General features: G+C 44.8%; 1 protein-coding gene and 1 long non-coding RNA gene across 2 annotated transcripts; one reads left to right on the top strand and one right to left on the bottom strand.

The window, feature by feature from the left end:
• Positions 1–36735: 36735 nt before the first annotated feature.
• Positions 36736–40109, top strand: LOC119436294 (zinc finger transcription factor family protein 17-like). Its single transcript, XM_037703105.2, has 3 exons — positions 36736–37255; positions 37971–38297; positions 39988–40109. Exons 1-3 carry the CDS (start codon positions 36874–36876, stop codon positions 40107–40109), a joined length of 831 nt encoding a protein of 276 aa, XP_037559033.1. The 5' UTR covers positions 36736–36873.
• Positions 40110–42140: 2031 nt separating this feature from the next.
• LOC125941531 (uncharacterized) lies at positions 42141–42756 on the bottom strand. The gene is made up of 3 exons (XR_007464421.1): positions 42636–42756; positions 42395–42515; positions 42141–42273 (listed from the first exon to the last, which is right to left on the bottom strand). It is a non-coding gene; the product is annotated as an uncharacterized LOC125941531 (long non-coding RNA).
• Positions 42757–72089: the final 29333 nt, after the last annotated feature.

Raw genomic sequence — 72089 nt, 5'->3', positions numbered from 1 at the left:
TCTTTAAAAATAACAGTTATCTTTATCGTGCCGCATCTTCTGGAATTTTGCGTCAGGCGCCCTGGGGGCTGCTTTATGTGTGTCGGTCTGTGTGTCTTCGTTTTGGGGCCTTTTACCTGCGTGGAGATTTTGTCAGAAGGACGTCGCATATTCTAAGAAATGATGTAGCACTTCCAAATCAATATGCATCGTGCAACGCACAAAGTGCGGGCTAAAGAAATTAAGCATATAGTGTAGTAACGATGGTACACTGAAAGCTGATATGAGTGGTACATTTGTGATTCCCTAGTATAAGAGGGCTTTCTGGCAACGTTGCAAACTCCATTCAAGATTTCCCGCGAACGCAAATCAAATAAGTGTCAAAACCACTCTTTGTACCCAAGAGGCGTGTGTACTTAATGACACCACGTAGAGATGTTCTTACCAGCAATACGCATGACACATATGTGTTACGGAAGCAACACCTGCAATTACCATGCTTTCATCAGAGCATGCATACTGTATTGTTTTCAATTTACCTCAGCAGACGGACCCTAACACTTCCGTTATTTCATCTCCTCAACATTAAGGTGCGAACTAAATCAAATGGAAATCGTGAAGCAGAATTAAAGAAGAAGCATGTCCATCATCAGCATCATTAGACGAGGTACGTGTGTCCTGACATCACATGATCACCGTACTTTTGTATCTGTAAATAAAAATTCCTTTTCTCCATCATCGTGTAATGGTTTATATTACGAATAAACGTTATTATTATTATTATTATTATTATTATTATTATTATTATTATTATTATTATTATTATTATTATTATTATTATTATTATTATTATTATTATTATTATTATTATTATTATTATTATTATTATTATTATTATTATTATTATCATCATCATCATCATCATAAAACTAAGGAAAATAGAATCACAGCACCGCATGTGCTGTGTTCCGTGCAGCAGTCCGCTCGCAATGCTTGCTCACCTCACTCTAGTAGCCAGAACAGTAGTTACACGAGCAAATAAAGTAAAAAAGGAAATAAATCAATAGCACTCAAAGCTCCCCATGCGGGTCATGCACGTACGCCCAGGGAGCGGCCACTGGTCAAGGTCGTTCCGATGGTCGTGCCCTCTCGTCGTGCACCAGAACGTAACGCAACTCGTGTACGAAGACCCGGGCGATGCCACCGCCTCCTGAAAGCGGGCGAAGGGCATTGGCAGTGGCCCAGTCATTACGGCTGGCCACGGTAACAACAAAGTAGCGAAGAAAAAAAAAAAAAAAACACGTGGGAGATTAGAGCAAAGACTGAGCGGCAGCAGTGGGACTAGGAAGCTGCCCTTCAACCCTCCTCCTCCCCTCTCCGCGGGCTCTTTCGAGAAGCACATGAGTCTGGCGGCGTGCTCCATTCGGGAGGAGGAGAGATGGCGTTCCCCGATTGGGGAACAAAACGGGTCTGCGCTAAACGCACACGCTTCCGCACTCAGCGCTGCGTTCCACCTCCTCTCATGCCTGCTTTTTTTTTCTATTTTTTTTTTTTTTACTTATTCGCGCGCTGTTTGTTCTACACCATTTTTAGCTTCCTCGCGGTCGCCCGCTTTTTTGCTTTGCGCTTGTAGAGGAAGCGGACAATGTCTGAAGTCGAGGAGCAATGCAGGGGCGAGTCTGCGGACTGCCCAGTAGGGGGGCAGCCATCACCTGACGACCCGAAATTCCAATTTCAGTCGGGGGTCGAGGCGCGTTGTTGTTTACCGAAGCCGCGCGTCTGGTCACGTAGCCCAAGGCCGTTGGGGACGCCAGCTTCCCTGGTGCGGGACTGTGACCTCTGGTATTTTAGGAATACTCGTCCGCAAAAGGCTTCCGTTGAATGCCGCTGATACGGAAGACATTTCACATGAAAAAACACGGACAAAAAACTGCAAATATTAAGCTAGTACATTGTATTCGAAGTGAAAAAAAAGAGAGAATAAAGTAAAAAGAGGCAATACGGCTGACATGCCTTTTGCTGTCAGCGAGGTTGCTGATTCGAGTTATAACCATTCTGTGGTACTTTGGTAGTGTGGTTGAGGCTTATTAAAACAAGAAGAAAGCTATTTTTGAGAGTGTCAATCTACTCCATCTGGTATGGTGAGGCCACCGCGTCAAACAGTGAGATTATGACTCTACGCACGTTCCGGTTGTACGCGGTGTGGAGCGTCATTGGCCAAGTCTTGCAGAGTAAGCACGTGCCATGAGAGACAAAAAAAAATGGAGCTGGGCAGGCCATGTAATGCGCAGGATGGATAACCGGTGGACCATTAGATTTACAGAATGGATACCAAGAGAAGGGAAGCGCAGTCGAGGACTTGCAGAAAACTAGGTGGGGTGATGAAGTTAGGAAATTTGCAGGCGCTAGTTGGAATCAGAAAGCGCAAGACAGGGGGAATTGGAGATCGCAGGGAGAGGCCTTCGTCCTGCAGTGGACATCAATATAGGCTGATGATGATGAAAGACAACAGCATATAGTTAGCGCACGTTGGCACTATATATCCGTGGACTTTCGCGATACGAGCTTTGCGTGATAGGACGATATATATGAGTTTCCTTGAAGTAAAGTACATATAATAGAGAATAACTTTCTAACATATCTTGATGTTTTGAGTCGAGGTAAACGACATGACCACCAATGGCCACCAGAAAAATTGACGGAACTTCTTGCCAATTGTCTGAGCGAGTACCGCAGTGTGTTATCGTTACCGCGGGAAAGATCCGGGCCCGAATTCACAAAAAACTTCTTACGCTACAATTTTTCGTAAGCAAGAAGTTTAGCCAATCCGGATGCCATTAGCGAAGGCAGCCAGCCATTGGCAAAGCGAACTATCGAAAGAAAAGCATTGTGAATCTGGGGCCTGATTCACAAAGATCCTCTTTCGTATACGTTCGCTTTGTCATTTGCTGGCTTCCTTCGCTAATGGCATCCGAGTTGGCTAAAATTCTTGCTTACGAAAAATTGTAGCGTAAGAAGTTTTCGTTAATTTGGGCCCTGGCTCCCGGTGTGTTCTGCCCGTCGCCCAACTAGTTTAGGAACGCTATAGGTCATTCACGCTGTGGTCATTGGGCGCGCGGAACTGCAAATGCCGATAAACATTACACATACAAAACCGTACTGGTGAACTTGCGCCGCAGAGTGCATCCAATCATGATGCGTGTGGTATCCGAAAAGGATTGGCACACTCTTCAAAGTCAAAAGCATACTGTTTTTCTTTTTATTTTTCACCCATCTCCTTTGTTGAAAGGTCAGGGGCAACATACGCGTGTGTAAAACACTCACTCAGCGTCTTCAGCCTCTTCAGCGTAACAACAGGCACCGCTCCTGTTTGAGTACACAGTTACAGGAGTGGTACAGTGTTGCTTGCTGCAGCCTCGAGTATGCGCGAAGAACAGGCTTACCGAATGTATGGAACTCGTATTTCCTTCATACATGTTGAAGTTGTCGCGGAGTGTGCATGGAGGGGCTTCCGAGTAGCTGAGCGGTGGGCTTCGGACTACACTAAAATTACCAGAGGGTAAGCTGGCGCTATAGCGTCCTCGCGATCCGCCAATGTGGCTGTTCAGCCAGTATAGAAAAATTATGGGTATTTATGTAGTGCATGCAGCCTACACTACGTCCTTATGGTTTCGAACGACTGTGTAGATGTTTATAGTCCCCTTCTTCGAGCTTATTTTTCATCGCAAAATTGTTGTACTACATCATGTAGTCTTTGCTGAGGCTCTTATTTCTACGACTAGGTGCTTTTTAAGACGTTACAAATAAGACTAACTGTTGGGGAATATCCAAAAAAGAATAATTACTCATTGTGAATGTTGCTTGTGGAACATTATCTGTATATTTGACGCTTCTAGTCCAAAGTGCAGTGATGTGTCTATGGTCTGGAAATAACGTAATGAAATATATTAATTTCAAACGTAAACTGCTTGACAGCTGTAAAGAAACGTGAGGCTAGAACACAAGTGAAGCACAATCAACAATAATAGAAGCTGCGACGTACATGCGTTCTTAACGAATGCATGCTAAATCGTAGACATTTTCGTGTACCTGTCATGATTCGCATGGTGGCGGTACGATTGCAGGCTCGTCAGAATTCCCTCTAGTAATCTTAGTACGAACATATAGAAATGTATGAAACTTTATGTCGGACTAACATGTGACGTCTGGCAGCAACTGCAGGTATCCCGGTCGGTTGGCCATGAGCGCCACGATCATGCAGTCGACGCATGTTCGGACCTTATCGATAAGCGGGCGCACGAGGTTTAGTACTTGCAAGTGGCGGTAGCGACGACCAGCTGGTTGCCCTTTACCATCCGCGGTTCCGCTCGCCAAGAGCCTGCTCGTGCAGATTCTTGGCACTCTTTCCCAACCGATCTCGAAACCAGCACACAAACAGCCAGACGTCGCAGGTGTATACTCCGGAGGCGCGCCAGCCATGTGTAACGCGGTCTCTATGAGGTAACGTGCACACGCCCTGGATCACGTCATTCCAACGCAAGAGAAACACTCTTTGTAACGCGTCGCGAACTGAAGCCTTAATTTGAACCGCGCATCGTGGCACAACTGAATAAAAGGCTTGTTTGACAAATGCTGCGCATTTACGACAATCCAATAGACTGAAGTTCGCGCCACGCAGCTGACAAATCCGTTTGACGAAAGACTGTTGTTAATTGCGCTCGGGGAGGTTCAAGAAACGCATATCGCAAAGTGGCCATTGCATGCATTTTCTCCGCGTCGTGCTTTTCAGTAACTGAACTTCCTGGAGAGCTCGGCGAGCAGGTGGAAACCTGGAGAGTTATGGGCTGTAACATCTACAAGGCTTAAAATACGCTAATTGGACACAGATGAAGGCGAAAAATATTACCGGGTGATTGTTTTCTAGTGGGAACAGACTTGCTATACAAAATGACTTGATAAAAGGAAGGAAACGATAGTCGTTCTTAAACTCGAACCCAGGGCCTCACAAAAAAAAATGAAGTTCAGGCTTTAAAAGTTCTCTGTCGTCCATGAGCTGCAAACTCGACAGTGCCAGCATGGTTTCGGACGAGCTATGGTTGCTTCAGAAACGTGCGATGCACGCCATGAACTGAAATCCCAAGAAAGAAGCGAAAGTCTCAAGCGACATTTAAGTAGTCAAATCAGACGGTGATGATAGGTGGCCAAAGCAGGGTATTAGGTTCTGCTGGTCACAGGAAACGAACGTGGTGACAGCGGTGTAAGTATTCCGTAGCAGGGAAAAAGGCGCTGTCGATGACCATCATAAACGTACGCTGATGAAATAATTAGAAGCATTTCAAGTTACACCCAAAGTTTTTAAACCCGTATAATTCCGGATGCGATATACACGGTCACCTTTTCCTATCTTTCAAACATATACTGAAGCGAGCTGCCTGGCAACAAATGAAACATCGGTAGATGCCGAAAGCGTGAAAAAATGTAATTCGCAAATGCTACGCGTGGTTGCATCCCAAGATATGTTTTTTTTCTTTCTTTCTTTATCTTATTTTATTTTTCAGATAAGTAAACTAGACCAAAGTGCATGGGCGGCTGGCATTTCTCTTGCGACAGGCGCTTGTCGCGTGTACACGATTCGACGTCTTGTTCGACGCGCGCAGACACTGCCGATCCACCGCGGTCGTCGCCAGCATTACGACTGGGAGGCCCGCGCGCGCTCGTACGTGCCACCCATAATTAAGCCCAGCGCGACGAGGGTAGACGCGCGATTCCAGAGTGCAGCGGAATTGCCACACTTGTCAGCCACATGGGAGGCACCCTAGACCCAGTGAGGCGTGACCCGGGGCGTTTAGGCGCTGCGGCGGCGGCCGTTACTGTATCGGAAGAAAACCGGCGATTGTGACATTGTGAGGCCATCGACACCAGAGGGCAGGGTAAGAAGGTGTTTCGACTGCCTCGGCAACAGTGCCTTGCTTGATAGCAGTTAATATCGAACGCGTATAATGCCTCCGGCGAAGCGAAGACGGGTGGATAGATGCACAAACGTCTGCTCCAAGACACCGAACGACATCGAGGTTAGCATTTCGCTGATAGAAGCGGAAGTACCGAATCAGCTGTTTGTTTATTTTCTCTGATGAACGCTCAGCTCTTTGGGTGCATTCCTGCAAAAGGGTGCGGATGAGCTGTTTGGTGTGGTGTCACAGCCATTAATTAGAAAACAGAATCTTCATGTAGGCGACTTTTCACTTCTCTGATGAGATGAATGGCGCTCATCAAGGCCCCAAAGCCATTCGCTTACACCATCACTGTGTCCCGGCCTGTTTTCCCCTTCCGTTACAATGGTTCTTCAAAACTGTGTCTTGTAAATAGCGTGGCCTCGATGACCTGTTCCGTGAACTTTCGGGTCACTGTCTATTTTGTCAGGCTTCGAATAAAAGGGCCTCTATGCAGCATTTTCATGTTTTGCCATACTATTCAAAGAAGTCACACATCGTAAACAAAGTCAGCACGAACCGAAGAACCCAGGAATATTTGCGTCTCATTAATCAGCCTACTGCCTTTCAGAAAAAAAGTTATCCGTATGATTCTGTTTTATTTAGCGCCAGGAAAGTGAAAGGGACGTGAACCGGTCGTTACTTTTCTAGACTCCATGTCCGCCTGCTGGCAGACCGTGCTAGGACTTAGCCTGCGGTTAAGATACGCTAAAGACATGCTTAAAATTGTTTTTAAAAATGTTTCCCACGTTTCTTTTTCTAGAACATGGGTCATACGGTTTAAATTATGATATTGCTACCACCACCTCATTAGTGAGGAGGAAAAATTGGGCGGCATTTTTACTTACGCTAAAGCTGCTCCTTCCGAGGCGTTAGGTAGCCATCTATGTAAGAAGCCCCGTCATGAAATATGTTCACATATGACCATGCACTCTTACTAGAACAGCTTCTACATGTTAAGTGTAACTTCAACTGAGGCTGTTCCAAATGTGGTATAGTTTGCTTGAATGCTCTGTATGTAACAAGTAGTACACAGGCCAGACGGAAATACCATTTAGATAACGTTTCAATACCCTCGCACTAAATACATTTGCACCATTAAGGTTGGTTTTTTGTGTAATAGCTCATCCCCTTATATCCGTAGAAATGAGCGTTTTGGTAAACAAACACACCTATGTGAAAGGTTCCTTACACCCTTTTACCCAAGCGGGCGTTTTGCCGTAATTGCAGCCTTTTTACAGCGATATCTGTTATGCTCTCACTCTCATATATAGTCGTTTGGGTGTCCACCTCAGGAATCCGATAGTGGCATTGCGAGAGGTTAATAATAATAATAATAATAATAATAATAATAATAATAATAATAATAATAATAATAATAATAATAATAATAATAATAATAATAATAATAATAATAATAATAATAATAATAATAATAATAATAATAGACGGATTTCATGCATATGTGGGAATCTGTGATGAGCAAAGCTTCTTTGATGTTTACTGATAAGGTCTTCCTCTCCTGCTTCTATGTAGCTCAACGCTTCTCGCTCAATACACGCGCACTGGTCCCAATTTGTTCCTTTCATTTCTTTCTCCACACTAAACTGCTGCTGTTGCCAGCTTCTTTACTTCTTCCCCCCTTTTTAATGCGAAAGTATTGCATGCCCCATTACGGAAAAATACGGCGTCGTTACCGAGAGATTGTTCCAAGAATGGCCGACGACACAAGCGGTAAAAACGCGTAAAAAATGCTCGGATTGGCGTCAAACTTCTCAGGGAGGTTCCTGAAAACAAAGTAAATTAATGGCTTTGAAAAGAAGACTTCGTACATGTTGGTCTGGGTGGGAATCGAACCCAGGCTTCTGGGGTGAGAGACAATTAAGCACGGTTCCCCGACGACACGGCGGGTCCACGGTTGTGGCTGGCTAAACGTGTGCCTAGTGTTGCGTCATTGCACACGTCACGTCGCAGCCATCTGGCTGACTAAAGGTGTGGCCTAGTGCGTACGTCATTGTGCACGTGACGGCGCAGCCAATGGGGAGGAGGTGACGCCACGTCATGAGTGATTAAAATGAGCGCGCTGCCACCAAATCGAAAACATCAATCGAAATCGTTTAACCAAAGGGAATATGATGCTTTCGCATTCCCAAACGTAAGCAGTATTAAGAGTCTCTGCCGAATTTTTTTTACTATAAACTGTATGCAAGATGTTGGTGCCTGTAAAATGGCGTCGGTTACTCCTATTCTCTGAATTCATAGATGAGCTAAAAAAAAAAAAAAAAACCCAAGACAAAGAATAGAGAAAAGACTATAGACAACAGTTCCAAAGTTCCCATATACACAACAAAAACAAATGTTTCTGAGCTGTCCACACGCGTTCGAGTGTTAATGTTGACGTACACACGGCGGCCCACGCTGGTGGAAAACACATTGCATACAAATGCACATAGAAGAACCACAGGAACACAATAATATGAGTTAACGCGGGAAACACGTATATATGAAAACGTTGAAAACAATAAGAATCCCTTCCACAATTACAGCTACGTGATTAAAGTTAGAATAATAAAATTTAGTAACTTTTAGATAGTCCTGATTCTTCACGAAACTGTACTAATGCGTATGCTGCCCTAGCTTGCAAGTGTTCTGACGGACATGCACCCAGATTTTATCTAGTGATACTGACCTATCCACAACAATTATTTTCGCAAAAAGCCTCTTACAGTGAGTATCATAATGTTTGCAGTGTAAAAGCAGATGTGATATGTCTTCTTTAGCCTCCTCACAAGGACACACAGAACTGTCGGTTTTTCTTACCTTGTACAAGAAATATTTATTATAGGCTGTGCCAATCCGAAGTCTATAAATTCTTGATTTTATTGAATGGCTGGTTTTCATAGGTATGGTGAAGTGCATGTTAGGGTCTATCGCATATAATCTGGAGCTTTCCGTACCAATTGCGAACCACGTTTCTCTGGACATTGGACCACAGAGTTTACTTAACAGACAGCGTGCATCATTCTCCGCTAGGGGTAGTAGCGATAGTACTCCAGTTTGGCGAGCTCCGCGCGCCGTGTCATCTGCACTGACGTTCCCCGTAATTTCGCAATGACTTGGTATCCACTAAAATACGATATCATGGAGAAGACCCCTTGCTGAAGAGCAAGCCTTTTGCATTTTGTATATTAATGTACTGTTTACTTTCCCCAAGATGATTTCCTCCATGCACAACAGTGAAACTTGAAAATCACTCAGAATTACCCATCGAAAAGATTCTGAGTGCGAACATATGAAGCTTAATGCAGAAAGTATAGCACAGAGCTCTGCCGTCGTAGATGTTGTACAGTGACAGTCGCTCTTTATATGCCGATATAAGGAACGCCGATGTAGAACTCCCATTCTTACTCGAACCGTCTATGTAAACTTGATTATGTTCCCTGTGTGTAGTGTATAGGTGCGAGGTTAACTGTTTTATTGCGATCACTGTCGTGCCGCACTTAGGAGTTAGAACGGGAATGGAAGTGACGATGTTTGCCATTGGGAGTAGTCATGGAGGATACGAAACATCTGCCAATATTCATGAACAGACAAAAAGTTTCGGCACTCTACTATTGTCTCATGCAAGCGGGCTCCGTTTCGACCTTCAGTGGCTTAACAAAGGAGATGATTGGCATGTTGAGTTGCCAAACTAAAATAGTGGCGACATGTTTCGACAAATCTTAGTGTCTGAAAAGGCGGCCTGGCGAGACTCGGCAATAAGCAACGCGCTGGCAGGTACCCAAAGTACTCCCAAGCATATGCGGAGGCTTCTTGCGAGCAGTCATTGAAGAGTGTCTTTTAGGATGCGAAATAGCCGATGAAGCACCGGAGCAGAATATGCTATCCTTTGTCTAATAAATCCGCAGTGAACATGTATTAAGGCTGATGTTGTCCAACCCAACATGATCCCAGTAAAATGACGAAGAACGTTCATAAGAGATTTCACTTTCTCCTCTAGTGCTTTTACGTGTGGACCCCATGACAACCGCCTGTCAAGAACGACGCCCAGGAACTTAATTGTATTGCCGCACAAGCTCCAAGCGCTAAGAGTGTCCCTCTAAAGGAAACTCTTTCAGGTATTTTTCTGGTAAAAGGACGAAGAGCATTTTTAAAATTTTTAATAGGACTCATGGCTATGCTTTTAAGAACTAAATAATATTGCTTCTTGTTCTGCTTGTCTATTCGGGAACCTACCCAGTGCCCAATGCCCATTTACACATACGCAGTCGCCCAAATATTCGGACGCATAACCGGCAACGCATAACCAGTGCTGCATGCCCACTTGCACATACACAGTGCCCCAATTTGTCTATTCTGGCACATATCCAGTGGTTAAAATTGTATACTCGGCAAGATAGCGGCAGCCAACAGCCAGCACCCGCATAGTGGGTGCAAGAGGCAAAGAAAGTTTAAATTCGCTTGAAAAGCCATGTCTCTTCACTTCACCACTGGGGACGCCATGCACATGAAGCGCCAGGATGACATCCGTAGCTTATACTGTGACTATATGACGTGCTCAAACAATGACTTAACGCAAACGTCTGGGAAATAAACTCGTGCGGCCTTTTACTTGCTTTAAAAGTGTAAGTGCCAGAGCATCTTAAACACTGTAAGGTGTATGTTTCTCGCATAAGATCTTTTTAGCACACCGAAATAATACAAATGTGCACTAAGGGTGCACTAACGGTGCTCCGATAACGAATGCACCCATTGTGAAAAATTGCAAGAAAAATAAGTGTACAGGACGTGTGTTTCGATAACCAATACACCCAAAAGGGGGCAATTTGTTTTAGTGTGCACAAGGTTCATTACGGGTCACACCCTAATCTTCTGTTTTCTAAGCACGCTATTGCATATCTGGTCATTCTTTCAAGCGGATGAAAGCAACAATCGCAATAAAGTTGTTTCCGTCCATCCATGAAAGTCACAGAATACTTCTGTAGGAGGATTGCCGGTGTAGCAAGTTCCAGTGGAACACAGACTCCTGACCACTCACCATTCTCACGCGATCCCCGTATGGAGTGCCCTTTTTCTCTGGACGAACTTGAAGCTGCGCTTGCTTTATGCAGGCGTTCCTGAGCGCCATGACCAGATGGTATTGCATACCGCGCTCTGTGTAACCTTGATGAACGAGCTCGAACGGCACTCCTGCTCCTGTACAACGATTCGTGGCAGACAGGCACCGTTCCCCAGGAATGGAAGTCAAGTCGCCTGATTCCGCTCCTCAAAGCTGGCAAGTCGCCTTTGGACATTTCGTCATACCGTCCGATCGCGCATGCTAGTTGTGTAGGAAAAGTAATGGAACGGGTGGTTCTAACGCGACTGTGGCCAGGCCGGGGTCTCCTCCATGATGTTTGTGGCCTCCTGAAGTACAGCCCAGGATTTCAGGACTTCAGAAAAAGTCAGATCTATCACCGTCTGCACTAAAAAAAAATGAGCTTACTCCTGTTGTACGAGAGATACAGTAGTCACGTACACGTCTACACGGACGGATCGACTACATCGACCAGTTCTGGCGGTGCTGTGTTTATACCGACGAGAGCAGTAACACTGCGATTCAAGACGTCACATGTCACGACGTCCATGGCTGCAGAGCTCATTGCTCTGCGCAGTGCACTTCAATTTATTGACGCAATCTATTACATGGGCTGTGTTTTCCTACTCGAGACCGGCTTTACACAGTATGCAGCCAGTTCTCCGACGTGGAGCTCACGAACAGCTAACGTACGAAATTGTCAAACTTCACCACAACGCCAAAAAGAAAGGCCACGAAATTATTTTCCAGTGGCTCCCTGGCCATTGCGGGATCAGTGGAAACGATCAAAGCTGCCCGAGAATCACATCAAGAACAACACAGCTTCTCATTCCTCTTTCCAGGAGAGACGCTGCAAGGCAGCTTGGTCACCTGGCACGCAAGCTATCGTTAACAGAGTGGAACACCCCAAATAAATATAAGGTGCACCAGGATACACGAACTGAACCCTTCGCTCCAACTCCGACCTCCAGCCGGGATTGACCGACGTGAGACATCGCTTCTATACGGGCTTTGGTTGGGAGTGGCTTTCACGAAGGCGTACTCTGTTTTGATTGGAATGACCGAAAGTGCTGTGTGCGACGTCTGCCGCAGCGAAGAGAACATCGAACATTTATTGTGTCACTGCGATCGGTTTCAGTCGAAAAGACAAACATTATCGAACGCATTGCGACGACTAGACGATCGGCCGTTGTTCGTGCAGGTGCTCCTTGAATTCAGACCGTCCCCATCGCTCGTCGGCACACAAAGCTGTGAAGGCACTGTTGTCTTTCTTGAGGGCGACTGGCCTGTGTGAACGCCTTTGGCTTGCTCAGGCTCCCCTCTGCGTGATTGCGCGAGCCTTCTTCCCCCCTCCTCTCTCTATCTCATCTTTCTATTCCCTCTTCCCCGTCCCCCAGAGTAGGGCAGCCAACCAGACGCATTTCTGGTTAACATTCCTGCCTTCTCTCTTTCTCTCCTCCTCCTCCTCACTGGTTTACTCTACCTGGTGCACTGTGATGCGGCAAGGCGGGAGGTGACGGCTGTCCTGCGCGTGCTCTTTGCCTTCAGTACAAAAGGCGAAAGCCTCCCAAACTGCAGCTGCACTGCACATCTTTCAAGATAATGAGAACATTTAATATTGCGGACGGGCACTGACACGGAGAGCGGCATTAGAATCTGTTCGCTGCACAAAAGGGTGGTAGGAAAGATAACCTCGTAACTCTGTCAGCGAGTAAAACGAAAATAGAATTTCAAGGTCTGAATTTCTGATCCCGATTATTAAGGTGAATTAGCTAAGTTCATGAAGTTTGCATCGGACGGTTATGTAGTATTTCTATCGTGAAGCTAAACACACTAATTGGAAGCGTAGGAAGTCACTGCTGATTACACTCTTTACCAGAGTGGAAATATTGTCATTGTGTAAAGCGTAGGAACGAATTACACACGGCAAGATGGCTATGGCGTTGCGCTGCTAAGCACGAGGTCGCGGGATCAAATCCCGGTCGCGGCGGCTGCATTTCGATGAGGGCGAAATGTAAAAACGCCCGCGTACTTACCGTGCTGTGGGTGCGCGTTGAAGAACCCCAGGAAATCAAAATTAATTCGTAGTCACCCACTGCAGCATGCCTCCTAATCATATCGTGGTTTTGGCACGTAAAGCTCTACAATTTGATTAATTTAGGAACTTGTTGCCCCAATTCGAATTTCGGTAGCCCTACTTGCATGTGATGAAGCTATAGACAAGTGACTTACGGGACATAAATTGGAGAAGCAGCATCTTCGTGTAGTTATAGTATAAGTCCGATGGCAAGCTTTCTTTGCGGACCAAAGGGATATCATTCGCAGAGAAGGTGCGTGATTGTCTCTATTATAGAGCCGTGGTGAACGAGACAGACACACGTCTTTTCCGTTACAAGGTCTAGTTTATTTCTGTCCAAAAAGGAGAGATTTGAGCGGCCGCGCGCTGGATGTGGCGAGAGTTTTAGATAGAGAGGATAAAAGAGGGAAAAGGAGCAGAGAGCAGTAGAGTGCGCAGACCTAGTGCGAAAGGAAAGCAGTAAAGAAAGTAATGCGAAAAGGGAGCTCGCACCCTAAATGACGTTCGGCATGGCGGGTCGGATCATATGTCCGCATGCCTGGTGTGCAGCACTCACGAAGGTCCGTTCACGGCAGACCCGCAGGACGCCCCACGGAGTTGTTTATGGCGGTGGGGGTGGTGCGCCATCGCCGCGCCGCTACACTATGTTGCCAAAAAGTGAGTATATGGGGCTACCGGCCATTCCCGAAGGAGAAGATTGCGCATTTAGGAGCGTCGTTCCGACACATAGACGACACAAGAGAGCTGAGTCACGCCGGAGATGCATGTTATTCCGAGAGCATACGAGTTGCGTACGACGCTTTCGCTTTCCTCCATTGCCTTTGGAGGAAAGCGTTGCTGAAATGGATGTCGCAACTAAGACGCCGCGGTCGTGCACGCTCGTCGACAATAAAGTATGTCGAAGACGTTTGACGCCTGTCCTCCATGCAGAGACAGTTACGATCTGCCACGCAATTTCTGTCCCGCCTATCTTGCTCAAAGAAGCAATGGCTGCTTATTTCCACGACTTCTTTGACGCGCGCTTATGCTTTCGTAATGATCCGAGTCGTTCTTCTTAACATGGCCTTAAGTCAGCAAAATTTTTCGCTTTTTCTTTTTCCTCGTATTACGCAGTGCCGTCAGCATTCGAGCGAGCGTCATGCCTAAACTAGGCGCATTTTTACTGAGTAAGGCTTTATTTGTCTTTCTGCCGTGAACTTAAGGACACGCGCAATATTGTTAGGTGTAAATCTGCTGCATGAATACCAATTAGAGTAAGAAACCTACTGGGGGGGGGGGGGGTGTTACTTTCATTATGGTGTGGTACTGGTGTCAATAACTTGAAATATACAGTGCTAGTGGGTCGGCAATAGTTCTCTACTCGTTTGTAAAATAGAGTTGATCTTTCTCTCTCTCTCTCTGTGTCTATGACAACTGTGTTCACAATTGAGTGAGTGGCAGTAAATCTTGCGGGATCCTTCTGCGAAAGCTCCCCAAACTTTATAAACAGCTTTTCTTGTTTTTGTTTTTTGCTTTCATTATTGGCCTCACTGAGATACAGCACACGGGGTTACTTACAGAAAGAGGTCCCACAGTATGCGGGCGAAGAAAATCTTACACCGTCCATTACAATCACAGGTCCCTTCACTCAGTTTTTCATTTAGCATTCGGTGCCGAGAAGATGTTATATTAATGTGTTGCTGCTGCCTAAATGCTGAGGCAATGAGCGCAAGACGACATATTTATTTATAGGACGAGTGCTGTGGACACATTGTTTGTTTTGCCGAGCGAAACATTTTTCAGCATCTTCTGAGCTCTCTCATCCGGCAGCCATTACATGATCTAAACGTTGACGAGCTTCTTCCGGAACCCTCAAGCGTTCAAGTTGCCACTATACGGCTGAGACGAGGCACCTGCGTCATTTGGAGTCACAGACACGCGGCGGCCGAAATGTCGGACTGAATAAGTCGCACCTTGTAATATATGCGGCCTCTCCAGAAAACTGCCGAGGGAAAGCTTTATAGTTCTCGGGCAGGCTTTGCAAGCGTGCATCGTTGCTTCCAGCTGGGGAGCAACGTACTCAAGAAAGAAATACGCTAGTCCCATGCAACTTTTCGCCACCTCCTTATCACCGCGCAGTGTAGCATACGCCAGCGCAGCGCACGGCACGAGTTAGCGACGGCGTGTGGTCACGCTCAGTGGCTACGCGAAAACGGCCTCCTGCTTGCACAAGGGCCGATGAGTAGCACTGGCCACGGCGGGGTCATGGTCCGTCGTCCCACATAACATCGAACGGGACACTCGTCTCTTCATACGGGCAGCGGCCATTAGCGTTGTCCGGTGGTGGCCACGACGCGCCGGATCTTTGCGGCCAAGGGCTAACGCACTTTACGCATATACGCGAGTGACCCATGCGCGAAGCTGCTACGCTCCCTTGTATATAGGTGCGTATACAGCGCGCAAAACTTGCGCTAAGTGGGATTCTGTAGACTGCGAGGGAGTAAAGGGATCGTTACATGGGCTCTTTCATGGACGTACGTTGCGCGACGGTGAAAACATAAAGAAAGAATGAAGTCGCAATTCTTGCACCTTATTTGCACGTTATGTTCGGAAGAACCTCCAAAGCGTTTCGATGCATCCTATACTGAATCTTGTCTGATTGTGACCTTATTACGCGGTTTTCTGCGAGGGGCGGAATAGTGTGGCTGCAACTCGATGTCGGTGGGCTCTCTAGTACGGGAAGTATATACTTAGCACCAAGAACAAGCAATCTGAGCATCTGTCGTGCACAGTCACACCTCGGGTGTGTGCCTAAGTTTCACGATATCGTGATTTTATGAAAAAGTTAAAATTCGATGGCCAGATTGATGATTGCTCGAAGCATATATCACATTGAAAAGAAAATTTATCCATGTATGAGGGATCCCACTCTTCATCTGTACAAGAACTTTGCTTCCTTGACGCGTTAGTGTGATGCTGGCCTTTGCTTTGGCTTGTCTTTGTTTCCTGTTGGGGTGGCGCATGTGCACGCGTCTGTCTATATAAAACTAATGGTAGCAATATAAGCCAGTAGCGCACTTGTTGTCTTTGCGTTCCTCTCACCGTAATAGTCCAAATTTGCGTTCAACATGCCCGTCGTTCAAAACCATGACCGACTTGCCCAATTCCTTGCGATTCATATTCTTCTTATCGTTTAATTGCCATCCCTAGCCTAGCACAGGAGATATCTGGCGCCGCATTGCACAAATAGCGTATGTGCCATTACGACTGCTCAGTGTGCAGCAGACCTTCAAGCGTACGAGGAAATCGGGTGAAGCATTGGCGGTTGGCTCTGCTGCAGTTTTTCGTGTAAGAAAGTGACAAAGCGTACCCATCTGCCCCTGCTGAACTGTCATGTCTGTGCTGGTCTATATTGTCGTAATTCTGGATGTATCAGTGTTAAACAGTATTCATATTGTTTACGCTCTGCCAACCACGCTGCTGCTAATTCTGCGGCTTCATGTGCTGTAAGAGACCGCACGATTCGGAAAGCTCACCACCATAGATATATCGTGGCGTTATCAGCGATGGTAGGTTGGCTTTCATTGATAATTAGCTTGGAAATGAAATTGCTCACTATGCACAATGTTATTTACTCGTCTGTGCGAAGGCTAAATGTGCCTTCGTTATAACTGTACGAAGAGGAGGAAAGGGGGGGGGGGGGCAACATCATCCAAGTGTAATTGCAAGTTTCCTTCGCCACTCACTGCTTTTCCGCCGCAGTCTGAACAGTTTGCTTCAAAACGCCGCCAGTAAGTGAAAAGCTAGCATGGAACTACGTGGAAGACATTCATTCAGCCTACAGCTAAGCGTCTATGTAAAATTTGACAAGTATACCTATCGATAGGGCACAGGTGCCTCTCCCCCCCCCCCCCCCCAAAAAAAAAGAAAGAAAGAAAAGAAGAATAAATGAAGCGGCACCTGTTGCAGCCCGCAAATAAAAACTTTGTTATTGCGATTTGCCTCTCACATCTCTAAACGTTTTAATGGTTCCTCATTTATACGTAGCCATTTTTACAGTGTTGAATAATTCAATACTAGCCAAAACTATACTTGGGCCTGTTTTTTGCATAAGGACGGGCAAGAAATGTGAAGGCTGTCGAAAAAAAAAAAAACATTGCGTGCACTGTAGAAGAAACTTAGTCGATATGATTTACTTCGTAACTGTTCCTTTTGTCGTACGGGATAGAATAGCGCGTTGGTGAGCAATGTCGTTACAGGTTGATTTATCCCTTTGTGTACGGTCGCCTCTACACTGCAGGCACTATAGCGCGGTTGTCACTTCTGCATTTACAAGGAAATGTGAGCATGCTCCTCTGTGACCTGAGAGGTAATTAGTTTCGTTGACTATTTGATGGCAGCATGTGATGCTGTTATCTTGCATGTGATGCTCCACCTTGCCGTTGCGTGTTGACCGTTTATAGCTTTTCCTCTGAGTACCAAAAGCGCATATAGTTGCCTCCTTTCCCGATTTTTCAGTACCATGAAGTACCGCAGCAACTCGTGCAACACCGGCCTGACTGTGTGATATAGACGCGTTCGCCTTCTCACTCTAGCTGTGCTCATTACCTTCTGCAAGGTACACGACTGCGCTGCCAGCCTGCATTGTGTAGCGACGGGACCAACGATCGGCCATGTAATGGTGAATAAGCCGGTTCTCTTCAGATCACTGAAAGCTTTAAGAAGCATTTTTCCTGGGTAGCTTACTTGGGAGCGAGATTACCTAGGGACGCCGAGTGTTGGCTTAGCTTCTGCCGCAGAATAGCTCGGCGGTCTGCCTTGAACGAGAGGTTTACGGTGTCCGCTGCAGATGCTCCCCTAATACAGCACTAATACAAGCACCGGCATTGACGCCACTGTTAGGGGGTTTGAGTGTGTCACGGGAAACAGTTGCTCTGCGAAAAGCATGGTCACGGCTGTCACGCAGGGTAACTTTGGCGTTTTATCTTTTCTTCTTTTTTTTAAACCATGTAAGGATAACTTCTTTTTCAAATCACATAGACCTTCATTTCACACGGTCGATTTGCTTAGAAACTTAGAAATGCCTTTTAAATAACCAATAAACAAAATTTTAAAATTGAAACTGAAGTGGGCAGCTTGGAGAGCCGCTTTGGCCACTTCGCGTGATGACGTAAGGGTTTACCCTTCGTGGCGGGAAGAGTGTCGGCACAGCGTCCTCTAAGTGGCTGCCGTAGTGTGGCTTTCCGAGCCAGAAAGCTTCCATCAAGTTCAGAAATTTACGAATATTAAAGGATCCGTTGAATACCATGCGCTATTTCATTAAATTATAGTCAGTGAGCTTTAATACTTTATGTCTACCGACCAAAGAATGAAACGACGAGCGTTGACGCGAAATGACTAAATTTGGTAAGCACCTACTCCTCGGTCCCCATCGTCTGCTAGTATGCTCTGACGTCAGCAAGCACAGGACGCTCAGTAGAAAAACATTATATATTCACGTGCGCAAGTCGGGAGCAGTCGGGAGCATGTACGGAAATCTTAAAACTATATTTTAAGTGAAAATAAAAAAAAAACTCGCAGTCATGCCGTTTGGCATATATTATCAGAGTGTCAAAGAGAATACGCAGTAAAAATTTTCTTAAGATCCGCTGATAACGTAAAATCGCCGGGTCAACTCAACTTTAAAGTTATAAAGGGGAACATAGAATTGGGTTAGTATGGCCAAGTATTCTTGAGTATTCTAGTCTCCGGCTTCAATTTTGCTCGGTATATTAACTCATTTAATGCGTACACGCCACTTTGACATAGTGTGTTTTGTGGCGTCGCATGATAGAAAACTGAAGTGGGCGCAGCCCTAAAACTTTTTACGAATAGCGGAGGGCTAATGACAAAAAAAAAAAAGCTGCGGAATCAAATAATTATTTTTCTTTCGTTCTATCTAACCACGCATAACCAGTGTGCACACGTCATATCAGATGGGGAGCTCTCGTGGTTTTCGTGACATCGCGTGACAGACAGGCGGAGTGGGATATAACCGGAAAAATGCTTGACCAAACGTGGAGGGCTGACTACAGAAATGTAATAGAAACAGTTTGGCATAGCTTTACATTATAGCGCCACTGTTAGAGGTCCGTGGTAGTTTAGCATAATTATGTCCTTACTCATCAATACAAGCGTATGGTATTCCTGAAGGTAGGTCCTGAGTCTGTCGCAGGCATGTTTTATCATTACAGAAAAGCTGTTTTGTTACCCAAAAGTTCCAAGGTGCATTAATCATACTTCAATCTTGGTTTCAGGTCTCTAAAATTCGCTTCTGCATTTTTATACGTACCGTAGAAGGCAATTCAGTATATGATGACTGTCTTGAAGCAAATATATTTTCCCTTTAACAAATGACCCCCATTTTTTGTATTTTTTAGTTTTCAGGGTCCGCATGATGTCGTGTGCGACACAGGGAATCTACTGGTAAGAGGTAAAATGGGCATAAAACTTCCGAACTTACGTGCTGTTTACACATATTTCAGGAGAAAGATGTCTCGGCTTCCGTGCAGATTCCTTAAGTAACTTTATATGTTAATTAGTGACTGGTAACATTCAGGATTTTTTTACAAGCGTTTGGTGAGTCGTGTAGGGGGCCCGGCTGCGCGACACCGAAGCCAAACTAGTGCCCTTGCTCTTGCTTGCCATCGTCTATTGTTGATTGCATGGAGAGGCGAACACAACACCCCGGACGTTACACGTCGAGAACAACTGCTCTAATCTGAAAAAAAAAAAAATAAGACCGCCTTTTGTGGCACCTTGGCTATACTCACGATTAACAATCTTTTTTTTTTCGATCTGGTCATTTACAAGGAGCAGTTTCAACAAGCTATCGCTGAATAAAATGTCATTTCCATTGCAGACGCATGGCAGACGCATCGGAAACGTTAGGATCCAACTTTCCCCGTCTATTTCCTTTTAGCGACTGGTTGCGCCACAGTCTGCCTTGTCGCTACATAATAGTTCCTTCGGGGCATAAAATGTATTCTTCTGATCGCGATTAAAGATAAAGAAATGCGTAAGCTCGAATGCAAATACTTGGTCAGTCAATTGGCCTTAATTGCAACATAAAATAACACTGAGGAAATTCACAGAGCGCCAACGACGCAACAACGTTGGGCGTTCTTTTAATACGCAAGCAAACGTTTCAGATTCAGTTTCAACTACGGATAACACATGTTGCTCTTACTGAAGCGCGCTGAACGCTTCGGTGCGTGTGACGATGTTTCGGTGCAGCGAATGTCCACGCGGCCGCAACTCGCAATGCATGCAACGTGAACGCGGCGCGATTACGAAACGCAGCGCTGAAATATCCAGACCGTCGTTCACCGGTGCATCCTTCCGTGTCTGCAGCACACGCGCATTCGTGAAACCTTGAAGTACACAGTCAGTGTCAGTGTACACATATGCACTGACTGCCCGCACCAGACTGGTCGAGCCATTGCGTTCTGCGTTTATGTATTCTGGAACGTTGTCCATTTCAACCACGTGCAGCTCCTGCCGCCTACTTTCCTGCTTTCACCGGTGGAAAAACGAAAGAAAAAGAAACTACTCCTGTCTTCACGCTACTCCTGAACGCGACTTGTATTGACGAAGCCGGTGGACGCTATACATGTTACTATACATACACCGCTATGCAAACACCGTGCAAACACTACCATGGAAAGCAGAGAACGACGTGCAAACACGCAATTCGCGACACCGTGTGTTGAGTTGGGGGCAAAATGACGAACCAAAGCTATTTTCTCGCTACGATTTTTGGGGAGCAACAAATTAACAGCTCATACCTATTCGAACCTGTTCACGTTCATTTGCATAACTTCAGAATAATAGCAGGAAAACAGGATAAATTTATTTCGTTCAAAAACTTGACAGTGCTGTTCGTCAGGCCGCAAGTAGTTAAAGATATCTCACTGTGAAAGCCAATCTCTAAAGGAATACGCCATTTCTATCTCACCTACTTCAATTTACATACCAATGTCATCAAAAGCGGCTGCTTTGCTAAGAAGCGCATCTTCATTTCAGCGATTATAGTTAGGTCTCCCAACACCAGAGAACTTATTTGACGGTCACCAGTTGCAAATGCCATTGAACGTATTACTAGCTAACATAGCTGCCTCGCTACGCACCACCTTCAAAGCCGCAGTAACGGTACTGCCACTCTTAAAATGAGATGGCTCTTCATGTACGGCCTCCCTGTTCATACACGTATACAGCAGGTCATAACATTCCCCAGTGTCGAACGTTTTCAATTACGACATTGTGAACAGTGCTCTCCACAACAAAGGCATAAAAGTGCTCATCAAAATATCTTGTGTCAAGAATGGTGGAGAAAACAAGCTTTACGCTACAAACTGCAATCAGTGTCCCTTTCGCAAGCTCGGGAAGGTCATCATCTGGTACAACCAAAGGTATGACAGCACCCACACGTCCTTTCGGAGACAGTAACATAATCCACGCAGTTCACGTCTACCATACTCGGGCAGAGTTCCTGAAGTCTGTCCTTCAGGAGGTTAAGTAATGATCACATGGGAAAGATTTTAACTCCGCTAGAAACAGGGACAAAGGAGGACGAAAAAGACAATACGTCCTCCTTTGTCCCTGTTTTTAGCGCATTTAAAATTTTAGCGCAGTTAAACTCGCCCAACTTGGTGCACTACTTAATTAATGAGTCTGGCTCTGCTCTCTTGCTCCATATGATGGTCAGTGATTCTTGAGGTTGTGTCAAGGCATAAACGAGTTGCATTTGACGTTGGCGACTCAGCGCTAAAGAAATGTTCTTGAAGTCGTGTACTATTGTAGTGATCGACTTTAAAAAAATAGGGCTTTGCTTCAAAACGCATCAGGACAGTTTACAAAGAGGGTCATACAAAAGCAGGAGGATGGTCTAATGAATGAAGTAGTGCAACTTTGGTATAATGTTCACAATTGCAAAAGTTCCCTTAAATACACTGGAAAGGTTTTGAGTAAGCACCTTAAAACTCACCGACGATTACGACACTCCGTAATGCGAAATTTGAGTGTCACTCTACACGTGTTTTCATTTCGCCATTTATTGGCTGGCGCGGACAATCTGTCTCGTGCGGCACGTTGCAGACGGAGCGAAGCGTTGCAAAACAAGTAACACTCAAGCACAACGATAGCGGCGAGCAGAGTCGGCGATCGTCGAAAATCTAATCTGCGGGTCAAGCGCGTAGGCTTTTATACATCACTCGTCGAAGGTTCGAGAGTAATCGCTGGTGCCCGCGTGGCTTCCAGAAAGCACTACACAATTTGCGTCACGCATACTGTCAGATTATAAAAAGTTTTCGTGACAACAGTCAACAAATAGAAATATCGATAACATTCGAGAAGAGAGAGAGAAAGAAAGGGACAGAAAGACAAGGAGGTTAGCCAGTGTAAGTACCAGCTGGCTTCCCTGTGCTGGGGAAAGGGCTAAAGGGAATAAAAGGTGAAAGAAAAAAACAAACATTCGAGAAAGTTCTGATAGATGCAGGCGCGTCAACGTCGAGGGATAACGCTTAACATTTATTTGAACGCAGCGACCGAAGAAAGATAAAGAAGTGAAAAGACGACGCGTGGTATACTCTGGCCAGGGTGTCGGAACGAAAAAATGTTTTTCTGGTTGTAGTTTCGTTCCACTGAAAAAAAGGTGCGTTTCGGTTCTGCTCCGGAACGAAAAAAAAAAATGCTCCGTAACGGTTCATAACGGTTATATAAACATTTTCGGAGCAAAGTAACGATAAAAATGTAGTACTTATTTTTCTCAATAACTGAATTATAAATTCTGAGTTCATGCTCAAGGCACTGAGAATGATCTCAGAAGCAGCGTATCATCGAATGCACACGCCGAAATCCGAGACCGCTGTTCCGATAACACAGACCAAAAATAAAAATTCGGTAACAAAGCGTTGTACCTGTACAAAACGAAACGATAAGCTCATCTGCGTGCAAGCCCTGGGTTTTGCTACGATGCCAATCTGCTCGTGCATCGAGCCAGGCTTTGATTAGAGGAGCGCTGGACCGGCTATGGTGGTGGTGGTGAAAAACTTTTATTGATCTCAAAGGAGAGAAGTTAGGAGAGAAGTACATGGAAGCTATCGCTCACACTACCTCTGTCTGAGATACGTGTTATGCGGACCCTTGAAATACGCACTAATGATGACGTTGCGTGACGTCGGTTGTTTCGGATTGCCGACGTTCCCCTTGAACTTTTCGAAAACCGATAAAAATATTTCAATTTCACTCCGAAACAAAATAATAAATAACGTTTCGGTTACGTTTTCGTTCCGTTCAAAAATATCTTTTTTTTTTTCGTTTTTCGTTTTTGTTTTCGTTCCGTTCCGACACATTGACTCTGGCGCCATATCATAGCGATCGTCGGCACTACGCTTTTCTCTTTCATTCTTCGCTGTTGTGCTCGTTCGTGCGGTTACGCCGCCGACGTTCGCCGCAGGGACGGGCCATTAAGAGCTACGCTCTAATATGCAACAGCACCATGGGGCACTGGTGGTGCAAGAACAATGTCCACTATAGCACGCAGTTCGAGGTATACTTGATACTCTGGATTTCATTCTGGGCCATGGTCACCACAAGCAAAGAGACGAAACGAAAAAAGCAGAGCTTTTCAGTAGCTGACCCCTCGATGCTCGCTCTTTCAAATACTGCCGGACGTAACATGAAGGGGGGGGGGGGGGGGGAGGCGTTGGCTTAGTGTCCCCTCCTATAAACGGAAATTTGGCAAGCTGCTCATTCAACTGGTCTATAGTTAGAAACTGACTTGATACAATGTGCTGGATGACATGCATCATGAAGAATGGAATGGCCCCTTCATAAAGGTATTGCATGACATCTGGTGGCAAGCCTTGAGTCACATAAAATGAGTCAAGAGCACTTTGTCAAGCGCCCTGTTTGAACGACTGTGACACACCTGAGTTCCTTTGTGTGCGTGTTTTTTTTTCGTTTTTTTTTAATATCCCTCTCTTTCTACGTGTGTGCATTTTACTTTATCTTTCTGTCTCCCCTTACCCCTTCCCAGTGCTAGGTAGCAAACTGGATATCTCCCGGTTAACCTCACTGCCTTTCGCATCTCGTTTATCACTCTCTCTAGACAACTTTCACCTGTAATACCACATGTATTAGAGTTCGATCTTGCTTTATTAGCCGAACATGACGAAGGTGTATTTCTTCTGTTCTTATAAGAAAGTCATCTTCACGCCATTTGTCATTAATTTCGTTTTTGGTTCTCATTAAGTAATGGCAGATAGGGCCAGATGAAAAACATTCGCGGAAACCACCAAGTTGGTAGCTTGATAGGTTTTCACCACTCCCAAACAAAAGCGAACCTTTCACAACTTCTCCGTTAATCTCAATGCCATTTGCTTCTAGTTGCTGCAGGTCTTTAACAAGTGGCTCGAGAAATTCAGGAGGAGTAAATTCGGCCTCAAGGGATGTCTTTGCAAGCATTACAGGGTATTTGTCATTTAAGTTTGAGCGAGATAATGGTTGAAGATTTAGGATTGTTAAGTACCCGGTAAAAAATTTATGCTTTCCACGTTTCCTTCGCAGGGAATGACAGACTTCAAATTCATCAAAATAGAGCTGAAGGGTCAATAATTTCTCAGTTTTGGTCTTTTTAAATATGTTGTGCTCCTTGAAGTAGCTACCATCACATTTGTCCGACAGGGGGGTTGAACAGGATTCTTTGATTTTTCCGAAAAGCTGTGCACTCCATTTCTGGTTTCTAAGATAGGACCACATTCAAAGCACTCATTTGGGGTATCTGAAAAGCTCACGGTTTTAGTGGACACGAAAGGAAGTACAGGAATAATTCTCACGGCCGGATTTTGTCCCAAGGTGCTCAAGCCTTGTAATTTAAAAGGAATTCAATGTTGCTTTGAACTTTGTAAGTAAGCGGAGCACATCATTGGGAAATTCATTTAGCGTACTCTCAGGCAACTGTCGTCCCTCTTGCCACTTCAACAGCAGAGACGACAGATGCATGACACATTGATCACTGGTGTCAAGAGCACCCATATTGTTGCTACATCCCTGTTCAGGCTCTCATCCCTGGGCATGCTGAATGACTCATCCATGACTGTGGAAGAGTATTGGCTCCACAGGGGTCTCAGTGGCACTTGGTAGGAACAAATGTTCGTGGCGTTGCCTGACGTGCTTGCGGAACGTGCTGTACAGTCTATAGGTCTTGATACAGCCTTCCAGGTCGCAATTTTAGTTATTCTCCGTGTCATATGCAAAGTGCAAAAATGCCGGAAAAGGGTAGCTAAAGGATAGGGTCTCTAGTGGCACTGGGGACAAGCATATGCATTCGTAGAGTCCATCTGGAATAGCAAAGTGCACTATTGAGAAAGCATGTAGTAATACACGACTATAAGAACTACACAGACGGTGAAAGCTCCAATGGCACCTGAATATCACCATCTTGCAGCGCTAAACATTTTGCAACGACAGCAAGTTATCAGTTGTAATTAATAGAGAACAACGACGCCAAACACACATTACGAAATACACAATTATCTTAATACTTGTATGCTGACTTCATCCGGCAGTCGGGAATGAACATAGCCTGTGGCAGAATGCCCCGCCCAAAACAGGGAAATGTGGTTTCAGTAAATGTAAGTTTTTAAAATACTTGTGTGCGTGACAGCGTCAAAACAAAACCATTGAGTCCAAAGGTTTTTTTTTAATGAGACCCAATTGGTTCCAATTGGACCCAATGAAGTCACTGGATGAGCAGTATCGTGAAACAACAAAATAGTTCATAATATTATTATCATAATCATAATGTACACCTTCAAATAAAATATCTTTATATTTTCGTGCGATCAATGAAAAGAAGCATTGAGCTTTCTGTGAAGTTAAAAATCTCCCTTGAAACTGCAGGTTTATGTTGAACCACTGGCCATGACTTGGTCAATCAAATTTTGCTTACATACTATATAGCACGGAACAGAGGTCTCTCATAGTGAAGTGGTGAATTGTGACTATACATGTCATTGAACAGAATTGCCATTGTGTGTTTGTGCTTGAGTAACCTTCTCGAATCTGTGTCATATATCAAGGTTTATACCCATCTGTGTTTATTGTTTTTTTTTTTCTGGTTCATTCCATGCCAAGTGTTCCAGGCTTGGCGGTCGACTATCGCAGTTTTTCCTGACAAAATGGAACATTTCGTGAAAAAAGTTTTTTTTTTGTCCCGTGATCTCAAATTTCCCTCGCCTTTTTAAAAGTGAGATCACATCAATATTTAAGAGCTATCTCTGTAAGTAGCCAAAAAATTCTGCCCGCGCACCTATAGAGGGTTTGCTTAGACATGGTATTATGATAATTTTAAAAATATGTGCCCCACTGCCTGTTACATATCCTCCAGAACAAAAAAAAAAAATCCGTGTTTACAATTTTTATTAGAAGACTCGCCCTCTCCCTGAACATCACACTACATTTTATATTGGATGGAAGCCGTATTTTAAAATAAAGATGCTCGCAAGCTTAATGGACTTAAATTTTTCCACAAAGGAAAAGGGGTGTCTAGTGTTACCGTAACTACAGTGAACTAGAATGTAGTACACGCTACCGTAACTAACTATCGCTTGAGTTACGTCCAAGCGCGCAGATAACACCAATAAGCTGGCTGCGTTGACGCTGCATCTCATTGGTATAGCCTATCGAAAACTGGTATGGAAGACCGAAATGCCGAAAAAATAGTTTCCTCAAAAGTACCGTTCTCTCAGATGATAATGCACTCGGTGGATATTTACGATCAAAATTAATGTCAGCCGGTTTGGTATATACACTTTTGATTAGGTGTTTAATTTTTCCTTTCAAGCGTTTGTTGAGATGGAAGGTGTGGCCTTGTATGACGTTTTCTTTGTATGTACTTCTCGTTGTCCTGGTTATGACCATCTGGTGATCACGTTATTGTAAATAGTTCCTGTACATACGCCATTTTAGTCATTGTAATTAATTCCATGTAAAAAAAAACGAGTGTCATCTCATGGTTACGCTGTTACGTTTTCAGTACCGTATTGCGAGAATTGTAAGCTCAATACCACGTTCGTCTCACTTTTTATTTTTCCTCTTTAATTTTAATGATTGCTTTGTATGTGGAGCTTTTGTTACCCGCAAGTCGGTTCGCAATTCGCAAAAAAAGGTCGTCTGCGTCGAATGGAAGTTTGCGGAGAATGCTGACCCGTTTTGAAACGCGTATATGTGTCAGCAAGCACCTTCGTTATGTTACGTGACACCTTATGTTACGTGAGACCCAGTGAGACGGACCAACCACCGGAGACGAAAAACTCTAGCGATTGTCTGGACGAAACCTTAGCGCTGGTTATCGTTACGTCTGTACGTAACGCTAACCACAGCCCGAAAAAATTGAGAGACCAGAGAAAATGTGCGATTTATTGCTTTTTTTTTTTCGGCTGTAAGCTGCGCACTGAAGCGGTGTAAGTAAAGATATGTTGAATGTAGACTTTGACAGTACTCTTCATTGGCAAACACTGCAGAAAGTCTCATGAAATCTAATTTTTATTTTAAGAGAAAAAAATTACATTGAAGTTGGCCCTACGATTTCCTTGGTATTGCTCCGGGTTGCAGCTTCGCCGCACATCACGTCGGCGTTCTTGCAGCTCAGAGCAGGTTGCAAAGCGCATGTTCACGGCCGGTGAGGGCTCGAATGCGTCGCCACCTCGACGGCACAATCACAAATACAGAATTTTCGTTGCAATATAAGGCAAATACCGGGTGTTTCTACGAAGACTAAGTAATATTTAAAAATTGCCCTTTTAAAATAAAGGGACGGTTCATTCAGAGACGTGCCGTCAGCGGTGCCGACCGCGGGGTGACGGGTGATACAGGGTAATTAGTCACTTAGTAACAAAAATTCATAAAATAAATCCTAAACATTTAATTTCAGCTGGCTGATCGCAGTTAGGAAATTGAAACGAGCTCTCCGTACAAGCCACATCAACTTAAAAATTTAGGTTACCCGGGGTACGACGAAATTCGCCTATCAGAGCGCCCTTCTAGGCGACGTTCTGCTTACGTCATCCAGAAGCAGGCGGTCAGCGCGCTGGCTGGCTTCCATCTTAGCCAGTGTTTGTGGCACTTGTAAAGATACCGTGTGAATAGTTTCTGCCTAGCGTATTTCCACGTGACAATATTTATCAAAGTGAGCTATTCGCTACAGTTATACACTAAGGTCACACGCAAATTGCGCCAGTTGATGAGCGACGTTTCTGCGCGAGTTCGTGACAAGTCGTGTTTTGTTTGACAGTAGTGCTTTTCTTTCGAGGCACGTTTGGTAAGTTGCATTCATTATTATTCATTTCTCTGAGGATACTTTGGAACAACTTTGAGTTTTAGGAACGTTCTGTTAGGCAGAGGGCAGTGTTGGTCTCTTCTGATCGTGGTAGAGGCAGATAAATTTTCGAGTTAATTTGATGTTTGCTTTCAGGAAAACGTGACAGCTGAACACTCGAGAAAGAATAGCGTCACTGTTTGTTTTTTTTTTTTTGTTTTTTTTCGCAGAGATGTGTAGACAGTTCGCGTGACCTTCCGTTAAACTAAGACTTTCTTTCCGGATTTCGCGAGTTCTAAAAATAACGCTGTATCAGGTTAGATACTGGTTATTCTGCAGACTACTTCAACTGATGTTAGAAATCGCCGGATGGTTGTTCCCGCACGCACGTAGAGAGTACCGCGCCTTAGAAACAGGCTGCGCGGATCGCTTTTAGTAATGGTATACTCTACAGATTTTTTTTTCTCTTCGACGTGTTATGTAAAGGTATGTCTAAGGCTGTGCGTGTCTCGCACAAGTATTTAGAAGACGGCAGCATTTGAGTTTCATTTATTGCGTGGAAGTACTTATAAATAAGCGCGAATCTTCTTGTAGTCTTGAACGCGTAATTTGCGCAAGTTTTTTATTTTTTGTTTCTGTAATGCGTGAGTCGCACGCAAGAGTTTTGACAGAAAAATGAAAGCGAGTCTGATAGTACATCCGTGAAGTCAACGAGGCTCTCAGTGGCACTATTACGTGCGTTAATAATGGATGTAGAATACGAACACATCACATTTCAATTCTCAATGATTTAGGGTCATTCGGGTTAAGTTGGAGGATTTTTGTGTTGTATGCATAGACGTGCAGTGTTCTGTTCGATTTTTTTTAATGCATGAGTTGCAAAAGAGTTTTGAGCGCTAAATGAGAGCGACTCTGATAGTACATCCGTGAAGTCAACGAGGCTCTCAGTGGCACTATTACATGCGTTAATAACGGATGTAGAATACGAACAGACAGTCCATGGCGTTTCTGCCGCATATGATATTGCAATTACCATTTATTTAGGGTCATTCTGCAGTTAAGTTGGAGGATTTTGGTTTTCTGTACCTAGACGTGTAATTTTCTGTTCGATTTTTTTTTTCCAATCCACTACATTTTCAGGCATGGAGTGGTGGCTGAACCGGCAAAAAAGAAGAGAAAAAATATCGCCGAGAGCTAGTGGGGCTATACTATAGTCAAGGTGCAACCAAATTAGGAAGGCCCATTATAAGCTTCAACAAAGTCACTCCCTCACCAGAACAGGAATTAGCCTCCCTGGTGCAGTATTCGGCCACTACCTTCCTCATGACTCCTACAATTTACCCATGGCCCTGAGTCCCCAGCGGTTGCGGAGCACCTGACCGAGGCGGCGGTCCCACCTGCGACCCGGCAGAGGGTGCTAAGAATCTCTGGATCAGGACAGGCCGCCAATGTAAACTGAACCTGGCAACGTTCAACACGCGCACCCTATCGAGTGAGGCTAGTTTAGCAGGGCTATTTGACGAATTATCAGGTAGTGCCTGGGATATTATTGGCCTTAGTGAGGTTAGAAGAACTGCTGAGGCTTATACAGTACTGACTAACGGCCACGTCCTCTGCTACAGAGGTTTTCCAGATAAGAGAGAATGATGGGTTGGATTTCTAGTCCATAAGGACATAGCGGGCAACATTGATGAATTCTGCAGCATTATTGAGAGGGTAGCAGTCGTCGTAATAAAGCTTAATAGGAGGTATAGAATGAAGGTAGTACAAGCGTACGCCCCAACCTCCAGTCACGATAATGAAGAAATAGAACAGTTTTATGAAGATGTTTAATTAGCAATGAGGAAGGTGCAAACTCAATATACTGTAGTAATGGGCGATTTCAATGTAAAAGTGAGGAAAAAGCAGGCTGGTGACCAAGCAATTGGCAACTACGGTATCGATTCTAGGAACACTAGAGGAGAGATGTTGGTAGAATTCGCGGAAAGGAATAGGCTCCGCATAATGAATACCTTCTTCAGGAAGCGCAGCAACAGGAAATGGACCTCGAAAAGCCCCAACTGAAAAACAAGGAATGAAATAGATTTCAAACTCTCTGCCGATCCCAGCATAGTGCAGGACGTAGAAGTGTTAGGTAGGGTAAAGTGCAGTGACCATAGGTTAGTGAGGACTAGGATTTCTCTCAATTTGACGAGAGAAAGAATAAAATTAGTCAAGAAGAAACAGGTCATACGCGGATGTAACTGAAGTCAATTATGTAGCTCCTCACGACTTCAAGTGTACCAGAAAGCTAGAAGAACGCCAACATTATACTCATCCATAAGAAGGGAGACGTTAAAGAATTGAATAATTATAGACCCATTAGCTTGCTTTCAGTATTGTATAAAATATTCACCAAGATAATTTCCAACAGAATCAGGGCAACACTTGACTTCAGCTAACCAAGAGAACAGGCTGGCTTCAGGAAAGGATATTCTACGATGGATCATATTCATGTCATCATTCAGGTAATAGAGAAATCTGCAGAGTACAATCAACCTCTCTATATGGCTTTCATAGATTATGAAAAAGCATTTGATTCAGTAGAGATACCAGCAGTCATAGAGGCATGGCGAAATCAAGGAGTACACGAGGCATATGTGAATATCTTGGCAAATATCTACAAGGATTGCACAGCAACCTTGGTTCTACACAAGAAAAGTAGAAATATACCTATTAAGAAAGGGGTCAGGCCAGGAGACACAATCTCTCCAACGCTATTCACTGCATGCTTAGAAGAAGTATTCAAGCTCTTAGACTGGGAAGGCTCAGGAGTGAGGATCAACGGCGAATATCTCAACAACCTTCGGTTTGCAGATGACATTGTCCTATTCAGCAACAATGGGGACGAATTACAGCTAATGATTGAGGACCTTAACCGAGAAAGTGTGAGAGTGGGGTTGAACATAAATATGCAGAAGACAAAGATAATGTTCAATAGCCTGGCAAGGGAACAAGAATTCAGGATCGCCAGTCAGCCTCTAGAGTCTGTAAAGGAGTACGTTTATCTAGGTCAATTACTCACAGGGGACCCTGATCATGAGAAAAATTTACAGGAGAATAAAATTGGGTTGGAGTGCATACGGCAGGCATTGCCAAATCCTGACTGGGAGATTACCACTGCCGTTGAAAAGAAAAAGTGTACCATCATTGCATTCTACCGCTGCTAACATATGGGGCAGAAACTTGGAGGTTAACAAAAAAGCTCAAGAACAAGTTAAAGACCGCACAAAGAGCGATGGAACGAAAAATGTTATGCCTAACGTTAAGAGAGAGGAAGAGAGCGGTGTGGATCAGAGAACAAACGGGGATAACTGATATTCTAGTTGACATTAAACAGAAAAAATGGAGCTGGGCAGGCCATGTAATGCGTAGAATGGATAACCGGTGGACCATTAGAGTTACAGAATGGATACCAAGAGAAGGGAAGCGCAGTCGAGGACGGCAGAAAACTAGGTGGGGTGATTAAGTTAGGAAATTTGCAGGCGCAAGCTGGAATGAGCTAGCGCAAGACAGGGGTAATTGGAGATCACAGGGAGAGGCCTTCGTCCTGCAGTGGACATAAATATAGGCTGATGATGATACACTAGTTATTATAACATTGATGACAAAAACAATAGTGCAATAATTAAAAAACACACAGCCTTAAACGGTGGTAATAACCTTGTAACATTGACGATAATAACAACAGTAGAACACGAAACCATAAGCATCACGTTATAGAAATGAACGAGGACAAGGGAGACAGAGGGGTTTGATGTTTTGTTAATCACGACCATAATAGCCAGCAATGAAGCCAAGGAAAGTTTTGAAGCCAAGGAATGAAAAGTGTTGGCTTTTATGGGCGTTATATAAATGGAAGTATAAGCTGACAGAAACCATTTGGACAGCATACATGACTGTTAAAACACGAAGCTTTTGTTAAGAAAACAGGGGCGCGGTTTTGTAGCGGTGCCTTATGACTTATTCTATACTAGTCTTATCATCCACCGCTCACGGCCGGCTGATCCCGTTGATAACGCGAGCGGACCGTCGCTCTGACCACTAACAAAGCGCGATAAGCGCGAAAAGGCGTTAGCACCGGAAAGGCATCGCTACAAAATACCGGCCAGGGCGTGTATTTCATTTCTAAAGGCTATATGACATCGCGAATGCTAATAATGTTTTCAGTAAGACCGCTCCGAAGCACTGTAGTACGAGACAGTGCCTATGAGTTGAAAGCACGTGTGTGGTCAAAAATACGTTGGAAGCTGAGAAGTGCGACATGGTTTGGCGAACGGCAAAGTAGACGGGTGTTGGCTTTTTATTATTTTAATAAACAAACATAGAAGCGAAACATTTCTACAAGAAACTAAAAGAGATAGCGATAATGATAACTTATAGTGTTTGCCCGCTGGACTGCGTTACAGTCGCTGGCAATGAAACGTGCTGCACGATTTTTAAGCTGATTCCAGTGAGCTGATTAGGTGATCAGGTGACGATGCAAGAGGCATATTCAAGTTCTTGGAGTAGAAATGATTGGTATGTGAGCTCGCGCGTAATGGACGATGCCTCGCGAAGATTACGTGTTATAGGCAGCCTTGTACGTGAAGCATCAGCATTGACTTTGGCAATGTGAGTGGGCCATGAACGGTTTGGTGTCAGGTGAATGCTGATGAACTTGTTTAGACAATGTCTGGCTAACAGGCTTGTTACAGAGGGAGTAGTGAAACGTACAGTAAAAATTCACGCATGGTGCAGAAACCCCTCTGCACTCCTCTGGGAGTTTCTGCAGCATGCGTAAGCATTGTGCCACTTGCTCATCTGCACGCTTCCTAGTGTCGTTATCAATGTTATGAAACTTGATCCGGCCAGTAAAAACGAAAGCGCTGCGGCGACATGAACTGCTGGGACGGCAGGGTAAAGAGAATTTATGACGCGAGCGTCAGGTGCGCTGATGACGTTCCCATCATTATAAGCCGTTATGGTTCTTTAGCGCATTATCCATCCGCGTCGAACCATTATGAACCATGGTAAACCGTACTCCGGCGCCGGCTGCGGATGGCACGGCCGCGCGGGCCGTGTCTCTCGAAAGCGATCTGCGCTGCGGACAGAGAGCGCCGACTGCTGATAGCTTCGTGAGCGCTGTGTTCTCGCCGCTTAGTTTGCGTTGAAGCGAGAAGCAACACGAACGTGAATTCGCTCGCTGCTGTGGGCCCTACCTTGAAAGCGATCGTCTTAAAGGTGCATTCACACGGCCGGACGGAGGAGGAATTTTCGCAGAATTGGCGTATCACGTGACGTTCGCGTCATCAAAACGTGCCGCCCTCGCCTAGTCCGGGCTCCTCCGCTCGCGCGCCGGTATTTGAAAATGCTCGCCGGTATTTCCATCCGTCCGTTTGGCGGTCGTCTGACGTCAATTTAGCGTAGTCAGCGTCAAATCTGTCAACATTGGACAGATTGGCGTGGCTACGATGGCGTGTTGTCAGCTTGAAGCCACGTGTATTGTTGTTGTGCAGCAGTGACCGCATGAGCTTTTGTTGTGGTGCGGCGGGAAAGGCGAGTCGTGGCGGCACGCCTATTATATTTACTCACACCGCGCAGCCTGCGTGACCTCAGCATGAGCAAGGTGCACAAGAAAACGCTAAGTGACGAGGCAACCGTCACTTTTTTGGCTCTTGTTGAGGGATTCTCAGCGCTATGGAATATAGAGCGTGCCGAGTATGCAAACGTGCAGCTACTACTAAGTGGTTCATTTGGTAAAGGAAAGGTTAGCGCTATCTTCTGCAGCCCTTGAGCGTTGGAGTCGAGAGTAAGCACGCGGATTCAGCAAACGGCGCTCCGGCTGTGGGAATGCGACCTAACTCGGCTGTGCCGGATTCAAGTGATCACGTGACTGTTTGGTCCGCGGAGCAGGCGGGATATTGCCCTCGCGTGTGTATCCACCTTTAACGGGACGGACTGACGAACAGTTTTCCTCGTTGGGTAAGCGTAGAAATGCTTACGCATTTATAACGTGAAACTGAGGGAAAGATACTTTGGCAGTGGCGTGATCGGGGGTACACCGCTTTGGAAGCTGACGCTCCAACCGACCGCACCGTCACATCGTCAAAGGGCGAATGCCGAAAGAAATAATGCCTCGCTAGGCAGCCTTTTCCGTGAAACAAAGATACACCAGCACTGAGAGCGAAGGAGTTAGGCGAGGCTGGGAGGGCGTGAAAAGAAGCAGGTGATATGAATGAGGAAGCAGCACAAGCGATGTCTCTTTAGAGACGTAATGCAGTGGACATAAAATATAGGCTGATGATGATGATGATGATGATGATGATGATGATGATGATCACGTATTAAATGGGATGGCTGTGTCGGCATACAGCTGTGGTGGTGAAATTGGAGCTAGAGGAAACGCAAGAGAATGTCGTGACATTTTCTTTCAGTTCTCAGTATTGCGCACAGCTTCTGCGCGGGCTCGGGCTGATCCAAAAGCTCGTGACCGGACCTACTATGGCGAAGACCGCGCGACTGTCAAGGGCTCGTGTCTTACGGCTAGCCGTATGTCGTCAGCTATTACTGCCACTGCATGGCGGAAAATGCGGGCGGTATATATTGACACGTGTACTTGTTTATCCTTCTACGGTACTTTTTCCCAGGCTGAAAAATGTTAAACGTTAACGTTTGGCGCAGGGCGCGCCTATACATGTATCGGAAGTTCGTCGAATGTTATCCATGGCTCTATCCGTTGTCTATTTGGCCAAACCTTGTGTGATCTGAATGTATGCGCTACGCGCATTGTGTGGTACTTTGTGGAAGGCACGCGGGCCCCAGCGATTGCGCTCGAACCTTCGACGAGTCATGTATAAAAGCCGACGCGCTTGACCCGATCATCGGATTTCGATGATCGCCGACTGCGCTCGCCGCTATCGTTGTGCTTTGAATGTCACTTGCTTTTGTGGGCACAGGTTCGCCCAATAACGAGTTCGTTTCGTTATTCACAGTCACTGCAACGTGACTATATATATATGTAGTCATGTTGCAATGACTGTGAATAACGAAACGAACACCCTGTATATATATATATATATATATATATATATATATATATATATATATATACAGGGTGATCAAAGTTAAGTCGACAGGTTTTTTTTTTTTTAATTAGGCGCTTAGATGCACGTGAGGACCACCTCTGCAGTAAGGTTATGCGCCCAGGGGGACACAAAATAAGGTAATTATTATTGTCTGTAGCTTAATTAACTAAAATTGAATAATTAACTTTTTAGTGGTTGCAGTAAGCAGGCATGTTTATATTGAAAAGTTAAAGGCAGTCGTGTTTCTACACAGTATCAGCTGGAAGATTTCTTCTAGCGTGTCTGTGCTCCGAGACATCCGGCTCCAATATTAATTGTCGTTCGCATGATTACGCATGCAAGGGAGTTACGATCGGCGCAAAGCTCCTCCCTGGTGTGACGCGGCTGTCGTGTGCGGCGTTTAGTCAGACAACGGGGCGGAAGTATGGGCAAAGATGATAACTGTCACCCTTCCCCTCTCGGCTGGCGAAATCAGGATATGACAGCGCGAACGCCGCACGCAACACCAGCGTCCCAAAAGGGAGGAGCTTTGGGCTGGTCCTCACTGTCTTGAATGCGTAATCTTAATTAATTAAATTATATTATGGGGTTTCACGGGCCAAAACCACGATCTGATCATGAGGCACGCCGTAGTGAGGGACTCCGGAAATTTGGACCACCTGGGGTTCTTTAACGTGCACCTAAATCTAAGTACACGGGTGTTTTCGCATTTCGCCCCCATCGAAATGCGGCCGCCGTGGCCGGGATTAGATCCCGCGACCTTGTACTCAGCAGCCCAACAAGATAGCCACTGAGCAACCACGGCGGGTGCATGCGTAATCTTACGAACGGCAATTGAACTTCGCAGTTCGATATCTCGGAGTACGGATGCGCTAGAAGAATTCTGCCAAATGAAACTGCGTCTAACTTTTCAATACAAACATGCCTGCTTACTGCAGCCACTAAAAAGTTAATTATTCAACTTTAGTTAATTAAGCCACCCACATCAATAATTACCACCTAATTCTGTGTCCCCGTGGGCGCATAACCTTACTGTAGAGGTGGTCTTCACGTACATCTAAGCGCCTAATTTTTAAAAACCTGTCGACTTAACTTCGATCACCCAGTAGATCGAGCGCGCACTCCTAATTCGTCGACTTCCTCTTTCACATTTCACCGTGCCGGCCGGAGGAGGTATCCACAGGAGACTGATCCTCGTTTTCATTGGTCGGTTGAAAGTATCGTCGAAACGCCATTTTCCAGGGAATTCTCCGCTTCAAGGAGCAGGGAAAATAAAGCCGCCGCCGTAGGCAATGCCTCCCTAGGGTATGCTGTACCTAGAGCTGCGCATGCTGTCGCCCACGTGCGCCGCTGTCGCTCTTGCCTTGCGCACTGAGATGATCACCTGTGGAAACGCTACGCCTGGGACCGCTTTGTCTACTTCGCGCGTCGTGATGCATTCTTGCAAATTTTGCGACAAGACTTTTTCTAATCGTAGTAATTTAAAAAAGCACATAAGAAATCTTCACGGAGTAGCAGCTTTGCAGAATTTCGTACAGGAGGAGGCAAATATACCCAGTAAGAAACGAACCCTCGCATGCGATTTGTGTCCCAAGATTTTTGCAACGCTTCGTGCCTTGCGGCAACACCACGAGAGTGAGCATAACTTCGAAGTGGAAGTGGAGACATTGACGTTTGACACGTATGCAGGTAAGAAACCTCGCTCGATTATACTTTCCATAAGGCATAACGTTGACATGTGGTCCTTTCGCCCGTACACCAACCTGTTTGACACAATGTGCTATTTCTGAAATGACTCGAGCGTGTGCCAGTATTCGGTGTGCACGTAGTTCCGTGTAACTTGTCACACACACACACAAAAAAAAAAAAAAAAAAACGTGCGTACAGAATTTTACGTAGACGTCGCCAGACTTAAACAGTTAACCATCCAGAAAGTGTGGTGTGTTATGGCCACTGTGCACGTAGTTCCGTGTAACTTGTCACACACACACACAAAAAAAAAACAAAACGTGCGTACAGAATTTTACGTAGACGTCGCCAGACTTAAACAGTTAACCATCCAGAAAGTGTGTGTGTTATGGCCACGTGTTTGCTGCCAAACACTGTAAATGTACTAGAAAGGTACTAGCAAGAGTTTTGTAACCACAACATGCTACGCTCTACATTTTATAAAGGAAGTTTTTTATAGAAAAAAAACGTGACATCTGTTGTGCATAATACAACTTTTAGCAATATAACCCATACATGTTATACCATCAAAGTTGCTGCAATTACTGCAACCTGCTTGTTTGATGCTTGGATCAGAGTCCTTGGGACGTAGGTTTTAATTTTTACCCTCTGTAACGAATCAGTGGAATGTAATTACAAGATACATGTGTTGATGTTTCTACTGCCTTTATTTCAGATTTCCTGTCTTGGAAAGATAATGTGGAGAGCGAGACTTGCAGCCATTTTGTTGCTTCTACTGGAAGAAAAGAAAATTCGCCAGGAGTGTTCAGGCGATATCTAAATTGTCACCGTTCCGGGACATATATAGAACTCCCTACAAAGCTGCGCGAACGTCAGGTTAAAGTGCAAGGCAGCACCAAAACAGGCATACATTGCTTTGCAATGCTTGAGGTTACAGAAAGGGATAACAAAGTCTTTGTAGTATTTCAGAAGAACCACTATGGACACCTGAATGAGATAGCTCATCAGAGGCTCTCTGTGGCTGAAAAAAAAGTAATTGCAGGTAAGACTTCATGCATGCCATTCATTTCCAGTGTCACAAGGTCAGAATATAACTGCTGCATTCTCCATGACAGATCAGTATTGTTTTTTAAATGCATTGCATTAACATGCTGCTAGCATTTAGTATTTAGCTACATGTACAAGAACAGACCCTAGTAAGGGAAGCTGTTTCTGAACTGAAATGTGGTTGTGTTCTTTCAGTAAAAAAAATAAAATAAAGGCTATTTACACTCGGATGCTATTTAAAACTGGATGTCTAGTTAACTAGAGAGGCTTATAAATGAGAAACAAATGAAAGGTGATATCCGGTGTAGACTATTTCATTTATAGTAATGAAACAAGAGAACAGCATATATCACCAGAATAAGTTTGTAATATGTACTATAGCTTGGATAGTGTTTTAAATGGATGCAAACATGGTGAAATTGCCCATAAAATAAATGGACTAAATCGAGAAAGTAAATTTGTAGGCTGCCTAAAGGCAAGGCGTCCTTTTTTAATGTGTGAATTATTGCTTCATCCCTTTTCTCACCTACTGGTGTCGCAGAATCCTTCGAAAGAGTCGCCATACTTATCCGTCTCCCTGTAGACTGAGCCATTCGATTCATTTTCAAAATTCAAATTATTTGCACAACCTTACTTAATGGCTTTACAAAAACCCTGCAGCAAATAACTTTTCAAAATGTCTTATCTCTGCCAATCACAGAAGCACTACGCTGCGTGCTCTTTCTGGCTCTGTCTATATTGCGTTAAAAAAGACCATGTGCGATGCCATTTGGGCAACTAGCCAATACCTTCAACATGGTAGTGGACATACTTTCTTTTATTACTGTTATAAAATAAACACTTATTTGTTAGTCTGTCAGATATCGAAAAACTGAATATGCATGCACTTCAGGTTGAAAACAGAGATCATTTTAATGTTAGCCAAACTATTCAACGGACAAAAGGTATTTCAGAACACTGTGAAAGATACAATTATATTATTCACAATGTTAAGTCGGAGGTCTGATGACCGAACACCGTAGGTCTTAAAATCGTGCTTTATTTAAAAAATTTTTCATTGAACAGCTTGGTTAGTGTTAGCTGAGACACACAGTATATGGATGTTTAGATTATGACACTAATTTAACAAGCCTTCTGTCTGTTCCCATATGACATGTAATTTGTCTAAATAGCACCGTGGTTAAGGCATGTGTTGATACTATTCTTTGGTTTTTGCAAAGACAGCCCTGTTCAAGCTACATCAAATCTGCCAGCAAAGGCATTTTAACAACAAAGTACATGTTCAGAGCTCGTATTCTAGAGGTCAGCAGCCTGAATTACCAAGTTATTAGGCAAAAAGTAGTCTAGATATTCTGCTGCAGAGCAACAAGCAAATACAGTAGAGAGGGAGAGAAACCGTTTTTTTTTTTTAATAATTGGAAGTCCCTGCTGTTAAGAGTCTAGCTGAGTCCCCGGTATTAATGATGAGTCCATCTGTCTGGACCTATTGATGATGTGGGCATAGCAGTGGGTGCACCTTAAACTATGCCCACCAGCAGTGGGCATAGTGTAAGATGCAGCTCCTGCCATGGAGCAGTCCAGCCCTCCCAGGTGTAGTAAAAAGAGAGTGGGATGTCTGCGTAAATTAAAAAACAGAGATGTGCAGCCTCCTTGGTTGCTGATGAGTTGCTCTTTACAATTTTCAGGTAGACTAGCAGAAGGAGTGCCACCGAAGACCATTTTGCAAAAAATCAAGGCAGGCACAAGTGCAGCTAGCAGTCGGATGAAAACTTGTCACAAGAGAGGACCTTCGGAACATCCGCGATAAGTATAATATTGACAAAGCAGAGCGGCGACATCCTGACGATTTTACGAGTGTGAAGTTATGGGTTAAAGAAATGGAAGAGAAGGATTTAAACACAGGAAATGAGCTGATGAGCCCAGAAAATGAGCCAAGTAAGGCAGGCAGTGACTCGCCTTTTTGTATTACAGGAAAGAGGGTGATCCGAGCAGTTCTGAAGGCAACTTTGAGCTTGCCTTGATGACCTTCCCACAGAGAGAACTACTTTGTAAGCTAGGAATAGAGAAATTGTGTATTGACTCTACGCATGGCACAAATAGGTACAAGTTTCAGCTGACAACATTGCTAACCATCTCGGAAGATGGCTCTGGTATTCCATGTGCCTACTTGATTTCTAAGAGAGTTAACACTGAAACGATGGTGAGGTTTTTTGAGGCCATCAAGGGAAATGTAGGCGTGATAGAGTGTAAAGCATTCATGTCCGATGATGCTCCTGTTTATGGCAACACATGGGAGCAAGTGATGGGTCCCTTAAAGAATCGGTGGTTGTGTATCTGGCATGTGATGCGCAGCTGGAACGCACACCTCAATATGATTAGTAGCATCAAGTACAGGAGTGTTACAAGGGAAACCTTGCACGCACTAATCAATGCAGATGAAACAGAAATAGATGAGAAAGTAAAAGAATTTCTTAACCTACCTTCCAAGTTGCACACACAGAATAACCTTGCTTTCAAAGATCTAGAGGATCTCGAAAGCTTTACTAAATACTTTGAGAAAACTTATGCTAAGAGAGTACTTCAGTGGGCCTATTGCTATAGAAAGCAGGTAGGCTTAAACAAACAATCACATTGAATCAATGCACAAGACTCTGAAGTACTCCTACTTTGGTGGCCAAGTAAATGTGCGGCTGGACAAGCTAATCTATGTACTTTTTACCTTGACAGCTGACAAACTTTTCAACAGGGCTGTTGCACTTATAAAAGGCAATATCGACCATCGCAAATCTGCTATCTTCAAAAAGCACAAAGCAGGCGTTGATATTCAGACATCCGATATTGACAGAGTGGGAGATGGCGTATGGCAGGTAAAATCTCGGAGCATAATTAACTTTCATCACATCGTGAAAAAGACTGACAGGACTTGCACAGGTTGTGAGCTCCATTGTAAGCACAGCAAGGCTTGCCATAACATGTACACATGTACGTTTCTTGACTATGTAACACATGTGCACATGTGCAAGCACATTCATGCTGTTGCTTTGATGGTGCTGCAGTCAAGCAAGTTGCCGAGCCATGAAACCAGTTGCTCTGGTGTCTCTTGATAATGGTAGTCAAAGCTTTTGTGTCATTGATGATCCCAGCTGCTTAATGGCCAGTGCTCAAGGTATCATGCAGAGCACAAAGCAATGTTTGAAAGAAGAAAAAACAGAAAAAAAGAATTGAAAAGTTCAAAGTGCAAGCTGAGGCTGCTTTTCAACAGATATTGAAAAACCTTCCTGAAACAAGTTGCGAGAAAATGGATTCTATAAAACATGACTTAACAAAGTTATTTAAAAATCACAAGCTTGCAGACGTGAGAGAGCCTGCAGGAAAGCTTAGATTGATGCCTGCAAACAAAAACCTTCAGAAACAGCGGAGGTATGCAGCACCCAAAAAGAGCAAATCTAAAATGGCACTAAGTCATCGGCCAACTATGCTGGAGCAAGAAGCAATAAAGCGGGATCTTTTAGGTGGGGAAATGGGGGGGGGGGCAGCAAAACCTTATTTATTCATACTGGGAATGACCATCGTTACTGCAGTCCAGCAAAGTAAGCTTAGTAGTAGTGTAGAAGTAACTTGGTTGTTTTGTAGAAAGCTAGAGAAAATGCTGTTTTTGTTTAGACAGGCAGAGTACGGTTGCCATAAGCAAGGCATGCTTTGCCGGCACTATGGCATAGTTAAGTATTATCAGTGTGGCATGAGAAGCATTTCTAGGCTAGTTGTGTGCAGTGTGGTGTTGCAAATGGATGCACAATATTATGTGCAGCAGTGCGACTGTGGATTGGATGGTGGTCTGTTAGAGCGTGAGAGGTATCTCTGAGCTTGTCACATGTGCTGCTTGTGCAAGTATGTGTCTACAGTGTAAATAGACATTACATGCAGACGTGATGTCCAATCGGATGGTGTGTGCGTTAGAGCGCGAGAGGCACCTCTGAGCTGGTCACACGTGCTGCTTGTAAGTGTGTGTGTTGTCTGTGTACAGTGTAAATTGACATTACATGCAGAGTGATGTCCAATCGGATGGTGTGTACGTTAGAGCGCGAGAGGCACCTCTGAGCTGGTCACACGTGCTGCTTGTAAGTGTGTGTGTGTCTGTGTACAGTGTAAATTGACATTACATGCAGACGTGATGTCCAATCGGATGGTGTGTGCGTTAGAGCGCGAGAGGCACCTCTGAGCTGGTCACACGTGCTGCTTGTAAGTGTGTGTGTGTCTGTGTGCAGTGTAAATTGACATTACATGCAGAGTGATGTCCAATCGGATGGTGTGTACGTTAGAGCGCGAGAGGCACCTCTGAGCTGGTCACACGTGCTGCTTGTAAGTGTGTGTGTGTCTGTGTACAGTGTAAATTGACATTACATGCAGACGTGATGTCCAATTGGATGGGGCATGCTGCTGGTAGATGTACAGTGGGCTTCTACTAAGCTGAATGGATTTGGTTAGCCATATTCCTTACACAATACAAACAAGACACTGAATGCAAGCTGGCTTTGATAGCTTGCACTTGTTTTTCATTAGACCAAACTTAACCAACATGAACAAAAAGCTCTACACAGTGGGAACATGAAGTGATTACAGTTGTCCGAATGGCCCCTGTGTGTTTTTAGGAGTTCAGAAAAATGTAACATTTAAGGGTAAGCAAGAGTGAACTTGTTGGAACAGTGGAGAAAGCAACTGCTGAATTCCTTGAGGCACTACTACAAGGTGCTGCTGCTGATGATGACAGCAAGTGTGCTGATTCTGAGGCATCACCAATAACACACAATAGCAGTTTACTGTATTGTCTGTACAAGTCCTCTGAAGTACTTTGAGCAAGTTTGGAAAGTGTTTTATCCTGACAACTGAATTAGGTCGCACTGAGTGTGCACATTACAGTTATCAATAAGCAATTACAGGCTGTGTATTACCTTCTTCCTGAAAGACTAATTTGTATTGACTTCTGCAGGTGCACACAACAAAACTGTGCAGCTTTGTTGCTCCTTTAATTTCACCATAACAGAGTCCACTGTACATGTACGTAATGTGGATGTATTGCAGACTTCTGGCTGTCACTGCACAGCCTGTGAGTGTTTTCCTTGGTAAATTCGCCTACTGTTTGAATATGGAGATACCAGGGCAAAAGAAATGTGATAATGATATGGTTGGAAACTTGAGATGCAGTTTGCTTGCTTTGCATCCAAACTAAAATTAGCACCGAAAGGTTGCAAGAAGCATTTTCTTGCAGCATGTGTGCATGAGAAAAATTGCCCGCCAATCCACCCTGTGAAGGTGGTTGGAAAGCGAAGCTTTTTACGCTACCCTCACGGTGACTGCGGCGCACTTGATATTTCACACACTACAACGTAACTTTAACCACGGCCTTTAATATTATCATTTACTTCACAACAATGTTCACTACTGCTTTATGATCGGTGTGATATACACTACTAGACTACTCCATAGTGGGGTAGTCTAGAAAATGAACCGAAGCAGTTACTAGGCTGGAAGGGTTTCGAATGACGTCAACCCTCTTTCAAGCCGCTGCATAAGCTTTGCAACAGCTGCAATCTAATCTTACGGACCGCGCCGAGCCTGTTTCCGTTGTTTGCCCGCAGCCCTTATCATCCATCATGTTGGCTCATCACTTTGAAGCTTGTTTTTGTTGTTTTTCTTGCGAAAACGAGTGCTTAGTTGTACGCTGAATGCCTGAATTCAAGTAAGCTATACTGCTATACCTGCAATTGTTAGCGGTTCGTCGGGATCGTTTTTTGATTACAACGACGGACACGACAAAACCCTTGGCTGGTAGAGGTACAAAGCTTCGCTTTAAAAATTTCTGAGTCAATCCACAACCATGATGCTGCACTTTTCAATGATCTTACAGGTGCACATTTCATCATTGGCTGCCCTGGACCACCTCAGCAGATTGTCATCATGCTACAAGAACACCAATGTCTTAATGCTAGTAACTATAATAAACATTGTCTACCAATACTGATTGCCTACTGTTATCGCTGTCTACTGTACACGAAAGCAACGCTAAACAACATGGGAACAACCAGTGAGATTGTGCTTCTTATCTACATTGCTAATATCCACAAACCTCAATTAAGGAACAATAACACCAAGTGAGGTCATTTCACCACAAAAAACCACACTTTGCACTGAACAAAGATGGCATCGCTGCACGTACTAAGTGCCATTTAGTTTCACAGGCCTGCAATTTTGCAAAACCTTAAAATGGTAGGTGTAAAAAAAGTAATTTTTAAAGCTACTTTAAAACATCACTGCATTTCGGTGAGCTGCCACAAAATATGAAACAGTTTCAGCAAAAGAAATGTTGAAAAAGTTTCATAGCTACAAAACAAGAACACTTTCTGTGGTAAGGTGTGGAAACCAGGTTTATTTTACAGACCATGATACAAGACGTTGATTGTTCTAGAGGTCAGTCATTGGTGCGAGAATTTTGTTTTTTAATTCGAAACCCATTTTCTTTTGCCAATACATACCTGAATATCTGCACACAAATGCCCTGGCATGTGTTAGTACCGACTCTTCGCAGAAGGAAAGAAATGACCAGAAGTGTAATTTAAAGTAAGGCAGGAAGGTATTAAGATCAGTAATAGCTTTGCTTTCAAACGACACGCATTTGCACCTGTACCATGCAAAGCTTTGCATTAGGACAAATTAAATAATGTACGTTACTGTGATGAATACTACAACGGAGCAAGGTGAGTAGTGAGTAGCTTAAAATGCGCTGCACCTTTGCACTTCCAAATATTTAGATGCAACAATATGCAGCATGTTCCAGCAAATATTCGGCAAGTCTTTAAAGAAAAATGGAGCTGTCAGTGTGGTAATACCAGCTTGAGATTGCTAGCAGCAATACGTAGAAGGCATTAGTATGTGTTTCTCTAATGAGCCGATAATAGTTTTTTTTTAATCTGCACTGGAGTAATTTATAACACTTTCACACAGGGTTTCATTTGACTGTTTTCAAGAAAGCCCAGAATAGGCAACTGCCAAAACATACCACACGCCTGACTTGCAATTGCATTGGTGTTGATGTGTCATTTATTGTGGTGTGGCTGTCAAGTAAGTGACATTCCAGATTTAAAAAGCTGTCCGCAGAATTTTTAAAGGGAAGCTTTCTTTGGCTCTTCCACACAATTTTTGGCTTCCGATTGCAACTGCCTTGCTGATTATGCAACATGGGCTACTAGTTACGTCCCACAGAGTGTGTGTCAGATGCTGTCTTAGACAATTGCCATCACGGGTAGAGTGCAGACCAGTAGCGGATATAATGCAAACCGAGGTGGCTCGGGATGCCAAATGATTTAAGCAAGCGCAGACATGAATTCCCAACACAAATGCACTTCCGACCTGCCCTCCCGCATTTATACGAATCGAGTAGCTTGTTGCTTTAAAGCAAGTCTAGGAGATGACGATTTCCCATTTTCCCAAAGACTTTGCACAGACAGGTAATAAGCACAACAGGCCTGTAGCTAGAAGCCAAATGGATGAATCCTTTAATTTCTTTCCTTGAGAACAAGAACTACAATGGCTCATGCAGAACCTTAAATGCCAGACTGTTTTTCATAAATGAAAAAAACTTTGTGTTTCAGGCTGAAGTGTTTTAATATCTCATAACTGTTTTCAATCAGGTGCGAAGTGATCACAAAAATTTGAGGCCTTATAAGTACAGCAATGATAATGGCTCATCAAGGGCATACTTAAGTTTTCATTCAGCTATTTCATATAAAAATCTCAATAACGTGCGGCTCTAAACAAATGTTTTTAAATCTGCGCCTGGTGCATTCGCCAGATCTTAAGTGTTCACTTGGTATTGGCCAAGGACAAAGCATAGGTTTGCTTCCGTTTTAGCCTTCCAAGCCTACCAAGTCACCACTTTTTGTATCTGAAATCTGGTCATTTTACTCGGTGATATGCACGACAGCCTGCCAAATCTCTGGCACGTGGGCAAAGAAAGCTTCAGCTTACAATTGTGCGCAACAGAGGTAGTTACATCAGTTTCTTCGAGATCCGAGTTGAGAATGTTTGCACGATGGCAACAAGATGCACAGCCTTGCAGTTGACATGTGTCAAGACTGGGTCACTGGGTGCTTCAATCTCACAAACGGCTCAAAATGGCATGCTTTCATATGGTAAACAGCAACTGACTCAGGGCCTGACCCTACTAATGACAGTGCGAAAATTGCAGTTACACGGATCCATTGTAGTGAATACAAGTCCATACTGCAGCATTCGGTTACTGCTCTCAACACAGCACATGGCGATGTCAACGTGGGCATGCATGCTTGCCACAATTGTCTGTAGAAGAATAGCATACAAAACCAAGCCATGGACAGAGGAGAGACACAAGTGCTAACATTCAACTCATTTATTTGACGCATGACAGAACATATTTGAACACGAATTCAAAGTAAATGTTGTCGGGATATGGGGGGATGCCAACGGCCCTCTGCCTCGACACACCGAGCCCCGCGGTTGGCGCATGCCTGCGCATCAACCGCGGTCCGGTACAAGCTCGAGGAAACAATAGACGACAACCACGTGTACACTCGGAAAGCATTTATTACGACTGCAACTAACACTTCGAGCAGGCCAGCTAGCTATAGTTGACATCGCTGAGGGTTCCCTCGAAGAGAATAATACACTAGGTAAAGAAGGGCTTCCGACTTACCAACTGGGGAATACGGGGGGGCCGCGGCGTTTGCCGCGGCAAGAACGCGGTTGACTAACCACGTGCGGGAATACGGGAGCGGCGGCGGAGACTTCCGCCATCGCCGCTTGCTGGGGACCAAAGAGGGCGATATCAGCGGGATCTCACGTGACCCACCCGGTGGCGCTGATAGCGCTTGCGATTCCCGCGCGCCGCCCGCGGAAGGAAAGTTTCCCCTCTCCCAACTCTCCCTGGTACGCATGTGCTTGACGCGACGTTCGCTGCCCGTGCGGCGGTTATGGGACCCGAGGATTCCCACAATGTGCATGTCACACAGCTATGACTTCCAAAAATGATCTAAAATTGACCCAAGGAAATACAGTTTCTTTTCCAATATCCCACAGATGGCAAGCTTCCGCATTATTTTTTATTAAATTCTGGGGTGCCAAAATTAAAATTTGATTATGAGGCACACTGTAGTGGCAAACTGCAGGTTAATTTTGACCACCTGGTGTTATTTCACATGCACTCAATGCACGGCACGTGGGCGTTTTTGCATTTCACCCCATCGGAATGCGGGCACCGCGACTAGGATTCGATACTGCACCCTCGAGCTTAGTAAAACGTCATAGGTGCTCGTGCATTGTCAATCGTCATGGCCACAATAATTAACTAGCTGTTTTTTCTTTTGATGTTACGCCAGGAAATGGTGGATGATATCCGCACATTCTGTAATGAGTAGGAAGAAGACTGTCCTTCTGCTACGAGACGAAACATCCAAGAATGAACAAAATTTAGTAACGCTCACAATTGTGGCCAAAGTGATTGACAGGTTGGCACACAATGCTTAAGCTTGCCATCTGTAGGAATATTAGGAAACGAACTCGAGTTTCTTCGAGCTGATTTTTGAAGTTATGGCTGTGTGACACGTGCACTTGCTTTGAATTCATGCTATATACATTGTGTCATGCTTCAAATAAACATTCGTTGAATGTTAGCACTTGTGTGTCTTGCCGCTTCCATCCGTGTCTTGGTTTCGTGTTACTCATCTACAGTTGTGCACCAAGCTGAAATTGCTCTCGTCAATATTATCATCTGCTCGTGGGAGAAGTTTGTGTGCAACGACGCCAGAGATGTGCATCTGTACAACATCCCTCGGGCTCTGGGATGCCGCATGGTGCACAAGATGCTTTTAAAAAATTGATTTTTTGCTCTGCAGGCTGCCATCTAACGTAACATGTTGTACTTCTCTAATATTGAGTGCGAACTATTATTATTAGAAATGCATGGTATTAGAAACTTTTTGTGATGAGGTCACTGAAGTGTTTATCGTAATTAATGTTTAAGGCAATGCTGTCTTATGTTTTTGTAAGGTAAATGCACTTCCTAGCAGAATTTTATATATTTCAATGATTTTTAACTGAACTTAGTAAAGCACAGGAGATGCGAGAGCTGCCACTGCGTGGGTTCATCTGGGATCGTTGAGGCGAGTAGTCAAACCTATAGTCTTTGATTCACAGCTGGATCTTTAAACCATTTCACCATGAAACGGAGTGATACTTCTTGATGACCAAACCTGCACAGCTTCTAGAGTGTTACATGCTAAATATGAAATGGAGTATAGTGGGTATTGTGGTAGCTGATAATAGGATTATGTCTACTTGGCAAGACAGCAGCCAGTACAAGCAAAGTTTAAAAGACAAAAAACATTGCTTCAAAGAAAAAACAAGAAAATATCATGCCCACACTTTAATTAGAAGTTTCGGAGAAGCGGGGCACAATTTGCACACACCCAAAAACGTTTTAAATGCATGGCTTAAACATTTTTGCTACTAAAGCTGGACTTGTTTCAAGTTCAATTTTTTGTGATGTGCTATCACTATCAATTGACAGTAGTACAGATGCCCGTATACTGGTATCAAATGAGCTCGCAGTTCTAAAAATTCCGTTAAAGAATTCTACTAGCTATGAAGGAAATGCTATGGGCATCTTTGATAAGCTTTTCAACTACATAACAAAAATGTGGGTCTTATAAACCATGAGATGATTTCTCAAGGGTCTGTGCACCACCAGCTAGACTGTGCTTCAACACCGATTCACAGTGGCAATGTGATTATGCACAACGTGAACATGCTACCAGATCTATGCGACTTTTCCGTGTCCTGCATGGGATGTTGCGAGAGCTGGAAAGGTTTATCTAAGAACCCAGTGCAGGAATTGCACAGTTTGGAAACTGCAACATTATTTCATCCCTTTCATTCTCTATGTCATTAAATGATGATAAAAAGTGTCTGTGACGTTAACCATCCCGGCACACAGCAAGAGCTCGCCCTCATACATTAGACAAATTTCATGAGCTCAAGGAACAAAATGTCCTGTTCTTCAATGTCATCTATGCAGATTCGTACTGTCAAGCACAGTTTTCCCAGTGTGATTGCACTCTTGTAAGGGCAACATTGCTACGAAACGCGTTTAGTTTGCACCAGAATTTATTGAACTACAAGCTACACGGTAAAGAAATGCTGAAAAAAGTTGTTGCAGTTTCACCTGAAAGGCGAAGCATCAATTGCGATAGCAAATTTGTAGAGAGCTATACGGAGTAATGATAGTAGCTTTATCCGGTGTATACCCTTGGACATGCAGCAGCACCGGCAACACGCAAAACTGTTGTCGACGCCGTCGGCGTTTTGCCCGCGTTCGCACAAAATGCGTACGGCGTTGGTGACTGTTGCCGGAGTCTCTGATATAAATAGGCACTTGATGCCGCAGCTAAACGTCGCCTTCCTTCCCTCCCCCTCCCCCCCCCCTCCCCGGCCTTTCGCGCGTCGGAAGAAGGCGCGTTTGTTCTACATATATGGTGATTGTAAAGGAGGAAAGAGACTTCTGCAGCCCTTAAGAGAGCACGGCGCAGAACGCGCGTTTTTTCTTCGCCGTGCGTTCACTCCCCGTGAAAGCGCGCGTCCCTCGCTCCCTTTCACTCGCACATACAGCGTTCGGCGCGCGGCGACGATTTCATCTCCACTGACGTCATACGGAACCTCACGGCAACGGCGACGCCGACGGCAGAATTCTGCTTTGGAGTGTCCATATAATTGCTATCGTAATAAAATACTGAATGCTCTATGACCACGGTAACAATAAGCATTAAAATGGAACTATTAAAAATAGCTCACAAATCGTCACACAAAGCTAACAGTAATTCATAAAAACACCCAGATTTATTGCAAAATAGAGCAAATGCATATGTTGATTTAGGGATCCAGTGCACAAGAGTATATGTATGTTTGAGTACATGCACTAAGCCAACACACAAAAACGTCTACTCATTCGCCTCGATGAAATGACTGCATAATCAAATACGCAAACCTCAAACACTGCCGCGCTGCGAAGCTCGAACGCTTCAACTTGTATTGCAAAGCATTTGCATCTGTAGGCATGAATTTTCACGGCACGTTCGCTAAATCGTTGTCAACTCTCCCGGTGTTCGCATCTTCGAAGACATAAATCGTCGTAAGGAAAGAACAAGACTGGCCAAAACAGGTGGCTCGATTGTTCGCGGGACAGTTCGACTATTACACACGCTTTTGAATACTATTTATTTACCAACCAGTTCTAAAAGAACGGTTACAAATGATCGTATCGCGAGGTTGAAAGCGCAGAACGCAGCATTCAGTGTACTCGCGTTAACAGGGAGACGAGAGTCAGGTACACAATTTTCACACGCCGCACTATTCTGCAACTGCTTGCAGAAAAGAATAAATCAGATTCGATATCCAATTTACCGCGTAGCATGAGCTCGTGCCTAATCATATCATATTTGAATGAATGTAAACAATCCCCATGTTTTTTTCTTCACCAATGTAGGTGGCGCTTCGCAACGCCACCATCATCATCAAGGCAGAAACTGAAACCGTAATAAAAACGCAGCATAATGTTTTCAGGCTTGTTAATAAATAAAGACAAATAAGATTATTCGCTCTCCCGCACGTACTTACAGCATGGATTTTCAGCTAACTCGTACGTTCTGGACACATACACGGACGCTAAATACAAGGATTGACCTAAAGATTGTTCTTGAGTATTCGAATATAATTAAAAAAGAAAGTACTTTCAAATCACTACGCATTATCGTCAGTGAAACCAAGATGAAACTTACAAAAAATGGAAGTCTGTAAAATGCGACCCCTTTCGAATGAATTCAAACTCAAAAGAGGGAGAGAGTGAGAAAGCTCTTTATTGAAAAAGCAGTTAGAGTATTTAGCCAGAGTATTTACACCTGTATGCTACTCTACAGGGAATGGGACGAAGGAGAAAGGTGCTAGAAGAAAGTGGGCAAAAGAAAAAGGAGAAAAAAATTAAAGTCTTGCGATGTTATCAGCAGTAAGTATCCGATGCGATTAAGGTAGATGGTAAATGCAAAATAAAATAATATCACAGTCTTGATTGAGACGATGTGTGAGTCATAGTTTAGACAACAAACCAATTGACTCAATACATAAAAACTTTAGGGCTTTGCGCTGTTTTGATGGGCAAGGCCAGGGACTCAGCATCATTGTCAATGGGCCTTGGTCAAGCTTTTTCATGTTCATTTTATATCAACGTAGCTCGTCTCTGTAAGCTGGGCACTCAAGCAAGATGGCCTCTAGAGATTCCATGGAGTCGCAGTTGTCACATGGATTTGTGGTCTGGCCAATGTGAAAAAGAGGATTGTTCACGTGTGCAACGTTCAGCCAAAGCTGGTGATAGAGGGTCTCCAAATGCTGTGGTAGACATTTTGAAAGCCTTGATTGTAGTTCTGGGTCGATTTTGAACAGAAACTTTCAATTGCCTGAATGTGACGACCATCTTCTACACCGTTCATTGAGCACATAGCGCTTCGTCATAGTTGAAGCCTCACTTTAAGTGAAAAAACACTTTTATAGATATTATGTGATCATGACCTTTGCGGGCTGCCTCATCCACTTTTTCATTACCTGTTATACTGCAATGTCCTGGAAGCCACTGAAATGCTATCACATGTCCAGCGTTAGATTCCAAGTGGTGTAGGTATGCTATGTCCTGGACCAAAGTGTAATTGTATGATTGTTGTTGAAGCTGCCGCAGTATGTATTTTAGCGCCTGTTTCATCGCGTACAGCTCAGAGCTCAAACAATGTTGATGATGTTAATCGCTCTAAACACCACGAAAATGTCTGACCTGTGGAAGGAACGAAAATACCACAGGAAGAGCTACGTTGCGTAAAGGAGCCGTCAGTAAATATGTGCTTCGTAGTGGAGTACTTCACGCTCAAGATGTAAGACACTTCCATTGAATATGGAACAATAACTCGAATGCTTGAATTTTTTTAGAAGTTAGAAGAGCCACAGTGAGGTCTGCGACCCAAAGAGAACAAATCACGCCAATTCGCCTACTAAGTAAAGTACAGTAAAATGTGGGGCTATGTAAGATGGAAAACGATTGTAACAATGATCACAAAGAAACTGCAGGCGACTATACGAGGTGTGTTCAAAAAGGAACGGAACTTTTGAAATAGCGCGCCCACCGCCAGAGGGAGCGTGCTGCGGCTACTGAGCACACGTAGCGGCAGGTTTAGACAACAAGCTGTCATTTACCACGTATTGAACTCTGACCGTTAGTTGGTGAGCTACAGCCACGGCAGCTGTAGCTACTACAGCTGTAGCTGTAGTAAGTGAGCACGTGCGCAAAAAGCTGTTCGTCGGATTAGTGCCAAAGTGACGATGAAAGAGCTTGAAGAACATTTGTGTGCGAAATTTTGCTACAAAACTTTAAAAACCTTTCACAGAGAGATTTCAATTGCTTAGCCAAGCAAACGAGGACTGTACGAGTCGCACATTGTGCAATGAGTGGTTTAAGTGTGTTGAACACGGCAGAATGTCGATGGGTGACGATTTCAAGTGTGTACGACCTTCCACATCAACAGATGATGACCATGTCAAGAGAGTTCGTGCTATGATTTGTGGAAACTGTCGTTTAACTGTTCAAGAAGTTTCTGACGAAGTGGGCATCAGCGGATACGTTTAGCATCAAATTTTGAGTGACAAACTGGAGATGCGTTATGTTAGTGCAAAATTCATGCTGTGTTTGCTGACTGCCGATCAGAAACAAACCCGTGTTGAAATCAGCCGGGAACTTGCCACTGCCAATGACAATGAAAACTTCCTTAACAAAATCATAATAGGTGATAATACGTGGGTTTATGGCTGTGATATTGAAATGAAGGTGCAGTCGTTGCAGTGGGTGGCAAAGGGTCTCCTCGTCCAAACAAGCATGGTCAATGATCAAGGTGATGTTGGTTGTGTTTTTGACTGCAATGGCATCGTCCATCAGGAAATTGTACCACACAGTCAGATGGTAAATAAAGAAGTCTTCCAGGAAATTCTAGCACGTTTGAGGGATCCTGTGTGCAGTAAGGGGCCTGGATTGTGGGAAAACCAGACTTGGATGTTGCATCATGACAATGCACCGGCTCACGCGTCGCTCCTTGTTCCGCAGCTATCTAGCAAAACATTACACTTTTATTGTGCCCCATCCACCGTATTCTCCGGACCAGCCCTAGCAGACGTTTTCCTGTTTCCCAAACTTAAAACCACATTGAAAGGACATCGTTTCCAAACCATAGAGGAGATTCAGGACAATGCGACAACAGACCTGCGCGCCATCCCAGGAAGTGCGTGCCAGGAGGCTCTCCAAAAATGAAAGAAATGATGGGAACAGTGTATTGCTGGTAGAAAGGACTACCGTAAGGGAGATAAGATGTTGTACTATAAGCAATAAAGATGTTATAGGAAAAGTTGGGTTTCTTTTTGAACACGCACCGTACACTCAGTGACAACCTAATAATTACACAGAAGCTCCACCCGCAAAACCAGAGTGCATTTGCCCTCTGCACCTCAGCTCTCTGAGGCATAGAGCTCAAGAGATGAAGCAGGACTTGGATTTGAGCGAGTTGGTTCACAGTTAGTTGGGGAATGCAGTGCAAGGAAGACAGGGACAAAGAAAACACGAAACACTAGACGAGCACTGTCTAGTATTCCGTGCACAAAATTTGTCTATAGGGATGCGTGTTCATGCCAATAAATAAGTTTGAAGTCTGTGCCCTATGTATCTAATTCCTGCAGTTATTCCTTGTCTCATGCGCTGTGATTCACCTACTATACAATAACTGCTACTTCAGTTCATCTGTTCAGTAAAGTAATTTTCAACTACATCCACTGAGAAAATGCTGCAAGATTGGCTTAATATTGCTAGCATGGTCAAAAATAATTTAGACTGTAATCAATGAATGTGTGAAAAAGAAATTATGGGGTTTAATGTGCCAAAACCACAATATGATTATGAGGCACGCCGTAGTGGGTTACTCCGGCTTAATTTTGATCACCTGGGATTCTTGATCGTGCACCTGAATCTAAGTACACTGGTGTCTTTTCACTTCGCCTTCATCGAAATGCGGCCGCCGTGGCCAGATGTGTGAAAACTATTGAAAAACAAATTTCTGAAGATATTATTATGAGGCCCCTAAATCATATAAACCAAATAGTGCAAGCAACATTATAACACATAATCCTGAATGCTGGTGCACCTCTGAATAACAACTGTGGTGTGCATGCTACTCATCTTGTATACAATTTGATTACTTCTTGTTTTTCTTTTTTTCGACATGCACATTACTTCACACAGAGTCCACTCAGCTACTTCGAAACCTCTTAAGCTCAAAAAAGAAATTATGGAGCTAATCATTTCAAATTAACACAGGGTTATGAGGGGCACTGTAGTCATTAAGTTTCCTACAGAAATGTCTCGAGAGAACTCTGACATTATTGTCTCTGGAAGCTGCAAGTATGATAGTTCAGCCAGAATGGGAATGATAGTGTAACGACTGGTAGTACATAGATTTGCATAAACTTTGTCCTTCCGACTTCAAATGGCTTTGTGCCTTGACAAGCTTATCATACTCAACAAAACATTGCTTTATAAATACAATTCACAATGGTTATGCATTTGAACAAAGATGTATTAGCTGGCTGTGTTTAGTAAACTAGTATGATTGCATGGACATTTAGAAAGTGCAATAAGCAACACCACAACAATATTTAAAGCCACAAGCACAAACACTAGACAAATACATGTACTGCCCAATGTTCTCATGGCAGCTGAATGATCGCAGCACTACAGTTCCGTCTAGCAATTCTTGTCGGAAAATATGGCTGTAGTGGGGAGGGCATCTGATTAATTTTGAACACTTGCGTTTCTTAATGCGGACACAAATCATGAAACATAAGTACTTTAACACTCAGCCCTTCAGTAGTGCGGCTGCTGCAGCCAGCATCACACCTATAATATCATGCGGCCCTTATAACGTTAAATTCAAGTAGTTTACTTTTTTAGATTGGAAGTACCACATCTCCCAACAAAAGACATAAATACATGTTTATGAAGCACATAAACCATCTTTGCCATGTTCGTCCTTTCTTCATCTTGTGTTCCATCAATTTTGCGCTGTTACCCTACTTTCACACCTTGAACCAACTAGTCCAAGCCACAACCCTAACATAAACCATACTACATGTAATAGTACATCATTTTTCTTAATGATGACGGGGCCAACTGTAATTTTCCTGTTTGAACACACGAAAAATGAAAAAAAAAGGTTATGACTTGTAGGCAACCATCCCTAAATTGATTTCAATAAAGTCATTAAAATTATTCAGCTAATCAACTTAATCTTCTAATATAGACACTCAAATATTATTAATACTTCTTAAAGTAGTCTTTTTTTGTCACCATGAAGTGCCTAATCAAACGTACAGGGTCTTCCTTAACACAACCACTGTGATGTAGGTTACTCTCCCTGTACAGAACTGAACATGCTGGCAATTGTTATGGTGCAGAAGCAACAGCATTGTGAAATATAAATGTATACAAAAATATTCCTGTTACATTTGATTACAAATGGCTTGAAGAAGCTGTAGCTGAGCAGAAATTATGTGGATATTCGTTGTGTGACTGTGTGAATATGTCTACAGACTGTGTAAATATGTATGCAAAGTGCTTGATGGGTCATGGATGGCCCATGTTTGTACCAACCATTGGAGCTGTGATATCTAAACTATTCCATGTAACCCAACAGCAAAAATTTAACTATTTTGACTGCAACACAACAACAAAACAGCAGCAAACAAATCGTATCCTAGTACATCTGCCAGTAGAGTGTAGTAGAGCAAAGTAGCAGTTGAGGAGTTCTCTGAACATGCTTGCACGAATGCACCAGTAATATCTGGCATAGTCAAAAGAGGAAGTGGCGTGCTTATAGCTTTGAGACAATTTGACATGATGGCTTTTCAGTATTTTTACTATGAGAATGAAGAGACATGCGGGAAGAAGTGCTTCCACATGCGGTAGAAAGCTGATGAAACAGCGTACCAAATTAAAAAAAGGTGCACAGAGTTCTGTGTGTCCATTATTGCCAGCAGCCACACTCGGGAGGTCAAGGTTATAAAGCAAATACAGCAGACACTTTCTGCAACAAATGTCAGGCAAACCATTAAATGTTATATGTAATTCATAAACATTGGTCAGAAGTGAAGTTTGACTCCCAAGTATCCTATGACAATGATAGACGGAATTTCCTATAAAAGTTCACAACATATCTGAAGTACTAGCCTTAATAAAATGTTTCTTTTAATTCAATAAATGCTTGCACCTCTCCATAAAGCATCGTATATAATTTGGTGATGGCCTATACAGAGCAATGTGGGTTACCAGTTAATTAAGCAGCGTGGGCACAAAACGCCTCAATGTAATTCCAATTGCGACATACAAAACACCAACCACAAGCACAGTGGTATGAGCGTGTGATAAAACTTGCGTGTAATAAAACTGCGGTGTTCAGAGTCTTTATGTAAAAAATTATCGAGCTCGATCGTGTTCGAAAGTTGCCGTGTGAAGCCGGTATAATTTATGTGATAACGTGTGAAAAGCTGGAACATATGGGTTCACATGCGTAGCTGTGATTATCTTACGTATACATATTTCACTGGGAGTCACGTGCGGTTGACGAGACCGCATTTAAATGCTTCTTTGAGCTTTGATAACACCGATAAACATCACAACCGTGGTTGCACTGTGTTAACGAACACGAAGACACGCGACATCATCTGTCGCCAATCTACATGACATACAAACAGTGCACATGGAAAATGTGCATTAAGACCACACAGACATCAAGAGCAAACATCGCCGAGAGAGTGAATTAACAGAAGGCATACGAAGGCGCTCACCAACGCGCGTAATTCCACGCACACATGAAGGCAATTTAAACTGCTCGTTGCGCAACACCTGCTCGTTGTTTAAACAACTCGTTGCCACCAAACGTGCGTTGAAGACATTTCGAAACTTGCGCCGTTTTTGCTTGTGCACCTCCGCACAAAGATGCACAATTTGTGAACTTGTACACTGCCGTAATCTGGTTCACAGTGGTGCCACAGAATAAAGAGCCAACTTTGCTGAACCAACAACAGCGTGCTGGCGAATCGAACGGAACGACGGACCATTCATGTCTGAAAACTTTCGCCATGCTCCTCGCGCCATACTTGCGCTGCGCCGTTCGTGCATGTTGCAAAGAGCAGAAGCCAAAGTCAGGCTCGTATCCAGGCAAGACCGCGACTTTGGGGACGTTTTCGAATATTTAAGGGCACCAGTTGTACCTAGGCGTTCCCTACATTTTATGCAGAGAAATACCTAGGTGCCTAGCCCGTTTGGTCACGTGACTTTTTCAACCACGTGACCTGAGGATCAGTCTCCTCTCTTTACCGCGACGCCTACTACAGTGCTTAGAATGTACATGGATATTCTAGGCACTGTAGCGCTACTTAGCAAAAGCGGCGGTGGCGCGTGGATGGAGGGGCTTTAAGTTAACGGTCCGTATCTAACAGCTCTTCCTCGCCACGGAAGTTCGGAATGGCCGGTGAACTAAATTGGGTGGCCATGAGGAACGCTGATGAAGCCTCTAGTACACTGGCGACGAGCCTCATGTGACGAATTTCAGGATCCCTGGCCCTGGAGAACACATGTCTCACTAATAAACGAAACAACATAGCGCTGCACCACGTGCAAATACAGGCTCTTCACCCCTGACTCGCCAGGCTATTACCATATCAAAATCAACCCTGTGGTCCACCCCCCCCCCAATTTTCATAAAGCAGTTCCCACCACCTTTCCAAACAGCTTTCCATATCTGCTCGAATGCCGACATGGCCAGGGCGACATTGCCGTTGCAAAAGAATCGTGAGGAAACTGAACAATCAATGGAAACAACCATTATCATCATACGCAAGCGAAGTTCTAAAGCTACAAGGATGACTTCCAGTCCATAATACAATGCCATTCCTCGTTATTCAAATGAAGGAAGGCAACACGTAGAACTAAACGAAAGGCTCAAGATAACCATATCTTCAAAACACCTTATGCAGCCTCACTTCAGGAACAGCCGGTTCATAATCTGTCACAATGGGCGACTTATCGCACGCACTGATGCCACTGAACAGCCTCGTCAACTTACGGATGCATAATCAAAATCGCTCGAATTTTGCGGGCACTATTCTGAATGCCCTCACACAGACGTTTTTTAACGCTATACGCACGTTTCTTTCTTATGTCCATACAGGACACATCTTAAGTGAACCACAAAATTAAACTTGCGTAAATTTGCGCACTCACAAGAACCTTTTAAGAAACCGCCATCTGCTTTTAACTAATTACACGCACGCTTAATAGAAAACTCAGAATGTCGTCGCCCCAAACACACACGAGCGACCCAGTCACAAAAATTCTGTTTTCTTCTGTTCGCACAGGACACGTGCTAAGTGGCATCGTACCAACGTTTCTCAGTGCAAAAGATGCACGCACTTAGTAGCGCACCCAGAATCTCTGCCAGGGGGTGGAAGCAAGCGCTTTGCATAATATGCGATTTCCTTGCTTTAGCCAGAGCAATCCAATAGCAAATAAAATACCTCATAATTATAGTAATGGCGCCAAGGATGATGACGATGTTTATTCAGCGTTTGACTCAAAGTAATTTAAGCTTGAAGGAATAAATACAAGAAATTGATAAAGTGTTTTTGTTAACGAGGAAAATTTCACTACGCCACCTTCTGAATTGCAATGGCAATGTGAACAGAGCGCTGAAGGTACACGTTGGACTGGTGGGGCTGGACGCGTGGGGGGAGTTACAACACTCGAACCCCCCCCGTCCGGTCGGTGCGCCACTGCACGCACTGAAAACCAATGCGCTTAACCTCGAACGAAAAACTTACTTTTAACAAAGGCTAAGTAATACACACGCGCGTTAACATAGGCTTTTAACAAAATGGCCCTAACGTTTCAAATCACTCACAAACTAAAGAAAGCCTAACTACTCATTAATGGTTATTTCGCGAAACTAACACTTTACTCAAAACGCATCTTTCAAACTACGGAGCTTCACAAACGAAAACACTAACGAAGCTCATAATTTTCCAATGAAAGAAACTCTAGTCTAAACTCGCGAAAATTGTTAAATGCTCAAAAAACAAAAAGTAAGCAAACGAAACAAAACTTCTACGGAAGCCGTCTTTCTGTCGGTCGTTCCGATAATCTTGCAAAAAAACTATTTTTGAGCCTAACTCGAGGTGGTCGCTGTTTGAAAGCCCTTCTATCCAGCCAGGAACAACAAAAGGCCGTCAGTTCTTTCCAGACGTCTCATTTGCGTTCCACGAAGACCTCGCGTCTCACTACAACCTCCTCTCGTCCTTGCGTTCCTGCTCGCAATGCATGCTGCGCCCCGAAAAGAACAACAGGGACCATAATTGCCCTTTGTCCGGCCGAGCATGCTTCTTTCATTATATTTAGCCGGTAGCTCGGACACGCTTGAATCGCAATTGTGTCAACGACGATCGCACCTTTCTTTGCGCCCCGCTGATGGCGTTTGACGCTTGTCACTTTTTTGCGGCGTCACACGCCGCATCCCGATTTTGACAACGCTTCTTTCTACGGCGCTTTTTCTTCCAACTCATTCTTGAGCCCTCTGCCCGCGCCTCGTGCTGACCGTTACTTATATCATCGGTCCGGATCACTGTCTCACGCGCGCAGTCTGAGTGATTATCAATTAAATCAGCTCTCTCTTTGCCTTGACTGGCGGACAGCTTGACCGACTCTGGAACAATGCAGCAGGCTTTACTTGAGCTACGGAACTCGCACTTGTGCGGACTGCACTGTCCAGCTCACACTGCAGCCCTATGGTCTCGATCGCTGTCTCACTCGCACAGTCTTTAAATCGTCGCTCTCTTGGCACAGCTAATTAACTGATCCCTGAACAATGCAGTTGTCTGACCTTGAGCTACACAGCTCGCACTCCTGCAGCCTGCACTGCGCTTCAGCGCTCAGCCCTGAATCGACATAGGTACTCGTGTCTCTCGGGTCAGCGGTACTCAACCTTGTTAAGAGCCTCGTTAACAATTCTTGCGACGCAAACACGCGGTGTCTGTGCCAATTCATTCACAGCTGGCCTAGCTGTCTCTACAGTGCTCTGTTGTCACAGCATCGCGTCGCTCTCACTATATACGACCTTCAACGGCCTCTGTTGCTACTAAGATATCGTTAGCAGATAACACTTCCTGCTCACTTATGAACGTGCTGATCTCGCACGAATTACTCTTCTCTTCAGCTTTTGACGAAAATGTACTTTTCTCACACTTTCGCTGCGTACTACCTAGGGATTTTTTGGCTGCCGTTGTCTTTGTTCGATCAATCTCTTTGTTCAAGGCTGCCACCACCTTTTCGTGCTCCTGCCGTTCTAGCTCACGTTCACTCTCGCGCTCTCGTTCTTGACGCTCACGCTCTTGACATTCTCGCTCGCGCTTCTGCGTTTCCTGTACTACCTACCAAGCAATCTCAATGTTCTCATTGTCAATGCCACTATATATAATTGCCTTTTCGATAGCTGGCCTTTCCATCGTTTCCTCCGCCTCAACTCCCAAATCCTCGCACACCAACAACAAGTCTGACCTCGTCAACTTTCTAAGAAGATCCATGGTAGCTGCCTAGTCTGGTGGTCAGAACTGTTTCCTTAATTTGTGAAAACTCAAATATGCTACAAATGCCCGATTCCCAGAACAATCAAAATAAACACACTGTCATGATATGGACGGAAGCGCGCGAAAAACAAAAAGACATTGCCGTGTTCGCCGTGCGGGGGCGATGAAGAAGTGATGTGATCGTGTGGCGCGTGGTGCGTGCGAGTGTTCTGAGCTGCTCGGCGTTGAAGGCCAGCCGGTTCTCGCTGGACGCCCGGTCAAGAGAACCCAGATCGCCCACTGCGCCGCCCTCGGATGCAAAGGACCTGCGTTCCTGCTGGGCAACCGGTCCAGTGAGCCAGGCGAGCGGGGCAACCGTTCGAGAAAGCCAGGTGAGCGGCCAACCGATCCAGGAAGCCAGGCGAGAGGGGCAACCGTTCGAGAGAGCCAGGCGAGCGGCCAACCGGTCCAGGGAGCCTGAAGGGCCTGCGTTCCTGCTGGACAACCGGCTACAGTCGCTGGGCGACTGTAGCAGACCGGGCGTCCAGCGAGAACCGGCTGGCCTTCAACGCCGAGCAGCTCGGAACACTCGCACGCACCACGCGCTACACGATCACACAACTTCTTCATCGCTCCAGCACGGCGAACACGGCAATGTCTTTTTGTTTTTTGCGCGCTTCCGTCCATATCATGACAACCCCCGGTTTTAAGAAAGTTGTTCACAACTTTTCTAATGGGGAAGAATGCGAAAAACAAAGGCCAACGTGTTGTGCGAAGGTCCACTTTCAAAACGAGTTCACTCACGCGTATACAACTATTGTTTTAAAATGAAATGTCTTCTTGTCCTTCAGCAAGTTTAAAATTTTCAACTCTATGGTAGTATACACTTGTTCAGCGATTTAAACACGGCTCAGGTAATCCGCTCCGACGTTATCCGACCCTTTGTTGTAGTCAACGGCAAAGGAGTACTCTTGCAAGAGTAAGCTCCATCGCAAAACTGTTGTTGAGATGTTTGGCGGACTGCAAGTATTGCAAAGGCTGATGGTCGGATTGTATCACAAATTGTTTGCCGTACAAGTACAAATGGAATTTTTGTACTGCCCATACAAGGGCTAAGCATTCCCGTTAATTCAATGGTGGAATACCTTGTTTCTCGAGGCAACAGGTTGCGACTAGCGCAGGCAACAGGATGTAAGACCTGATCCTCTCCTAGCTGAAGCAGTATGGCACCAAGACTAGTGCTTGAGGCATCGGTGCGGAGGACAAATTCGTTTCTCATATTGGGTGCTTGTAGAATGGGAGCGTCGCCAAGCTTATTTTTCAGAATGGTGAAAGCTTGCTCTTGAGCCGGTCCTCAAGCAAGAATGTTGTTCTGTCCTTTCTGTGTGAGATCAGTCAAAGGCTTGGCGATCTCAGTATAGTTAGGGATGAATTTCCTGTAGTACCAGGTAAGACCTAGAAAAGACTGGAGGGTCTTTTTCGTCTTAGGTCTTTTGACTGCGAGAATCTTGTCTAGGATCTTCAGAAGAGGTTCAACTTTACCGTCTCCAATTCGATGGCCCAGGAAAAAGATTATCTGCTCTCCTATCTCACACTTGCTGGGTTTTATCGTTAACTTGGCCTGTTGAATTCGCTCAAACACACGCCGCAGAGTGACCAAATGCTCATTCCACGTATTCGTAGCAATGACAACATCGTCAAAATAGTGGTAAACATTTTATAGGTCACCAAGAACGGCTCGCATAAGGCATGCGAAAACAGCCGGAGCTGTCTTGGTCCCAAACGGCATGTATACAAAGTGATACATGCCAGATGTACTGGAAAATGCTGTCTTTTCTCGACTATCCACAGACATGGGCACCTGCCATGTCTTTGGTAAAATCAAATTTTGAGAAAAACTTGCACTGGACCAGCAAGGGCAAGAACCACGTCGATGCGCGGTATGGGCTCACTGTCAGCAGACAAGGTCTTATTAAGCTCCCTAAAGTCTATACATAAACGCATCGTTTTGTCTGATTTCTTGACAACTACGATGGGAGCGTGATAGGGTGACTGAGACCTCTCTGTGACGCCCAATTTTAGCATTTCTTGTACTTCTCGACGCTTTCCCGTAAAGCTAGTGGGATAGGATACTGGGGAACATGGATTGGCTTATCAGAGGTCAAGCGTAGTACGCACTGAACGAGTTCAGTCTTTCCTGGTAGGTCAGAAAATATATTCTCAAATTCTTCAAACAAGGCAAGCACCTCTGAACGCTGTTCATCACTTAACTTCGTAGATAACTTCACATCAGCCGCCGTCTGTGTACGGAAGAGACTAGGGGAGGGAATCTCGTGGGAACCTTCTTCGCTTAACGGCTCCCCATTTGCTTCCAACGGGCCTTGGTCGATCTCGGTTATAACAGAGACCTGCTGCACTGGTAAAGGTTCGCGCGCCTCATATTTCTTCAGCATATTGATGTGGAATATTTTTCTTTTTCCACTCATGTTCAAAACATAGTCGACTTCGTTCTTCCGTTCGATGACTTCAAATGGACCCTTCCATTGCATTAGCAATTTGTTGGAATCAGTCGGCAGTAGAAGAAGTACTTTATCACCAACGTTTAACTTGCGAGAACGGCTCTTCCGGTCAAAGTAGGTTTCTTGCTTTGCGCGTGCCTTCTCCAACTCGTCATGGGCAAGTTTGCATGTCTCCTCAAGGCGATTTCGAAGATCGACAAGATAGGTGTAGGTTGTACGAGTTTCGCCGTCGATATCCTCATTGGTCCACAGCTCCTTGAGCACCGTCAGTGGTCCTCGTACGTGTCGACCATAAATTAATTGAAAAGGCGAGAAGCCCAGGCTTGCTTGCGGCACCTCTCTGTAGGCGAAAAGCAGTGGAGCAAGGTACCTGTCCCATGATCGAGGTTTGTCCTGGCACATCCTCTTCAGCATGGTCTTCAGGGTCCCGTTGAACTTCTCAACGAGCCCATTCGCCATGGCATGATAGGGAGTCGTTCGGAGAAACCTGATGGCAAGTAGACGGCCCACCTCTTCCATGAGTTCCGATGTGAAACTTGTTCCTTGGTCACTTACGATCTCTTTCGGTAGACTAATGCGAGAGAAAATCTCAATCATTCCGTCTGCCACATGCACAGCATCAATTGCAGGGAGAGCAATGGCATCCGCATATCGGGTGGCAAAATCGTTGCCACGGTCCGATTTCGGTGAGAAAGGACCGTTTAAATCGACTGCAACGCGTACACAAATTCTTCAAACAAGGCAAGCACCTCTGAACGCTGTTCATCACTTAGCTTCGTAGATAACTTCACATCAGCCGCCGTCTGTGTACGCAATCGACCACTCGAGTGCACACAGACACAGAATATATATTAAAAGCACAAAGACGTACAGACTTCACGATGGACATGTACTTAAGAATTATGCTAACGAATGCAGTCCCGAAGCTGCTACTTAGAGTGTCCTGTTATATAATATAAAGTCTGTCGCCGTGCGTTCCCTTTGCGTGGAGCCCGTTGAGGCGTAGAAGTCGATGTCGGTCCGGAAGGGTCGGCTGACGGCTGGACGACGTCACCATGGGCCTACCCACGGCATCATGGGATCTGCAGCTACAGCAGCGACTGTAGCAGACACAGCCGTGGTAGCCGTGCAACAGCTGTCGCTACTGCTCTCGCCTCCGACAGCAGGCTGGTCGTGGCAGTGGCCCGGGAAAGCGACCACCTCGCCTGGCTCCCTGGACCGGTTGTCCAGCAGGAACACAGGCCCTTCAGGCTCCCTGGACCGGTTGGCCGCTCACCTGGCTCTCTCGAACGGTTGCCCCTCTCGCCTGGCTCCCTGGACCGGTTGCCTAGCAGGAACACAGGTCCTTTGCGTCCGAGGACGGCGCAGTGGGCGATCTGGGTTCTCTGGACCGGGCGTCCAGCGAGAACCGGCTGGCCTTCAACGCCGAGCAGCTCAGAACACTCGCACGCACCACGCACCACACGATCACACCACTTCTTCATCGTCCCCGCACGGCGAACACGGCAATGTCTTTTTGTTTTTCGCGCGCTTCCGTCCATATCATGACACTACAGTGTACTAGAATAGGGGCAGTGTGCTCACAGCCGTATCCCTGCGCCGTACCGCGGCGCCGCGGCGCACACAGCGTCCACTGCTCCGGCGCCCGCCAGAGGCGCTGCCGCCAGGTATGGAGTGCGATCTCTTGGATCGCGACGCTAAAGTGTTCTAGAAAGGGGTAGTGGGCTGACAGAGGGCCGCGCACTGACGCAGTTCGTGTCTCACTCGTGAGATGGCGCCACCATAATCTTCCATGTAAGCGACCGCGTTGCTGCCCTCCGCGCGAACGATAATAAGCCACCGCTTCAAGCACAAACTGATGAGCAATTCATCGGCATTTTCTTTCTGTTTTTGCATGAGCGAATTCTTACTTTGGCCATTGTTCTGGCGGCCGTGATCAGCGGGAGCAGAGTGCAAGGCATGCTGCAAACCGCCAGTTTTGTGTTGTGGTAGTGAGCTGTCATTTCGAATAAAATGCAGATCTCGCGGTTGTACTGCCTTTAGAGCAAACAGATTGGGTATCTCCATGTCCACTGATTTAATAATAAGCAATAGGGTGGCATGGTAACGGCTCATATTTCTCCACGAATATGCTAGCATTTATATCCCATAGCAGCTTATGCGAGGTCATGATCTTATTAAATAAAACACTATTATGACAAACTTGAGCATCCTCTCGACTGTTATATTGTCCTAAATACTACAAATTTCAGACTCGGACAGCACACCTTGCGTAGAGAAAAAGATGAATAGGGGTACATTGCAGGAAAGGCTGTTTGTCATATGGTGTCAAAAGCTTGCCCAAGAAATTTGAGAACGAAGATATTATATCGTGAGAATATAGGCGCTTCATATGCAATCCAATTTTACCGCATTAAAATTGACACCTTACATGCTGTGAATTAAATTTATGGCGGAAATTGCGCGCAAAACACAGCTATCTGCTGCGCGTAAAATTCAGTTAGCAATTCTGCTGACACTAATATATCCTAAATGTTAATTTGCATTCCTTTCTACAGAACTATTTGTGTGCACTCGCTTTTATTTGGGAAAAGGCATGTGCAGTGGAGATGTGGAAAGAGGAAGTCATGAAAAATATTGAAAAGTTTATTTGGTGAAGCACTGCAATGCTCTTAATTCCACAAAAGGCATGCTCCTTAATCAATCACTTTCATTTCGATCTGAAAGCGAAAAGAGGAGACGGCAAAAAGCTGAAAAAGTTTGAAGAGGGTCTTGTCCCCTTTTACAGTCAACAGCACGTGTGGTGTATGGTATCTTTCCTAAAACAGCCTAATTAAACCTTTTAGAACACTTTCGCCTAATAGACGTTCCAAAAATATTCACAAATAATAACAAAATAAAAAGAGGCGCAAAAAATATCAGTAGCACAGTGGCAGAGCATCAATTCAAGAATGGGTTTACAAAAACACATATGAATGCTGAACACATTATTCATACAATAAATAAAGACACTGCATAAGTAGAAATACTAACAAAAGTGACCGATGAACGGCACATACATTGGGTTTGCGTATTAGACACACATTGACATTCAGATAACCCATGCATTTTTATTCAGATACACTGATGCTCTGGCAGGTCATCTTAATTGCAGTGTTTGTGCTACATAAAGGCTTAAAGTCATATTTGGTGAGTACATTTAGCAGAGAGGGTACTTATAGTCAACAATTTCTTGCTTTAGTATGCACAGGGAGTCGAAAGTGCCATTTTGTTTTGTCTTGTTTCTCAAATACTGGTATTTTCTTGTATTCGGGCCAGTCAACTAGCAACAGAATGTTTACAGTTCAGAAAGGATATATAGGTAAACTTTAACCTATACTTATACAATGGAAACACCGTGTTTGTGTCTTCAACCGGCTTGTCTGCACGGTATAATTTTTTTTCCACAGTCTTGTGAGTGTTTCATCCTTGGGCACGCCGAACAGTGATGGTTTTGGGGCACCTTTCACATGAACATAGCCCGTCTTGCACCCGGGCGCATAGCAGTGGTTCCGACGGCGTAATGTCATTTCAAGCGAAGTACCGATGACCACGAGGCACGATAAATCTGCGAAATTATTTACAACCATGAGAACTGAGAAATAAAACGTATCGATGAAACAACGCTCAGCCGAAAGCCTGCAGTGACGATGAAATGGCAGCACCACTATAGTGCCCAGAAGTATATTCTAGGCACTATAGCAGCACGGCGAGGACTTCCATGGATGGATGGATGGATGGATGAGGCTGAACCCTTTAAATCGGGCGGCGGCATACGCCACCTAGCCATGACTATTAACATAATTTGTACTTTGTGGTGGGTGAAATTTCACCCCTGCCTTAATTTTATCCACCAATCAGATAACCTCTGTTTGGTTCTTTCTACCCGCTTAAAGTCTATTTTGCCTTCACTGTCCCTAAACCCCAATGCTTTGAAAAAATCAGCCCCGTTGCCTTGCACTGTAGGGTTAAGCCCCTTACAGAAAAGTATGAGGTGTTCAGCCGTTTCCTCTTCTTCTCCACACGCACAGCACAACGTGTCTATACCTTGGTACTTGACTCGGTACATCTTAGTCCGCAATACTCCCGTCCTGGCTTCAAACAACAAAGAGCTTCCCCTAGAATTATCATAGATATTTTCTTTGGCAATTTCTTGCTTGAAAGTTCGGTATGTGCCCAGTGCTGATTTCGTCTGCATCCCTGTTTTCCACAGACCCCTCTCTGTTTCCTTAACCTTTTTCTTAACCGCTGTTTCCTGGTTTGCACCCCTCCTGCAGTCCAAATATTTGATTGACAGTTTTCTGGTCAGCTTCCTCCATTTTGTATCAACATTCCTCATGTACAAATAACTGAAAACTCTCCTTGCCCACCGCTTTTCTGCCATCTCTCTCAATCGCTCCTCAAATTCTATCTTGCTGCTGGCTTCCCTGCCCTCGAATGACGTCCATCCCATGTCACCCTGTACCCCCTGATTTGGTGTATTTCCGTGTGCTCCCAGAGCCAGTCTACCTACCCCTCGCTGCTTAACTTCCAACCTTGCTCGAACCGCTGATCTCATGCACAGGACCGCATTGCCGAAAGTCAAACTAGGGACCATCACCCCTTTCCAAATCCCTCTCACCACTTCGTACCTATTGTAATTCCACAGTGCCCTATTTTTCATCACAGCTGCATTTCTGCTACCTTTAGCCGTCACATATTTTTCATGTTCCGTTAGGTACTCAGCCCCATTGCTTATCCACACTCCAAGATATTTGTACTTATCCACCACATTCAGCGTAACCTCCTGTATCCTATGCTCGCTGCCCTGATTATCATTAAAAGTCATGACTGCCGATTTTTCTTTACTAAACTTCAAACCTAAGCTATCTCCCTCTTTACCACAGATGTCCATTAATCTCTGCAAGTCTTCCTTGCTGTCAGCCATAAGTACAATGTCATCTGCATACATCAGTCCTGGTAATGACTGTTTAATCCATTCTCCCTGCTTGAAATAGGAAAGGTTGAAGCCAAGTCCGCTCCTCTCTAATTTTTTCTCTAATCCTTGTAAATACAGCATGAACAACAGAGGTGACAGAGGGCACGCCTGCCTAAGCCCCTGCTGTATCTCTATAGGCCCAGATACCTTGTTTTCCCATTTTATAAGCACCCTGTTACTTTTATAAATATCTTTTAAAAGATTTCTTACTCCATCTTCCACCTCTAGAGTGCCCAGTATGTCCCACAAATCCTTTTGGATTACACTGTCATAGGCTCCCTTGATATCCAGAAAGGCAAGCCATAGGGGCCTGTGTTCCTTTTCTGCTATTTCAATACACTGTGTCAATGAGAACAGATTATCTTCTAACCTTCTTTGTTTTCGGAACCCATTTTGTAGTTCCCCCAGCACCTCCTCGCTCTCCACCCATGCCTGCAGTCTGTCCTTTATAATCTGCATCAGCACCCTGTAAACCACTGACGTCACTGTTATGGGACGGTAGTTGTTTATGTCGGCTTTGTCCCCCTTTCCCTTATATATCATGCTCATCCTGCTCAGTCTCCACCCGTCAGGGGCTTCACCGTCCATTATCATTTTGCTCACTGCCTCTCTTAATGCTTTCTTAGATTTTGGGCCCAATGTCTTTATCAACATAATTGGGATGCCATCAGGACCTGTCGACGTGCTACTAGGAACCCTCTTCTCTGCCCTTTCCCACTCGCTTTGTGCCAGTGGAGCCACTGCACTGACTAGTCCATCCTCACCTGATTGAGCACATGCTATGTTTCGTTCTTTAAATTTTTCTGTCATCATTGTTCTTATATGTTCCATTGCCTCATCTCCCTCTAGTCGAACACCTTGAGCTGTAACTATAAACCTCTGCTCTAGGCTAGTCTTATTACTCAAGGAGTTGAGATGTTTCCAAAATTTCTTCGCTGCTTTTCTATCCTTTTTGTTTACTTCTGACAACCATTGGCTCCCCTTTCTTCTGATCTTCTCATTGATCAAATTGGATGCTTCCCTTCTACAGTTTAAGAAGTTGTTCCATTTTCTGCCTACATCAGCTTCTGGTTCACCCCTCTGCTTTGAATATCTGTGTTCCCTGGATGCTTCCTGGTGTTTCTCTATGGCCTTCTTAACCTCCTCATCCCACCAGCTCTTGGGTTTACGTCTTCTGTTCCCTTTTGTCCTGACTCGTACCTTAGTAAGCTCTAGCTCAAATAGTCCTGTTAAATTTGCATATGTCCATTCTGTTTTTGTATCCTCTGAAATTACTTCCTCAATTTGCTGGGTTGCTATTTCAAGCTGCTTTTCCGAGTAAAATATCCCACCTGGTAGTTCATCTTGCCTCCTACCTACTTTCATGTCCCTTCTAAAACTCACCTTAATACGTTTGTGATCACTACCTAGACTTCTGGAGCCATATTCATCTATGCTCATTACATTTAGCCTATCGTGCATCCTATGTGACATTATTGCATAATCTATCGTCGACTGCAGGCTCCCTACCTCCCATGTTATGTGCCCTTCACACTTCTCAGTACTGTTGCATACAACTAAGTCATGCATTTCACACATATCCAGCATCATGTTGCCTGTTGAGTCTGCGTACCCGTCCATGTCTTGTATGTGTGCGTTCATATCTCCTAGTATAATAATCTCGCACCCTTCTCCTAGCTCATTAATGTCACTTGATATGCATTCCAGCATTTTTTTTTCCTCTTTGGCATTTGCTCCTGTCCACAGGTATACAAAGCCAAGGAGTGTCTGCTCTCCTGCAACTTTCCCTTTTAGCCATAAATGCTCCTTGCATTCCTGTTTGACCCTTCGCCAGTTCATACTTTTATGAATGAATGCACCAATTCCACCCCCTTTTCTGCTGCCCTCTGTTCTATTGCAATATTCCCAAGCATAGTCAGGATTACAGGGAGGTTGCTCCATGTCCCTAAGATGTGTCTCCACAAACCCGTATACCATCAGCTTTTCTTGCCTTAGTTGCTCGTCTATCTCCTCCCACTTCAGCCTATTCCTGCCACCTTGCATGTTAATGTAACCTATGTCAGAATGACCTTGCCCCTGGTGCTTACGTCTATTTCTTCTACCGATTCTACGTTTCTTGAATCTTGGAGCCTCTCTGGGTCCGTTTTCGTCTACACTGGTGGTCTTAGGGCTCTGGGTCCCCCCAAAAAAGCCGTAGCTTGGCGCCCTATCCTACTACCTACGCTCCCGCCCGTGGCACCACTGTAGTGAATGCCATCCTGTGCAAAAGGCTGGGAGCCAGACTCGTACACTTTCCGGTTTACCTCCATTACACCGTACCCAAGTGGTCTGCTCAGACCCCTAATGACCCGGTTAGCCTCAAGCACCCTCCATTCCATCGCGCTAGCCTGGCCCCGGACATGTGGGATTGTGCATATGGTCACATGCACTTTCGCAGAGGTTTCTCTGAGTTTACGCAACCCAACCTCTAACTGTCCGTTTAGGTTCTGGCTCCTTCCCTTCAGCACATCGTTGAGACCAGCATGGATAACGACCAGATGTTCATGCTCGAGGTTGTCCGATACCACCTTCTGAGCTTTTGCCATTGCGTCAACCATGCACTTCCCTGACTGGGCCTCCACCCTCACCCTCCCGTCTGCCTTCACTGTTGTAAGGACGCCCTCCTTAACCCTAGCTACGTTGGAGTCCCCCACCACTAGGACCCTTCGCTCTACACGTTTGCCTCCCGCCTGCGATTGTCGTCCTCCAGTTCGCGCTAGCTGGTTCTCCACCCGCCCTGCGCCACTGACACGTGACGATGTGCTCCCTGCCGTTCGTCCCTTCCCACCCGAAGCCTGCCGCAGTATACCTCACTGTAGAGTTGTGGAACCGCCGTGTTGCCGCCGGCTCTCGCCTGCTGTTCAACGGCCCCTAGGCGTCCCTCCCTGCTCTCATGGCATGCCTCTGCCTGAGTCTCCGCGCTGTCCCCGCCGCCCGCCTGAGCTGACCCGGGATTACGCGCCGCCTGTACCATTAGCGCCTCCACCCGCTCTTCCAGCACGGCCCGCTTTTCCCGTTCTTCTTGTAGCTCGCCAGCTATTCGCTTTACCAGGACGGCCTCGGCCCCCTCCCTGTTAAGCAACTCGCCGATCCGAGTTTCGAGCTCAATTCGCCGCTCTCGCTCCACCTTCAGCTCCCCTTTGAGCTCTTCCACACTGGCTGCCCATTCCCCTTCCATCCGCCGCACAGCTTCCTTAAATCCTTCACACGACCTGCACGCGAAGCTAGCCTCCTCAGCGTCGGCTAAACTGGCGAAGTGCGTCTCGTCCAAATAACACCAACGTTTGCACTCCTCGCACTGCACCAGCTCGTCATCACCCCTCTCCTTCCTAGCCTGCCGCGCCATTGTCCACCCGTCCACCTATCGAGAAAGCCCAATAAAATACCTGAACAAGGCCCCACGGTAAGCCGTACGGCAAACTCGCTATCCGGCTACCTC

Source organism: Dermacentor silvarum, chromosome 1, assembly GCF_013339745.2.
Source record: "Dermacentor silvarum isolate Dsil-2018 chromosome 1, BIME_Dsil_1.4, whole genome shotgun sequence".
Classification (NCBI taxonomy): Eukaryota; Metazoa; Arthropoda; class Arachnida; order Ixodida; family Ixodidae; genus Dermacentor; species Dermacentor silvarum.
Note: the sequence above shows the minus strand (reverse complement) of the source record. Positions and strands in the feature narration are given on the sequence as shown.

Excerpts from the sequence above, each read along its gene's own strand:
- LOC119436294 (XM_037703105.2), top strand. The coding sequence starts at position 36,874 with ATGCTGTACCTAGAGCTGCGCATGCTGTCGCCCACGTGCGCCGCTGTC. Across the intron at positions 37,256-37,970 it reads GACGTTTGACACGTATGCAG|ATTTCCTGTCTTGGAAAGAT; the intron begins GTAAGAAACCTC and ends CCTTTATTTCAG. Across the intron at positions 38,298-39,987 it reads TGAAAAAAAAGTAATTGCAG|GTAGACTAGCAGAAGGAGTG; the intron begins GTAAGACTTCAT and ends TACAATTTTCAG.